The sequence below is a fragment of the Triplophysa rosa genome, linkage group LG5 (assembly GCF_024868665.1).
Source record: "Triplophysa rosa linkage group LG5, Trosa_1v2, whole genome shotgun sequence".
NCBI lineage: Eukaryota > Metazoa > Chordata > Actinopteri > Cypriniformes > Nemacheilidae > Triplophysa > Triplophysa rosa.
The window spans coordinates 15436886-15508974 of record NC_079894.1 but is presented as its reverse complement, the minus strand read 5'-3'; the positions used below and the strand labels follow the sequence as shown (position 1 = coordinate 15508974).

At 37.6% G+C, this 72089-nt stretch overlaps 1 protein-coding gene across 2 annotated transcripts; it reads left to right on the top strand.

The window, feature by feature from the left end:
• The first annotated feature begins 22293 nt into the window (after positions 1 to 22293).
• On the top strand, positions 22294 to 53989 carry dipk2aa (divergent protein kinase domain 2Aa). 2 transcript variants are annotated; one of them, XM_057334785.1, is made up of 6 exons: positions 22294 to 22783; positions 23182 to 23291; positions 28991 to 29240; positions 29320 to 29853; positions 42570 to 42873; positions 51980 to 53989. In XM_057334785.1, the coding sequence occupies exons 3-6, from the start codon at positions 29082 to 29084 to the stop codon at positions 52318 to 52320; spliced, it is 1338 nt and encodes a 445-aa protein (XP_057190768.1). In that variant the 5' UTR covers positions 22294 to 22783; positions 23182 to 23291; positions 28991 to 29081; the 3' UTR covers positions 52321 to 53989. The 2 variants fall into 2 exon arrangements, with proteins under 2 accessions (XP_057190768.1, XP_057190767.1); XM_057334784.1 differs by lacking the exon at positions 23182 to 23291 and having other exon boundaries at positions 22295 to 22783.
• The last annotated feature ends 18100 nt before the right edge of the window (positions 53990 to 72089 follow it).

Below are 72089 nucleotides of genomic sequence, written 5' to 3'. Positions count from 1 at the left end.
GAAGAACCCTTTTTGTCTAAATGATTCGATAAAGAACCTTTAACGTCTGAAGAACCTTTGTTTCACAAAAGGTTCTTAGTGGCGAAAAAACGTTCTTCAGATTATGAAAAGGTACGAAAGAGATGGTTCTTTGTGGAACCAAAAATGGTTCTTCTATGGCATCGCTGTGAAGAACCTTTTAAGCACCTTTATTTTTAAGAGTGCAGATGTATGGTGTGTTATCAGTTTTAGTTGTTGTTATTGGAGGATAACAGACCTTGGAATGTCGCAAGTGACCAATCAGAATCAAGTATTCCAAAGAGCCATATAATAAACTGATATAATCACCTCTAGTTTTCACTGATAGACTGCTGCAACTTGAACCATAAATGCATTAACAGAGAATCTTTGAATCAGTCATATCTCAGAGAACAATGGAGAGCATCAATCTCATCTTTTAGATGCAGGCATGCATATGCATTGACTTATCTCTCTGCTGACCTCGGTGAGAGGTGCTATTTGCATACTGCCAGCTCTGAATATGGTAATTTTACTGCTTTGCTTCCACTTACAACCCATCCCGTGATTAAAAATGCATGAGAACCTATTTAATAGAGGGCCCCGTGATCTAAGATCCATGGGTTAGGAAAGCATGGAGATGATTATTTATTGCCCGGAGTAGGGCGTATGCTCTATAAAGGAAAATACTTCCAAAGGTGCCTCGTGTTTGTTATTTGCACGTAATTTGTTGTTGTGGTTTGTAAATTAGGAAAGCTTTAAAGGGATAGTTCACCCAAAAATGAAAATTCTGTCATCATTTACTCACCCACTTGTCACCTGTATGACTTAACTTTCTTCTGCAGAACACAAAAGAAGATAAGTCTGAAGAATGTTGGTAATTGAACAAAGGCGAATATCTTCTTTTGTGTTCTGCAGAAGAAATGACAAGAGAGTGAGTAAATGATGACATACTTTTCATTTATGCATATAACCGAGTGTCTAATTGATGTCTTTTTCTGTCTTCTAATGAACTGAATTCATCTGAGACGAAGTTGATGCTTTAATAACTGACAGCTACTATAAATCTCTAGAGCTACAGAAGAGCAACATTTGATAAATAAAAAAGTCCTCTGCCAGTACTGGAGTACATTAATAGGGGAAAATCCAAGCAATCTATTTGGTGAAGCGTAAACTTCAGTTCAACTCTGTGAAATGTGTATTGAGTGGGAAGTGATCTGAGAAGTGAAGATTGCATCTGCCAAGCCTTAGCTTCGGTCCAGGGCCAGACAGACAGAAGCGTGAGTAACAAGGCATGACATGATCCTTTGGACAGCTCAAGCTTTAACCTTCTCCACAATAGACAGCGGTAAAGTAGCAGGTGGCTATTACAGAAAAACAAGGAGGGAAAGAGAGAAAGAAAGATGGAGAGTGTAACTGGAGAAGTGAGAGTGTGTCAGATGCTGGGACAATGGCATCATGACCCGCATTAGATTCTCTACGGGATGACTAGCCAGGAATTTGCCATGGTTTTCCCATTGGCTCAGGGGACACAAGGAAATCTTTTCAGAATCAGTGGACTGCATTCATTGTGCATTCAACACAAAACGCTGTTGACGAAAGCAGATGAAAGATGCTCTTTCTTCGGAATTTGACTGGAATTTGTTTTAACAAAATAAAAGTCATTCTCAATGAGAATGTATAAATAGGTCAGAGCAAACTCAGAAAATTAGGCCACGATTAGAATTCACTTTCTGAATATTACGTAGTACATACTAAACTAGTTTTATAAAAGCGTGGAGCACATTAAAACACACCATGCAATGCTAAATGTTTCAAGCAGTAGTCACATGACCTTATCACATTGCATGCTTAATTACCATCTTGGCCATTCAAATAGTTGTTTCCCACCCAATTTTATGTGACTCTTGGTCTCATCAAGAAACATTTTTATTTTATTGATGTGATTTTACTGGAACGAAGAGCGTTGAGATGAAAGAAATAGAGTTTGCACCCGTGAGAGCGGTTTGCTAGGCTGCAATGATACTGGTCCATCACTGACTAAAGGAAACATTACCAATATTACATATTGTACATGTAACAGCTTTTAATGACCAGTAAGAATGATTTTCACCCAGTTTGAAAGCCAGACCACATATCACAAATGTTAAGTAGGACTGAGAGGGTCTAGCAATACTTTGCTCAATACACCATACAGAAATGAATGAATAATCATGAATCATGAATGCACACAGTGTCTGTGGCGGTGTGACAAGTAAACTACAGTATACTAAAGCAATCCAATACAATCCAGACGAATTTCATCTTTCCGTTGCCGTTCCCTCAACAACAGCTGAATTCTTAGCAAACTCTGGAATACAAAAGCTACTATTGTGGAGTAAACGTTGGGTGGATCCTTGATTATGTTGCTAGGCTCGACAAACAAAGATTCACAATACATGTGATTATGGTCTGCACTTTGCGTGTGTGTGTGTAGCTGTAAATGAGAAATTGGCGTTAAAGGGTAAAAATTACCCTGCCTTCAGGACATTTTTTGAATGTTGTTTCTGAGCTTATTCTTTCAGTTGCGCTTGTCAGTTCAATTGACTGCATGTAGTTTGACAGGAAAAACTTTTATTCTTTCTCTCTTACTAAGTTTCAATTTAAAGATACTGGAATGATTGTGTGTACTTACCGTATTGCCAAAGCATTACACAGTATATAACTTTTTTTATAAAAATTACTCTCTCTCTTTCTCTCTCTCTCTCTCTCTCTCTCTCTCTCTCTCTCTCTCTCTCTCTCTCTCTCTCTCTCTCTCAAGGCTACAGAGATCAGTTCCTCACGGAGTGGAGGTGTACATAATGAGCAAGTGGGAAATATAGTTTTAATTGCCCAAGTCACAGATGTGGTCCTGGCTGTAGCGTGTTAAATATTCTGCGGGAAAGGACAAATTCTCCTGCTGAAGCTAAGTGGTTCTAAAAGTTCAATTGGAAATTCTAAATCTACTTCGGTGAGCACATACAGTATCAGCAGTAGGAAGGGCTGTAATGTTGTTTTACCAGTGTCAACCCATGTGTACTTGGCACAATATCACAGCTATGTATAAAACACAATACTTCCCTGAAATGACAAGGCGAAGTTCTTGGTACACCATATGGGCTTTTGTTTCTCAACTGGTGGAGCAGGTTCAATACAGAGTTACTTTGAGTAAAATTGTCTACTGAGTGCATGAATGGCATTAGCATACGCATATAGTGACAGAAATGTCATTGTGATGAAACATTCCTTTAGTCTGTCATGAGATTCTTACGCAGTATGTGAAGATTCTTTTCAGCAGGAAACCGAACAGAAACCACATAACCATATCATGCAGTCAATGTTTCTTTCGTAATAATCTTTTACACTTGCATAAAGTGATATGAGGTGAAACTGTGAGGGAGTTTCTGTTTGACCTCAGATAAAAACACACTGACGTGTAAAAGCCCTACTTTATCTTGCTATTTATATCCGCAGACTTGTACTAAACAGTAACACACACACAGAAACAGGTGTTTTATGGGTTATATAAAAGTAAGTTTCAGCCATGCAATCTGCATAACTGGAAAGTTTACAAGTTTGCTGCACTAACTGCGTTTGTGTGACTGTTGTGAGTACTATTTGTGTGTCCAAATAACTTTTTTCGGTATGTACTGTACATTGTAGATTTCTTTCTTTACTCTTTATTAAAAAACAACTATGTAACACGACACGTTAACATTGACAGCAGGATTTTATGTATTTTTGTATCACCAGTAATGAGATATCCGATATCGGTCCATTTGTGTGGAATAACCTGTTAGACCACACTGTTGCACATTTTTTAAATGGCATGCGACATGGTATTGTGCGTTAATCCCGGAAACAAAAATACAATAAAATAGAACATTTAATCCTTATAATGTGCTACTGGAACATTTCAAAAGCCCTCACGACCTGTAGTCACATTTATAAATATTTAAATAGACTCCCTCCGTATCACCATATATAAAACTGTCTCAAGTGATATATTTTTAATTCCTTCATTTTCATGTATAATGTAAAAAGAAACAGTCCCCTTTTCTCTAATCCACAGCCAAATTTCCAAGCTCTAATCTAAAAAAAGTATTTTAGCTAGGAATGGGATTTAGTTTCTGGATGGCGATGAATGAGTTTGTGCTGTGTATCTTGGGAGATGCCCTAGATATAACCATTTTAGTGAGAGCGAGCTACTTTGTTACTTCTCTGCTTCCTGGTCTCTGGTTACCACCACTATACTTCGTATTGTTTTAAAACATTCTGTAACCCGAATATATGGGCCAGATAAGCCAAGCATTTCAAGAGCTTTTTGTCAGGATGACCAGTGATCACAGAGGACCGCGCCATTGTGTGTCACAATTGCCCGGTTGATGTTTTATTTCCTTTGATGATTAATTTCCCTCAAACCAGACATGCTAGTGAACACACTGGCCTACCTTAGAAAATGAATTGTTCTTTAGTATCTCCAGTGTGACAGTGTTATGTCTGAGTTTGGGCTATGGCTTGAACAATAGAATGTATTGAAAAGAGACACAGTACGCCATTGTATGCCATTGTAACATTTGTGAGATTGCCTGGATGTAAACTCAAGGGCTCTTTAGGATGTCTTCTTGCATTATATATGCACTGTTTTGTAACTGTCGATCTGTAGGTACATTTCTATCAAATGGATGTAATTGGCTGTTGTATCACGTCTGTTTTATCAACATGTCCTATTGCGCTTTTTGCGTTTTTTTTAAAATAATTAATCATATGAAAATCAGAGCCGTTGGAGAGAGTCACGACAACTGAAGTTCAGCTAGACTTCAGAGAGTTCCAGGACGTTAGGGTTATTGTTTCAGTCTTTCATTCTTTAAACATCTAACTTTTTTAAATGTCTTAAAAGTTAATCTCATTCAGTCTGTTTAGCTAACTTACAGGAAAAATTAAGAGGCTCCATGAGCCGGCATTGATGTGAAAAAACTGTTAAACGGAGTTGCAGTGACTCTCTCCCTCTCAACAGCTCTGACTAAAACATGATAAACAGGACCTAACTTAGGATAGAAAGCATATCAAATTTAACGATTTACTTTATATAAAATGAGTCTGTAGCTCAGGTGCTTTCCTGTCACTCAGTGGTTAAAGCTTAGCACTAGCAACGCAAGGTCATGGGTTCAAACCCAGGGATTGCACATACTCAGATACAAATGTATAGTTTCATGCAATGTAAGCCGCTTTGGATAAAAGCGTCTGCCAAATGCATAAATGTAATGTAATGTCTTTTCAGTTCAGAACAGTTTTCTGAAGTTTTAATCTTCTGAGCCTGGAAAGGTGTTTGGTCAAAAGTACAATCAGTTGAACACTCTGTACTTCTATCACTCACAGCCTTGTTCTTAATCCCATTAAAAATAAAATGTGGCACTACTCTGACTCAACTCAGTTAACACTATTCGATTATCGAACATGCCATGTCATTAAAATATCATCTTGGGCATTAAAGGGTTGAGTGATGCTTGAGGTTACAACCAAAATAGAATACTTGAAGTGTGTTACTCTCCCACAAAAGAGTCCGGTGATCCTGCGACAAGAGATGCAGCAACAAAGGCAAGGGAAGAGTTCACATAGATACTAAACTTCACACAGCAGTCTGACAGCAGAAATGTCTTATCTCTTCACACTGACTCTGTGAGCTCCTCAGCTAACTGTTATCTGGGACAACGCTGTCCAAACCGAGCTGCTTGCTGTGTGCTAAATGTAGCACAAGGAAAAGTGTCCGCTTTGAACAGTTTCACACATTAAAAAAGCGTGTGGCCAAATAAAAGTAATATAATAACATTCAAAATATCACAGCAGAAAAATGCTCTTGTCCTGAATATCCTGAATATCAGCTCAATGGACATGATGTTAATTTCAACTTTCATTCCAAAAGTTGGCTTTATATATATATATCTACAGTATATATATATATATATATATTTTTTTTTTTTCAGCTGACAAAAATAGTTCTAATATAAAGCTTTTTGTGTTGCCAAGCAACACACAGACCAGGACAGAATATGAGTGGAGCAGCAGCATTTTCCCCTGCTGTAGAGAGAGAAAACACAGATGCTGCATGCGGCTCTGCTCCACCCCACTGCTGTTAAAGTGATTATAAGCACTCTTAAAACACCACTTGAATAAAATTAGAGGGTCGAAACATACTGCATTAATATAATATACAGGTAGTATAATACAAAATATGCAACATTCTATTCTATTCCATTATATATTTTTATATGTAAGATGATTTCATGTTTTTAAATGATTAGGTTCACTGTTTTTACAGGCATTATTCCTAAGGGGTGGTAATATTGATTACATAAGGAAAGAGAGAGAGGGGGGGGGGGATTTTTAATCTAAACTCCCATTATTCTCCTTTTTATGCCAAATGGAGTGAATGAAGATTTTTCATTTTAATAATTCTTGTGATATTTTGATATTTTTGATATTTGTTTGGGCTAATTGTTTGACTATCTCTCATTACATAACTTACAATTGTGAGGACACCATACCAGCTGTTTTTTATTGACTGTTTCGCTTGATGTGAAGTAGGTTTTGTATCCTGATGAAAACTGAAATGCATTGTTCTTTTGCTGGATCTCCTACAGGCACAGTTTGAAATACACTATACTCCTGTCTCTCTATGAAGTGAGCGCACTGTGAAGCAGAGCTGCTGGTTTAAAGGCTTTTAGTACTTAAGGCATGACTTTAAGAGTCTTAAAGCTAATGATGTACACACACATCTCAGAATATCTCTTGCCCTAGTCTCATCTCCCAAGCTCACATACGATCACACGTGCCTAAATGATAGACGTGTCAACAAAGTAAAGTCATGATAATGAATTTATTTTCTAACTCTCCAGCGGTTGCAGCGCCTGACCTCAGTTACTTGTGCACAGAAGCACATGGGGTTAAAGACTCGGTGATGAGACCCAGGGCCCTTTGTTACCAGCAGTGTTATTAAGCTGCCATTTACCAGCATTCCCTCAATGAGCAGCTAATGAGTCTTCTCAGTGGAGCATTATTGGTGTAAGCTTCCAACCAGTCTGTTGAATGCTGGGTATATATGATCATCTCCAAGTATCCTGAGGCTATTTCTTAGACAATGCCCTTCTTTGTACTTCTAGAACTTTAGAACTGATTGTAGAGTACTTTAATGTGTGATTTGGAACAAAACACTTTTCTGGCTGGGCTTCAAGCACTTAGTCAAATGTTAGTGCCATGTAAATAGGCCTAGTACATAAAGGAAATGTTCACCTCAAAATCGTGTTATTTTTTTACTCACCCACATGATGTTCAACATGTTTTAACTAAGACCTTCCGGCGTTTTCGGAACACAAATAAAGACATTTTAGGTGACATCCGAGATACTTTGCGACGATCAGTTTACAGTATACAGTATACAGCGTGGGTTTGCTTGTAAACTCAGAGAGCGCTTTTCCACCATCGCGCCAAATCGTTCTCGTTCTCGATCCATGCCAGCTGGTATACGTAAATGGTTTCATTTTCCACTGCAGGGTTAATAACGGAAATTATTAGAATGTAAACGTGTCACGCGCTGCCTTGGTAACACAAGAGCTACAACGCCTCTGCGCGCATTCATTAGCACGATTCAGCAAGGTTAGACAACCGTGCCAAAAATTCCGAGCCGAGAACAGTTTGTAATCATGCCGTGTCGAACCAGGCTCACGTGGAAACATAACTGTAACTGTTTTAGACTGTGCTTAGAACGTTTCGGCGCGATGGTGGAAAAGCGTTCAGAGTTGCAATTCCGGGCTGTCAGTCAGAACACCGGCGTCTGCCCCCACCGAATGCGCATGCGTCAAAGTGCTCTCGTGAACGCGCACCATAGACTGACAAGACTTTTTTTGTACATTAAGTGTTCTCGTCACTTCTAAAAAAATTCAATTGAGCCACTATGAGCGGATAGACCAATTTAACAATGTCTTTAGTACTCTTCTGGACTCTGACAGCAACTATAACCATGATGTGTATAAGGAGGCCTGGAAATCTCTCGGATGTCACCTAAAATATTTTTATTTGTGTTCCGAAGACGCCGGGAGGTCTTGTGGGTGAGTAAAAAACAACACAATTTTGATTTTGAGGTGAACTTTACCCTCAATGTGTTCCAAAAGCATTGCTATCTAACCTTAACAAATTAACGTTATGTAGCTACATATCTTGTACATCTACTATGTAACTTAAATGGATCGTTCTTTAACAGTTTATTAGATAAAAGTAAACAATTGTACTGAATTTTATAGATAACAAAGCCATTTTGCAGTAGATAAAGGCGTGTGTAAACAGTGCCTTTAAAATGGTGCTCAGCAGTCTGATATGAGTGGCTATGTAATAAATGAGCACACGCTTATACTGTAACATGTTCTCACTCCTGACTCGTCACATATTGGCAGGGTTTGGGATCATGTGTCTTTACAGAAAATCTATTGAAACATTTTGTTTCAGCACTGAATGTAGTTCAGGTTAAGACTTAAAAGAGATTTCCCAATGTGAAAGTATAAATAAAAGAAGAGTTACTGATGCAGAGAGTTGCCATGACAGCAAACACACTTTTTCACTTGAGAGAGGTGAAAGATGCATAAACACTAGTGTAAAGTGAGCCTTTGGCAAAGTGCAGTTTACTGCACATTTGCAGCACATGCAGCACATTTGCGTTTTACTCAAAGGCACAATGATTATACAATATTCTATGTTAATCTTCTATTGTACAAAAAATATGATGTTATAATATTTGTATAAGTCTTAGAAACTAAGCTACTACTGCTTCATAAGAGCCACCCATTGATTCTGAATTATTTATTTAATTTTACTGCACCTTAATAAAGGACACACTTTATTCATACTTTGAACATTCTAGTGAAACAGATATTTGTTTAGGATTTCCTGTGATTAATAGGCTTGTCACGTCACTAAATAGCCTATTTTAATTAGAGGTAAAAAAAATAATTTGGGTTATTATAATATCATTGTGTGTTTCAATTTGATAACACAGACTGATGTACTGGGGGAAATTCTTTTAATGTTCATGATTTTTTATTGAGATTCCTTATAACCTCAAACCCATGCACTGCTTATGAAATGTGAATCTGAGAACTCTTTTTTTTCTTATTATTTCATACTAATAATGCTTAAGATGGTTGAGTTTGACAGCCTGCCACATGAAGCGTTTGATATGTTGTCTCATGTCAGAACAGAACACAATACAATAGGCTTGTTCATACATTTCACTCCGCCTGGCCTTTAGGCAGTGTGGGTTTATTTATATAGTATACCCAATGGTATTTCAAAGTGCATGATTGGTATTTTAGAGGGAATGAATGGTATTTCAAAGGGCATGACAAAGAAAATCGAAAGTTTACATTTTAAAATTATTTAAGAATTAGGATAGGAAAAGAAAAAGTTTAAAGAAAAAAGTGATTTAACAAATTGAGTACATCCATGGGACAAATCAGTTTAAAAGTGTTGAAAACACATGTGGAGATTTCATAAACTTTTATAAATTATTTCTTTTAAGTGAACAGATGTTTAAAATAGTTATTTCTTTAATATCTGTTTTTGGCGCCACAACAGGCACAAACTGACCTCTACTGTAATTAGCAACAGATTAGATATGCTATAGGTGTGACAAAGAGTTTGTCTTTATTTCACTTATCTAAACATTTCAAATTGATCAAAAGCTACAAATGGTTAGTCTTTATTTAATTTATCTAAACATATCACAAATTTGTCAAAAGCTAAGCGTTGGGTTCCACTTGTTTGTTCGTCAACACGGCATTTCCGTGCTGTTATCAGGAGTGCTCATGTTGACTTTTGTTCACTTTATAGATGAAGGACGATGTAGGTCAATCTAGAAGAGAAGGCATTTGAGATGGCAAAAAAATGCCTCCAATATACCATTTCAATTATACATTTCCCCACAACTACTTCTTGTTTTGTCTCTATCTCTCTCATCTTGCCCACCGGCCCTTGTTTATAATACACGTGTGTTATTATACAGTACTTGCAGGCCTTTGAATAATGAATATAGGGCTCAGTCTCCCTGTGAAGCTGAGCGGTTGGGCAGCGAGACGGCTGTCTCTAAATTAATCCAACTTAATGTTGGTTAAACACAATTGGCAGTGAACATCAGACAGTGTCTCTTAGTTCAAGGCAGTCATTGTAAGAATTTAGTGCAGCATGAGTTTGCTTTAAAGCATTTGCAGTTTGTAATATATTAAAGGGATAGTACACCTTTGCATCAATGCAAAAGTATGAAAAGTGTTATATAAATAAATGTGAATAGAATGTTATAGTGATGCTTGACTGATCTAGTCTGGGGGTGGTAACCAAGCAGGAAATGGTTCTACATGAACATGTATTGGTGGTCCTGGAATTTCTATCAAACACAGTAAGACAGTAAGTCTGTTCTGGAAAGCAAGTGGAATGCAATTATTATTTTTGCACTTTAGTTTAGTAAAGTTATTTAACATTATCCCCAAAAATTGATTTGATCTGCCAATGGGGATTCTGAGATCTTGTCCTAGTTATTAAAATCACTGTAAAATATAACGAGTAAAGTACATTTACATATATGCATTTGGCAGACGCGACTTACATTGCATGTATGTGCAATCCCCTGGGATCAAACTCACGATCTTGGCGTTGTTAGCACCATGCTCTACCAATGAGCTACAGGAAAGCTGTAAAAAATAGTAAAAATGTCTTATTGTTAATATAATACTCTCCCCTGACTATTAGAATAATACAGCGAGTGTCATCATACCGAGACAAAAGTGCAGCGAAGCGGGAGATACAATAAGCAAGCGGTTCCCTAATGGACTTCAAAAGCGTTTAAAAAATGTAACATCAATGTTTTTAGAATTGCGGATAGTCTATTAATAAAATACTCATGAAACTTTTAAAACTCTTTCTATGTCATACAGTACAGTATGGCATATCAAAGAGGAATTACTTAAGTTAATTAAAAAAATGAATGTTGTTTTATGTTAAAATAAAACCTTTAGAAAATAAACTCTCCACACAGAAACAATATAGGGGGTTGAAAATTTAGTGCACTTTACTGTAAGAAATCTGGATGACATGCAAATGGAAACTGCCTGCTATGAGCCGATGAGGTTAATGTGCTCACTTTACAGATACATATCAAAACAATTATAGTTGTAGTCTGATTCGTGATGCTTTTTAGACATTATAGACATAAAAGAAAGAGCTTGTTTATTACTGCCCGTCATGTTGTTTTTGACTTACTACCATCCTCTCCTGCCTCACTCCAGAGGAGGATTGAAGAGCTCAAGTCGAATTCCATGTTTACGTCCCTCATTAATGAATGGCAAGCCATATCCATTTCCCCTGTCATGCTGCAGAATGATGTGAACCATGTAAATTTATGAAATGGAATATTTTAGCGTAGCGTATCATACAGTCTCCAAACACTAATGTGGATTTTGGCCTTCTGCAGTTTGATGGTTTGGAGTGATATGAAGTGGACGTCTCGGGTGTGATGATAATCAGGAGAATCCTTGTCTGGTTGACACTGGGATGTGTTTGTGTGTCTTGTGATTGATTTGTCTCTGTGGATATACCAAAGGAAAAACAAAAGGAAAATGGAACAAATAAAGGCCTGGGGCACTGGAGGTAATTGTGTATTGTGGATTCGGCTGGATATTAACCTTGTTTATGATTTCTGGAGAGAGAAACCATCGCATGAGACAAATGCAAAGAAAAATGAATAGGGACATCTGGACCTCACGCTGAGATCTTGATGACAAATATGCAGATTAACTCTGTATGTCACTTCACACGATTGATAATTCAGGCACAATGGCAAAACTGATTAGAGAGACTGATGGTTGTTTTGAAAAGAAATGATGGAAGCCTGCAAATTACGCTTTGACAAAGAATAATTGGGGAAAATCTTGCATTGAGGTGTGTGAAAGATGATGCATGCTTGAAATCATTACATCCTGGTTGTATTCGGTGTACTCATTGTGACAGTTATGTTTATATCAGTCAAGTTTTCAGAATGAGTGAAATACAATGTGAGTATGAATGTCAACATTATATCAAACCAAATAAATAAATAACTAAGTAAGTAAATAAATACAAATCTAACACAGCAATAAAGTATAGAACTTTTTACCAAATAAAATAATTTCCTGCTGCTGTAAAATGAGTATTTACAAAGTCGTTGCAAAATTACTCTAAGAAAGTTCTGATAATTTTTTTTCTCATTTAATACAATTACATTTTGGCTCAAGTGTCCAAATTTTTTGGAGCTACTGATGTTCCTTAAATAACCCAATAAGCTTCAACACTGTAACCAGAATATCTAAATTAAGTTTTGCTGTCTTTTGTTTCTCTCTCTTGGGAATTGTCTATATACAGGCTTTTACAATGCGTTTAAAGGTTCTGAGAAATCTTAGGGGAGCAAACACCATTCAATGCACAAAGAAAAAGCAAAAAAGAGAAGATAAAACCGAGTTTGGCTTGTGCAAATGTCAGAAAGCCGAGCGTAGGGGTCAACCCCCCTTCCTGTCATAAAAGCTTTGAAGTATGGTGGTGACGTCTGCCACAGTGCAACTGCTCAACCAAAAGCATCAGCGCCATTTAAAAATAACACACCCAACGCTGTTTATATCACTTTTATCCACTGCCCCTCAGGGTCTGTCTGTTTTTCAGCTAATAAATGTCTGTTTGATGTGGCAAAGGAACACTCCAGTCAACAGAAGTGCATTGTGGATCTCTGGGGAGACATTTGGTGTAGAGCAACCATTTTCTCAATTTCTCCGTTCCATTGTCTGCACTATGGCCTCAATTCTACTGAGAATGTGCTTACAATCAGTTTCAAACGTTTTGTTCTTTTTAGTGTCACATGTATTGAGTGTGGTGTGTTAAGGTTTGGACTTCCACAATAAACCACTTAAAGAGGTGGGAATAATGATTATATAATGTGAGATCACATGAAAAGTTTAGATTACTGATTATAATGGTGAGAAGTGTAATACTTATCCGACAAATATAGAAAACATATAAAGGCAATACCTGAAATGGAGACTATTCAATGTAGGGCTGACAAACAAAATAATTATCAGTGACAGATTTCCTCTCTCTTTTATTTATTGCATTCAATGTGGCAAAATTCAAACAAAATGCAATTCAGATTAACCAGCTGCTCTGCATGTTAGGATTTGTTTCATTCTTTCTATTCATGTCTTCAGGTGAAGCTCATCATGTAGAGAATGTGGGACACGCCTTGTGATATTTAAAAGGTCTAAATATAACATGTAAAACAGATTTTCCCATGAAGAGATTCCGAAAAACAACTTGGCCTGAGGTTATACTGGGTTGGATCATCATCAATATCCAAAATGTAGCTTTCCTTTCATTGTTTATAGTCATTTACATTCATAATTGAATAAAATGTTAATGGGTATGTATAATGGCATTAAGCAGTATAGTATGTTGAAACTCGAGCCACATTTACATGGCTTTACATCTATATAAGTTACACTCTTTATAAAAAGATTCTCCTGTATGTATGTATATGCAGTATACGTACTGTATATACAGTCACTGTTTAGCAATGGTCCTCATCTCCAGATGTGGGATCGGCTTTCTTTACGCACATTTGAATTTGAATAATTCCTGAGAAATTGCAAATCTGGTTGTGGATTTGCAACTTGTAGCAAATAAGAGCTGGGCACATTGCAAGCCACTGTGACCAAACATATAGAAAACCAGACATACTAGAAAGCTTGAGCTCATTTCAGCTCAGTGTTGTTTTTCAAAAGCTCCGTTGTGGACAATACCCAATGTGACTAGAGTAATGGTTTATTGTTGATGGTGCTTATTATTTTGTTGTAAATATGGAAGACAATGTACACCTTAAAGGCATAGTTTACATAAAATTCTCTCATCATTTACTCACCCTCATGCCATCCCAGATGGGTGTGACTTCTTCATCACTTTCATATTTGAGTGAATTTGTTTCTTTAAAAGAATAGGTTACTCTTCTAAATAGTCCACTAATAAAGAGAAAGTCCTGTTATTTACCCTTATGTCATTCAAACCTGTTTTACTTTTAGCACTTAAAAGGAGATTCTTTGATCAATATCCAGTTGACCAGTGAAACTCTTTAAACATTTGTGACCCTGGTCTCCAAATCCGTCGTAGCATGGGTAAATTTGTACACAGCAAAATCGCCAGTGTTATAAAAGGTCAAATTAACACTCACAGTGTATATATTATCCACACTATCGAAGTGTGGATTACATATACACTGTGAGAGTTAATGTGACCTTTTTTAACACTGGCGATTTTGCTGTGATAGCGATTGTCATGGTCCTGCCTTCTTGTTCAGGATTTTCTAGTCTTGTGGCAGGATCGTGACAGATCCATTATGTTTAGTGTGAGAAAGTCATGGGGTGTTTACCATTGACATTCCACGTGCTTTCTCGTGTCTCGTCATTGGCCCCGCCCCTCTCGTTTCCCGTATTGCTTCCCTGCCATGTCTTACGTTCCTCACCTGCCCCTCATTATCTTCCTTTGTTTGTCACCCTATAAAGTATCCTCGTGTCTATTGTCCTGTGCTCGTTCGTTGTTCTTGTGTTCCTGTGTAATGTGCCGCTGTGCTCCAGAAGAAATACTTGATATTTGAAAAATATTTAATTTGTGATTTTTTTATGGTAATGGCTGCTGTCTTGAGTTACTGAAGAAAAGTTTATGGTTACCTTGAATTCCCAGAGATGCAAAGGAGAAGAAATTGGAAAACAACAATTAAAATTCATACTAAAATTCATACATACCAAATAAGCCTCTTATTTTCATTGCAAATTGAACTCATAAATGAGAAAATAAGAAAAACAGCTTTAATGAAACGGCTCTATTTGTATTTATTAAAAAGGCATCTTTTCTCATCAAAACAAAAACTGTTCTGCTGATATTTTTAATTGACAAACGTTAGACTTTGGGCGATTTTCATTGCAAGCCTCTCCAGCCCTTTGAAAAGTCATTCCACAGGGAAGGAATATTTACTCGGCTGCATTAGATTTATCAGTCATGCTGGCTCATAAAGAATGCCTTTTTCTTTGTTTATGGAAATGAAGGAACCTTCAGTGGTTATTGCTCACTTTTATTACGGCTGCTGATGTTTATTACTGTATATTAATAAAGCAAGCTGAAACAGAAGTTTGTGAACTTATAGGGCAGGCCAGTGTGGTCTGAGGAAAGGATTTTATTGACTGAATTAGAACAAGGATTGATGGGTTCATGCTCTCTTGGTTAGTGCTCAGCAGAATATTATAAGCGTTATTATAAGATTTTATAGCTGACGGTGCTGACTTGAGTCAATGGGCTTTATTTAATGATTTAAGGCTCGACCAAACATACAGCATTGCATCATTATGTTGCTTTCAGCTTTATTAAAACATTTACACTAAGTGGTTGAAATTTTGCTCGTCTGACTGTGTAGATATTGTAACAATGACAGCTGAGCCTTTATGCCCAGAAAAAAATCAAGTATTTACGGGCAAATAATGTATGTTTTGAAATCCATTGATTTCACCATCGGTGATCAATAATGTATAGTGCTTGCTGAGTTAAACCCACTATTTTGTTGCATAACTTTATAATTGATCATTTATAACCAGGTGTATGCTTTCCCCTTGGAAAACAGGTCCCATAGACTCATGTTATAACAGGTGAGTAATCCAGGCAGAGAAGCAGATCCAAGTGCAGTTTAGAATTTTAATTAAATAAACAAAGACAAAAACAAACCAAGGTAATCCACAGAACGAAGGAGGCACAAAAACAAAGCATGATACACAGACTGGGTAAAGCATAAAACAAAGTCCAACAACCAAACAAAGGAGACACTTGGGTTTAAATACACTGGGGTAACAAAGGAAACAAGAAACACCTGGGGAAACTAATTAACAAGAAAAACTACAAATGACTACAAACATGGCACACAACAGGAAATAACATAAGAGTCGAAAATAACTGGGAAACACAGAACCGATTCGTGACACGTTCACGTGTTCTGGTAAAATAAGAATATTCTAGAAATGAGGTGAGATTTCAAGGAAAACTCAAGCACACTGTAAAAACAACTATAGGATTTACTTAATTTTTGTGTACATTTGTGCAAGTTTGCAATGTTTTTTTGTCAATTTTACTTAACATTTTTTTGTAAAGTGTTTTTACACAGTTTTTTAAAGTAAATTTTACTTTTGAAATTTGACTCGTGTCAAGTTTTTGCGTAAATTTACACAAGTAAATCTTACTAGTTGTTTTTACAATGTACGTAATTGAGTGCAACAGTGTCCTGACTTTCGCTTTTCTTTTTGACATCAACATGCAGCAGTATACTGGTGTTCTATGTAAAGTGGAAATCAGAGATCCTCTCCCTCGACAAAATCGTATCGCAAACGGCCACAGGAGATCTTTTTCAGATGCATGTAAAGGTGTAAACAACAATGACCCAAGAGAGATGTCAACACTTGATGTAAACAAAGCCTGTAATACCTGTTAAGCCCATCACAGTAACTTTTGCACACGTAGGTGATTTTATGAACCTCTTGCTTTCGTAAATGGGGGGTCTATGGGTTCATTTAACCTATAAGACAAACCAACAAGAATGGGAAACAAGATGCAAAAACAACAAAAATGCTGATACAATCAAACAGCAAAAAAAGTTCATATAAAGACCTGCACTGTTTACGGGTTAGATCTGGTTAGACAAGCCAGCAGGGATTACGGAAAGGAGGGGTATCAACCCTGACGAACTCAACTCTGTGATCAAAGACTAAAAGAAAGTTCAGCTCAGTGTTTATTTATAGCACATTTTAAACAACACAAGGTTGACCAAAGTGCTGTACAGCAGCATAGTTAAATAGGAAGAAATAGATAAATAGATAAAAACAACATCAGGACAGTAATATTAAGAGAGGAGGAAAAGGCCAGAATAAGATAATGTTTTTTTCAGGTTAGCTTTAAACACAATAAGGGATAACACCATTCGAAGCTCTACCGGAAGATTGTTCCAGAGTCTGGGGCCCACAGTAGCAAAAGCTCTGTCACTTCGTTGTTTTAACCTGACCCTAGGATCTACGAGCAGACGAAGGTCACCCGACCTAAGTGATCTGGATGGGTGGTGGGAGCTAAGCATGTCAGAGAGAAAGCATGCAGCAATGGTGTTAGTGTCTTGTAGCAGTGCCAAACAACAGCGTGACCCAAGAGTTAAAGCAGATGCTGAGGGAGAAACAGAAAGAATGTGGCATGTCACAACAAGTCAAGGTAGATATGGGCTTTGACATTCCAGATGATTGACTCAGTCACATATCGTAAAAAAAAAGCAAGAATTATTTAATTCCATTGAGCAAACAAATATGAAAAGACTATCATAAAATTATTCCTTTCTATTTTTAACACGTGTTTCTGTATTAGAATGAATTTGTCAGGAAGTCTTGTCTTCGTGTGTTGTTAGGGCTTTTCCACAGATCAGATGCTTTTCTTTCAGAGACCCCGTTAGCACAACAACCAGCAAGCTTTAGAGGCAGAACTGTTCGTATCATAATTGCTCTTTTTTAGGATTCTCTCTTAACACGTACTACCTTGCGGTAAAAGCTAATGATAAAAGCATAAAATAAAGAGCACAGTGGATTTGAAGCCTTTTACAGCATATATAATGGTGGCGAATGCACAACAATACAGAACAGTGTGGGAGAGTTTGAAGAGAGGCAAAGGAAAGGGGCACTTAGCTATAATTTAAATCTCTTGGTAATAGACTCGATCTACAGGCAACAAAGCAACTACAGCACATTTTATGCTCTCATTTAAATGATGTGCCATTAAGCTGTCAACAGTGCTCAACCCTTGGGTTGCAGTTGATCTTCAAAACTTTGTCAGCCTTGATGTATCAATTGTGGAATTGGCTGTGGAATATTCCACACGAAAATATCAGCTTTTAATGTTCGTAGTGCATTTTCGAAACATATGTGTAATATTATACTTTATTTTTATGGGCCCCATTCTTATTGTAAATTGACAATTAGATTTAAACAATTACTAGAGATGATGGTTTTTCTGATCACCGCTGTAGTGATATTTTAATGTTTGCATTTACACCAACCTCAGATATTTATTCAGCATCCCTTATGTTAATTGTGTAAGTACAGTAATGTTTATGTTTATTTGTGATCATTAGCCACTGGGACATAAAACAGGACATACTATATGATTATATCGGTCTACCGCATTCTTTCATTTTACTCTCAATGCTAAGGGCTTTATTAAGCAAATGTGAAATGAAAAGAAATATATGAAAGTCTTTCAATCTATTTCTGTCTGTACGCAACATTTCCAAGACATGAGCTTAATACATTTTTAGGGGGAAGAGAACAAGCGCAGGAAAACACCATGCATACTACATGAGCTGGGTGAATTTTTTTATGACGGACTCCATCAGTCTCCAAATGTTCCGAATGACTTTAAATTGAGCAGAAAGGAAAGCACATGAAAACTAAAGCTTTCATTGATAGGCCTTTCAGATTTGGTTCAAAGCCTCCGTTTGTGGCTAAACAAACAATTGCTGCTTTTTAAACCAGGCATTTTTAATACAATGGATACCACACTGTAAAAATGATTTGTTGTTTCAACTTAAAAAATTAAGTTACCCGGCTGCCTTTTTAGTTTATTAAGCTTAAAATTATTAGTTAACATAATTTTGCATCAAATTAATGTAATAACTAATATTTTACGTTGAATTAACTCAAAATACATAAAAAAATTGAGTTGAAACAACAAATACATTTTTACAGTGCAATAGAGACAACTAGATGGTGCAACATGGGTGTGATATTTTAAGGATTATGATTATACAGTCATTTTTTCTAAAAAAAAAAAAAAAAGGGGGGGGTAAATTACAGCTAGCAATTCTGTCACACAAAATGACAATTGCTGTTACCACTTATTTTTATTGCTGGAGAGTAGGAGTTGTGATCGCTTGCCATTTTGCTATATTTCCTGTCACAGTTTTATAGTCAGCCCTTTTCATCCTCTACCCCTGAATAGTTTCCTTTCAATGAGCACAGAACGTTCTCTGTCATTCTCGATGTTCTTTATGAAACCGCCTGTTTTAGGTGGCGTCAAGCATATGCCTAAAAGCTATACTGCGGATCAGACCAAATATAAATAAAAGATGCCTTTGAGTGCTGCGTTGTGGTGGGGTGTCAGCAGTCTGTAGAATATGCTCCTCACACACACTGCAGGTCATTGAACTCTGAGAACTACATGCCCTTAACAAATTTGTGCCAAGTAAGAATTGCTTTTCACTTATTGCCGTGACCTCTGTATATCGCTGTGCCTCTCTATTCTGTGGAGGGCCAAGAATGCAACACAATAGCGGTGAGATCATGGCAGTCTTTAATTAAATTAGAATGTGGGAGGTGTTACAGTGTCTCGAGATGATCTCTCAGCTATTCCAGTAATCTTTTGTTATCGTTTTAGGAGTGTTTATTATGTTTTTGCCACTTCAGACTATAGTTTTTAATATTGTGCCAATCAATCACAACCAAATGACTAATGAACACCATTTTATAAGGAAAACTGAAAAAATTTGAAACTTGAAAAAAAGTTGCGACGCTGGACACTTCATGGTCATGCACTCAAAACTGAATTCTATTCTATTCTAAATGATTGTAAATACTTTTACACATGATTAAAATATATATTTTTGTGAAAGATATTTGGAAAGATGAGCAAAATTCCACCAAATTTTGGAAGTGTAGCACCATCTAGTGCACATAAGTGCAATATGCTTCATTATTTTGACCTGAGTGCAAAAAGCAGTAAACCAACATAATGGAATTTTATTTATTTCAGAAACACTGGAAATTTCCTTTCACATTCTTAAAACAAGTCTCAAAGCAATCAATATAGTCTTCAATAAATAAGACCATATGTCCTGCTTAGACTAGACACCTTTTCACTGAACAAAGAGAGAAAAATGCTTACATTTGACATAGAATAAAAGAACTAATAGCAGAGACTAATCCATTTTTTTTTTTGTAAATTAAACCTAAGAAAAAAATATTATTAGAGAGTGTTGCTTTTTAATTGTTTTGGGAGTTAATCTGCCAAACAATAGTAATCCTTAAGGTAAATGTCCTAATAAATAGCCTGAGGTCAACAGATATAACACTTAAGGGAATGACTACTTAACAAGAAAAGTCATCTGTGTAATGAGATGGAGCTCTGTGGGTGGTTGGGTGTGTGTGCTTGTTATTTCTGATGTGTGATTTGTCTCGTCTGTTGACTAATTATTTCTGCACTCTGGCTGTGAATGAAATTTGACTGCAGACGGCAGATCTGCTCCCTCCTCTGGCTCTCTTAATGGACTCAGTAATGGGATGATATTCTTATTATTCGTGTCTCTGCTCATCTGGAACATCAAGATAATGATTCTGAGTGAGTCTCGGCCACAGAGATTCACCAGTGCCTCCGTAGAGCTCTGGGGTGCTTTTGTCTATATATAATATGATTATATTAAAAACGGTTTATTTTAACTTCAAAGCAGAACCTACATATTAGGCAGCATCTTCTTGTTTTACTCTGTGTTTATTCAACATTTTTAACCTTATATTTATAGAATACTGTAAATATATCAGGGAACACAGCTACTAATACTGTAACAAAATGTGTAGCTTGAATGTACTGTAAGTCACTTTGGATAAACATGTGTGCCAAATGCAATAATATAAATGTAAAAATAAACAAAATAAACAAAATGAATGATCTTAATGATGAACTGTGGGCACATACAGTTTAACACAGATTATTATTTTTGTATATTGACTTATTTATATATAAATATATTGTTAAAAATACAGATTAACAAATTAAGCAAAACATTTTACAAATCTAATTCTTATAATGTGATGTAATCTAAAAAAGGTTTTGTTGTGAGGATTAATACTTTTGGTTACTGTGCTAGAACACCTAACTGACTACATGCATTAAATGACATTGGGACAAGTTGGTAAACAGAAACTGTCTGTAACGTTTGGACAGTTTTGAGAAAATGTCTGGCATCATTTGTACCAACTTATTATTTAACACCCATATTTTGTTATGTCATGCAATAACATTCATACAATTTGAATGTGGTTCAGTTCTTCAATCCCTTTGTATTTGACGTTACGATCAACTACTGCCACCAGGGGTCATCAAAGTACTGTTCTTGTTTAAGAGCTCTATTTTATGGGAAACACTTCCCACTATCCCTCAACTTCCCACACCAAAAAGACATTGTTTCTACTAAATAAAAATATTTTCGAAATAGCATTGCATTATACATTAGAATTTCATTCAAGCAAATATTCTTGTGTAAAGTTAGCTTTAGTGAATTTGTAAAAAGCCATATTTGGTTAAGTAAGTTATTATATAATGAGAAATAAATCTGTTCAAAATTATAAATGTTCTAAAATATGTTTTCTGAAATGTAGCTATTGTAATGTGATTGACATTTTGTCTGGTTATCTTGGCTTACATAATTGAAAACGTGTTACACATTCAATTTCTCAGATGAACTCAAAATAACTGTGTGGGAAAAATGTGACAGACAGAAGTGGCTTCTCTATTCTATAGCTTAAAACTCAATAATTGCAATTTTGTGTTATTTACACAGCATACAGAACATGGGAAAAATTGTAGGCTGTGTATGTCGGCATTCAGTGTGGACTCAAATCAGGGACTTGTAGAATTCAATGGTCAAAGGTGTATTAAAAAAATGCTCTCGTGTTGATGGCAGGATTATTCAATTAAATATAAATTTCTCATAAGATATATAAAGTCTTGCTACAACATGGCCATGTCAATTTATTGTGGTTTAGAGGTCTGAGTCCACATTCAAAATCTGACCTTGGAAATAAACAGAACTGTTATAACATAAAATGAATTGGAAGTATCTTCTTTTGAAAAACCCAAGAATCTTTCAAACATTTTGGAAAGGAATAATTTTGATCATCTGTTTTTTAAAGCCTTGCTACAACAAGGCCATGTCAATTTATTGTGGTTTAGAGGTCTGAGTCCACATTCAAAATCTGACCTTGGAAATAAACAGAACTGTTATGACATAAAATGAATTGGAAGTATCCAATAATCTGTTCTAAAGGACATTACAGTTAGAAAAAAACGGTACAAAATGTCAGATTTACTTCTTTTGAAAAACCCAGGAAACATTTTGGAAAGGAATCATTTTGATCAAACTTGTTGAGTACTCTTTTTAGTGGTCCCAGATTTGTGGCCCCCTCTGTACGTATTCACTAATTGCTTAAAGAGAGAGAGCAGCGCTCTAGAGATTGGGGGAGGAGTTAAAACACCATCACCTAGTAACCAGTAACGTAAACTGACCAGAAGGGTCGTAAATACGAAACCCGATCCGCGAAGTCGGGTCTTTTGTGCAGCTGCTTCAACGCTCGCAGAGTAAATGAACTTGTCTCAAGATTGAGAAGGAATGGTGTTTCAGCAACCGGGGCGAATTTGAAAGCAATAAAGAAAAGGGAATAGCAGCGTGCGCGCAACATACGGACAATGTGGGAATGCACCGATGTGGAAGACTGGTAATAAGAGACAGGAGTTCATAAATAGACAACGAACGCGTCCCTTCTCCAGCGAGCGGAATAAACCAGTACTTTTCACTTCTTATTTGCTTTCGGTAGGTTGTGAAATCTCAATTTCATGTCATTACATTTATATGTTTTCTGTTCAAAGAGAATTTAGCGTCGAGACGGCGAAAGTAACTTGGCGAACATGGCACAACAAAGCAAATACATGGAGAAACTTTATTTGAGCTTGTGGTTAACAAGTCCGTTTTCTGTGACGATATACGTTCAGGTAAACAAGCATTACGCGCATCGATCAACAGATGAGAATGGGAACAACATACTTTTCCGTTTAACTAGTTTTGTGATTGTTTATTTCTACGTGTATTATACGGACGGACGCTTCAGCTAGAAACAATCAGAGCAAGTTTCTAGTGCATTGCTCAGATAGAGAAAAGAGTCTTGGGAATAGTCTTGCTGTTTACCTGCTGTATATTTTATCTGTCTGCAGACCACGATGTGTCCATTCGCAAAATACTGGGGATCAAAGTGAGCGCGCACCTGATTGACGTGGCGATTTGACTGCTGACTCCCGCGGTCAGCTGATGCTGTACAGTAACGGTTTGACAGAACGCGTGCTTAGGAAAATTAACAATGGTTTTATTAAAGTTTTTATAGTAAAACTGTAGTAAGCATGTTTTATGATTGATTACAGTTTGTATTACCACAGTTTTACTTCAAATATCACGATTAAACTGTTCGTATAGTGAGACCATGGTCAATTTGTGGTTGCTAATGTTTTACTAGTTAAACAATGGTTACTTTTGAGTGTTTTCGGCTAGTATTAAGTTTTTACTAGGTAGCAAGGGAGTTAAAGGGATGAGAGGCAAAACAAAATTTCCCCACGTTTTACACAACCTCAAGGCATCCTGACTGAATGTGACTTCTCGAAGAATAATGCAGTCGGAGTTATAATACTACGTATCATTTTTCTTCCAATCGGTAAATGGGAGTGAATGGGGGGGCAATTTTTTGAAGCTCCAAAAAGTGCATCCATCGATTAAAGAACGCCCGTGGTCTTAGCAAAGGTCTTATGAAGTGATTCGATATGTTTGTTTAAGAGAAATATCCACATTAACGCAACATAGCGACGTAAGCGCTATTAACGTTAATGTCTAACTTCTGTTATCCCTCGGCTGCACATGAACGTGAGGCTTGTTTTTCCATCAAATGACGCAAGCGTGCCGTAATTTCCGGTGACGAACGTGGCATTTTTCATTTTGTTCCAATAGGATACCGTCTCCTCTGTGCGAGAGCTTTCGTCACCGTCATTTGCCGGATAAACAAGCCTCTGGTTCGCACGCAGCCGAGGGAATTTTTCTCTGAAATATCCCTTTCAGTTACTCAGCACGATGTCTTGTGGCAGGTGGGCTAAAAAGTGCCCTTGTTTGATATAATCGGAGCATACAAACAAAGACACGTGAAACCTCAACACTCTCTTAGCATTTCTTCAAGTACTTAAGTGTGCTTTACAACAACTTTGTGGCTGTTTTTTAATGAAAGCGCAATGAAGATGTTTAGCATATTGCATCGCATGGAAAGAGCTGACGTGTTAAGATGGCATATGTAGGTCACGTACACTTGCCTTCTTACAGTACAGTACAGTACAGACATCAATCACAAGGGTGTAAGTGCAAGCTGACATTATCCACTCCTGCTACACGCATGCAAACACGCACGCAGACACACTTGCTTTTATATATGCCTTCATGCGTGCACAGCATGGATAATTTAGAGCTCTTTATCTGGTTAGGTTAGTGACTGTTGGCTTGCAGCATAATGGCTTGGCCAAATGCTTGTGTGATCAAACATTATTGACCGGAGCAGTCAATAACTGTGACAACTGTGGTTTTTCACTTCAGTGCCACAGAGCAGTGCAAGTTCAAGCAGTATGCAACACGATAAATGACCCACCACACATTTTAAAAGCACTTGTGAATTTTCAAGGACATGAAACTATCAGTCACATTATATTATTCCTAAAAAATTACCCATGCTTTAAGATCTTGTACTTGTTATCCTTTTGCATCTAGCATCTGTGATTTTAATGAAATCCTTTTGATATATTTAGTAGTATTAATGTTACTTTAATAAGTTTTCACATTCGTGTAGAGTTCTCAGACACTATTTAATTTATCATGATCTGTTTAAAAGTGTACAGTGAGGTTAAAAGTGGATTTGTTGCATAGTGCTGGCACACAGGTTTGTTGTGGAGCTTTGAAGCAGGTCCTGATGAATCATGTTGAAAGCCATCACCATCTGGCAGATGTTTTTCGAGTCTGTTTACCCCTCGCTGACGTGCCTTATCCCTTCAGTGCACGTTTTGTGTTCTGTTTCTCAGAGCGCATTATACTTGGTCTTAAAAGTTGTGAGCTGCTAGAGCTTTTGTGCCATAACTGTGGAAAGATGTCCGGCGAGAGGGCTGTTCGGCTATCTGTGCTCTTGCTTTCTAGTGCACGTTGATGAGGTGTAGTTTTTATTGTACTCTCTTAAGTTTCCCCACTCATAACGCGCTACATGTGATGCAGAAAATGACAGCATTACTCACACGAGCCTCAAAAAGAACCCAACCACCATCATTGTAAAAATATTTAAATAATGACATTTTCACTACTAATACATGCTTGTTCATTTTTTTCCCCCTATTTGATGTATTCAAAGATGCCAGCTTATGATACAATAGTTTCCTCATCACGTGGCAGACCCACAAACCACCCACAGTTGTTCACTGAACGTCTGAGGCATATTGCACATAAGAAATGAGAAAGACTGGCTGGAAATTGTTAGTTCCGGTCTGATATAGAATGAGCTGGGGTTTACCAGACTTCCTAAAGTCATGTTTACTAGGGCATCGTACTCTGTGGCATATTTAGAGATTAGTTTAGGCTCAAGTGTACAAAGTTAATTTTGGATAGTTCAACCAAAATAAAAAAAATCTGTCATCACTTTTTTCACTTCATGTTGTTCAAAACTTGTAAATTACTTTTTGAAACGCAAAAGAAGATATTATGAGAATGTCTCGGTGGTTTTGTGTTCGCACAATGAAAGTCGAGCGGTCCAGTAATGTTTGGTTCCAGTGTTCTACTGTGTGTGTGTGTGTGTGTTCTGCGCTCGACCTGATTTTGCCAAGTGGTTGATGTCCTCAGGGGAACATATTTTGTTGACCTTAGGACAACATTTTTATAAATAAAACCTAAACCCACACCAAACCATAACTTACCCCTAAAATCAGAGGGAAATGATAAGTGAAAAACAATGGTCAGCATGATGTTGCCCTAAGGACATCAACCACTTGGCAAAAACAGGAGAGCCGCCGTGTTCTTCAGAAGAAAGTAAGTCATACAGGTTTGAAATAACATGAAAGGGTGACTAAATGAGGAAAGAATTTAAATTTTTGGGTGATCTGTTCTTTCAAATCATTTAAGTATATGCTCAAAATTTTGTTTATAGAACTTTTTATATCTTGGTTGTTGCCAGTTTTATCTGTGTTACATTGTTACACTTACTTGTTACGTTTAGGACATAAAAAATACAGTTTGTACTGTTTATGTGTCAAACATAAAATGTAATATATTTAAAGAGTTGTAGAATAAGCCTTGTTAGAGAATGAAGATGTAACTTAAGGTGGCTCTACCCCCTCCCACTTTTAGTCAAATATTGTATTCAAAGTACCCATGCTACAGCCTTGTTTGAATTGGCCTTTGAGTTCAGTCCGGTGATGTAATCGCTGAGTCGTATCTCGTTTGACTCCGATACATTTGAATAGTCTGATCATGTCTGAATCATCGGCTACACCTGCAAATGGACTATTCTCATTTCCTATTCAATCATTTTGAGGTGCGAGAAATGAATACCAAGCACATTCTTTCTCTACTTTAAATGTTCAAGTAGGAACAATTTGGCACATTTTATGAATTTATGATTCCTAATCATTAAAGAGATAGTTCACCCAAAAATGAAAATTCTGTTATTATTTACTCACCCTCATGTCATTTCAAACCTGTTCGACTTTCTTTCTTCTGCAGAACTCAAAAGATGATATTTTAAAGACTGTTGGTAACCGAACAACAGCGGTACCCATTCACTTCTATTGTATAAACATATTGTATAAACACAAAACCAATGCAAGTCAATGGGTACTGCTGTTTTGAACATTCTTCAAAATATCTTCTTTTCAAGTGGGTTAGTAAATGATGAGAGAATTTTCCTTTTTAAGTGAACTATCCCTTTAAAGGCAATTCATTTCACATTGAGCACTATGTTGGCGACTATGACCACAGATTACACTGTTTAAATGACATTTCTTTGTTCCTGAGGTGAAGGCAGAAATTGCAAACGATTGTCCAGGCTTATCAAAATGCGATCCTCAGGTTTTCTCATGATCTCCCTAGTTAAAATTAGTAATAATGTGAAGGATCAGACAAGTGTGATTTGATGGCTCTTTTTAACTTCATTTCACAAAATTAAATTACCACACAAACAGAAAGAGATCAGGTGATACACGGTCTAGTTTAAAGGAGGTCTAGTTTATTTGCTGCTTTTATTGCTGAGTTTAAAGCTAATGTTCCAAAACCCAAAATTTTATTGGAGATTCAGCTCACTTATGAAAAGAGCTTTCTCTGCTTGTTTTGCAAATGACTTTTTCACTTCTATCAACTATATTTGTGTTGTCTGAACTATCAATTTCTAACACTTTCATTTAAACATGTCCCTGTGTAATTCTGTCATCATCTATGCTGCCAAACACTTTGAAGTATGCTAAGTATTTTTTAGCAAATTAATTCAGACCACATGTAGTTTTGTTTAAAGGGGACATTTCTTGAAAATCTGACTTTTTCAATGTTTAAGTGCTATAGTCGGGTGTCTGGGTGCATCTACCAACTCAGAAAACGTGAAAAATGACAATCCAGTAACTTTGTTTACGTGAGCCTATCTCTGCAAGCCTGTGAGAAAACGAGCCGTTCAGATTTCGCTCGCTTTCTGACGTAGGTAGTCCTTCTTATTATAATATTACCGCCCCCTTTTCTGAACGTGTCCACCGATGGCGCTGCCGCCATTTTTGTTTTCGCAAGTGACATATGTGAATTAGTTCCGACACCATGGCAAAAGTAAGCAAAGCATGCTAAGTGTTCTGTTGTTGGCTGCGCAGAGCAGCACAGAACACTGATCCCAGCCTGACAGGAGAGCAATGGATTTATTTTGTTTTCAATGGAAATCCACCAGACTGAACGAGGCAAAGCTGCAAATAAAGAGATTGTAAGTACCATTATTTTTTAAGTAAGACCTCAGGGACCTGTGGCAACTTAAAAGTAGGTAAAACGTCATTGTGAAACGTTTGTCCATTCACTCATAGAAAGCAATGTGTATGGCTTGTAAACACGCGACGGGATTGTCCTGTGTAACGTTACTTTCACTTAGAGAAAACGCGATGGGTCTGTCATGGGTACTTTCACTTCTAGAAAGCAGTGTGTATGGTCTGTAAACACGCGACCGGTCTGTCATGTGTAATTTCGCATGTAGAAAACATGACGCCTTTGTTAGGAGTCTGTTCGCTTTTAGAAAACAATGTGTTTGGTGTTTAAAGACGGAAACAGCGTTTCTCATTCGCTTTATGTGACCCTTCTTTTGTCGATGGAAGCACAGGCTCACAGCCCTGGCTGAGTTTTCTGTGAAAAGGGGGCGGAGACTAGCAGCTCATTTGCACTTAAAGAGACACACACCAAAACAGCGCGTTTCTCATCACATGCAAAACTGGGCAATTAGGACATGGTATAATAAAAGATCTGCGGTGTATTTTGAGGTGAAACTTCACAGACACATTCTGTGGACCCCTAAGATTTGTATTACATTTGTGTAAAAGTAGCAAGAAACCTCTCCTTTAAACCTCACACATTGCAACACAGCTGTGGAGTGAGTGTTGACATTCATTTAATCTCCCACTTCCTGTTGCCCTCCCCAAAAAGCTGTTTATGCTGTTTTGACTGCTATGGTAAATTGGCACATATAAACTGAAGTAACAATCTTAACGTGAAGATTGATTGGGCATCTGTTTCTCCATAATAAAATCCACCTTTTTTTTTTTAGCTTGAACCAATCTGTTCTCTTAAATAGCTCTCAGCTGTCGTTTTGTGTGAATATTATGTGAAAGAAATAATCTTGTAATGACTTTGTTGACAGTGTTAGCATTTAACACATCTCTACCTCACTGCCAAAAAAAAGCTTGGGTGCTTTATTAATCTGATTTCATTTATCTGTTTCAGGTGAAGGGGAATTCTGGTGTGGCGGCTTAATGCCCGACGTGAAATCAGAAAGCCCTTGTGTAAAACATGATGAGAAGGGCCCTTGAAACGGATGGGAGCACAGACCGCTCTAGCTGACCTGAATAATGGGAATGAATATAATAATAATGGAACAGCCGCATTGACGAAGATCATCCGCACACCCCCTCTTCTCGCTGCTGCCCGTCAGCATGCTGCGGATACTTCCGCTCAAATTCGGCCGCGTCTACCGGTGCGGCAAGTTCCTCTTCATCGTAGCGCTTTTCGTTATCCTGCTGATGAACACTCACAACCTTTTCGCCTCTTTCCAGAGGAACGAGCTCACCGATCGCCGCTTCATCGGCCTCAACAAGTGTCCGGCCTGTTTCGGCACCAGCTGGTGTCGGAAGTTCATGAACGGCCAGGTGACCTTCGAGACCTGGGGTCGCCTGCGCTTTCTAGACTTTTTCAACGTAAAGAATGTTTTTTTCGCTCAGTACGGAGAGCCCAGGGAAGGAAGCCGCAGGGTCGTGCTCAAACGCCTGGGCTCTAATCAAGAGCTGGCTGAGATCGATCAAAAGATATGCAAGAGGGCCACCGGAAGACCCCGATGTGACCTGATTCAGGCTATTTACAAAACCGAGTTTGCCCGACTGAATGGGGACGTGAGACTGCTGACCCCGGAGGTTGTGGAGGGCTGGTCGGATCTGGTCCACTGTCCGTCCCAGAGGCTTTTAGATCGGCTGGTTAGGAGATACGCGGAGACCAAGGACTCTGGAAGCTTCCTGTTGAAGAATCTTAAAGACACGGAACGAATGCAGCTAATGATGACCTTGGCCTTCAACCCCGAGCCTCTTGTGTTGCAGGTATTCACACACTACAAACTGCTTTGTGTTTTCTTTTGGTCCAGAGGCAGTGTGTCGGATGCATGAAAGTAACGGTGCATCTTTGCATATTTTAAAGTTCTGCACAAGATTTTGTAAATAATAGATACTTTGCAGCTGTCGGTGGTCACTAAGAGATTCCACCGCTTTGGGCAACGGTGCGCTTGTCCTGAAGAATTCCTGCAGACGTGAATCAATTCAATTCAATTTTATTTATATAGAGCTTTTCACAATGTGCATTGTTCCAAAGCAGCTTTACAGGAGAAAATAAGAAAAACTGAAAAACACAAAAAAAGGTAAAACACAGCACAGTGCATGGTGTTTATAGAACAAGCAAGATTATTCTAGTAAATAATATCTAAATCAAGCCTGTTTGTTATTCCAATTGCAAATTCTGTGAAAAGCGAGGAGCCTCTGTATTGCTCCAAAGTTTTTTTTCCCATATATTTATGTCCGCTGTATTTTCTGCCTCTCATTATTATTTGCACCAATGACAGTCTCTGTCAGCTCTCTTTTCGTACCCCTCTGTCCTGCATTGATTTTTAGGCCCCGTCTAATCTATTCCAATTTCTTTTGCGATTGACCCGGTTGTCGAAGGGCTGGACAAACAAAAGGACATCTCTATGTGGGCAACCAATATCCGTTCTCACCTCCCGTCATTCACTCCATCTGCCACACCTCAAGCATTCTTGGTGATAAAGGCAATCTGATCCCTCTCCGGAGCAGCGGCCGTTAAATTTGATTAGCCACATACAGTTTAGCCCACATCTGCCCTGCAACCTCCGCAGCAATGCTGTCAACATAATGAAATGTCATTAGTTTGCTGTGGGTGCCGCTAATGAATTAGCTCCTAATCCATAGATGCGATTCCCTGGGAGCACTCGCTGTTTGTTGAAAACATAATGTTAAAGTTAGCAGGTGTTTGTCCCTCAGAATGCTTTAAATGATTCATCACGCTGAGGCTAGGAAGTGTGCCAGAAGGTATAGCAACCTTTTCCAGTTTAAAGGAATAGTTCACCCAGAAATGCCATCTCAGGTGTGTATGAGTTCTGTTCTTAAGATGAACACGATTATCTTTTATGGATTTAATGTTGAAGCTCCAAAAAGCACTTATATCTATCTTTAAATGACTCCAGTGGGTAATAAATGATTTCTGAAGTGAAACTTTGTTCATATTTTTTCATATTTTAAGATTATTTAACACATTTGAAATATAAACGAGCTGCGCTGAGATGCATCTTCTTTATACAGCACGAGCTGGGTAGTTATAAATTCAGGCATGTGTCATCTGTACAGCTTCACAGTTATAAAGTTAGGCTAGATTGTATTCTTATTCTGATGTTATACTCCATAAAAGAGTTATATAGTGAGGTGCGTCTTTATACATGCGAGCTGTGCAGACACTCTTCTTTATACAATGCGGGCTGTGCAGACATGTGTCTTTATACAGTTATAAAGTCAGGTGGGTCTGTGCAAACTGCACGACCTCTTTATACAGCGCGAGCTCCACTTTTATTCTGATGTTGTTATTTTCAATAAAAGAGTTATAAAGTGAGGCGCGTCTTTATACAATGCCAGCTGCGCAGACACGCGTCTAAATTACTAAATAAGTTTAATGTTTCTAAATCCAGACGTTACTTCTGCGTTTGTGGTTGGAAATATCCCACTTCTGAGGTGTCTTGAATGCAGCATAAGGATGCGATCACACAGAACGCGCTTTTCATGTTCGAAAACGCGAGGCGCGTCGCGCTGCTCTTTTGGTAACTCTTTGAAAAGAGCAGCGCGCAGCGGTTTTTTATGTTCCTAGGTAACCCGAAACAGCCACAACAAGTTTCTCCTCCATGTCTCCGGGCGCTCCGCCTAAAACGCGAGGCGCGGCAGAAACGCGAGGCGCCCGGCGCGCATAAGCAGAGCGCAAAACGTTCCCTGCCAACTGAAAACAATTCAAAACAGGCTTTAGGGCCTGATCAGACAGGCGTCTTTTGCTGTGAGATGCGTTCTGTCTGTTCAGGCCCTAAAGCTTGTTTTTTACTTCTGCGTAGGACCTACGCCGTAGCCTACGCAGAGACGAGTACTCTATGCCTTAAGGCAGAAGAAGGGTCCGCGGTCGCACACACCGTCTGCATGCAGCCCATTTTTTGAGACCGCGCGGACGTGCCGCATACAACAGCGGCGCATTTGTGGAAAAAAAGTGCCCTAGTCCACTAGGGGTCAATACCCACACAGAAAGTGTGCAGTGTGTCGTTGTCGAAGAAGAATGAAACAAAACCAACACGCTGAAACCAAGAACAGTAAGCTTAGAAGCATATGCTTCTCCATACTGTTTGGTGGTTGTTCTTGTTGTCTTGCTGTTTGCTCGGATTGTTTGCAATGGCGAAAACACTTCCTCAGTCATTAATTTGCAATGGGTCTGTAAATGACGCGACTCAGCGCTACCCTATGACGGTCTGGTAGAGCACACATAATTATCTGTATTGCGCATGTGTTAAACTCGGACGTCCATGCTAAATACGTGATGAGTATGAGCAGGAAGCTGTGCGGACGCATTTGTGCGCGAGACGGACGTGGAAAGTCAAGTATGTCCGCGGCTTTAGCCTGATGCGCACCGCTCCAAAAATGTAACAGCGCGGCAATGCGAGACGAACCGCAAGCACTGTGATTGGTCTGCTTGAACCCCCTCCCTTCAGGTAAAAAAACTCAGCGATAGCGTCGGGTTTACTCATCCACATTTCCAAATGAATTATCTAAATAAATTACTTGTTTATCTGCATTTAACAACTCAAGCTGCAAAAGTGACTGTTTACTTGCCGCTATCACTGCTTTATGGGATTATTTTTGTGTCAATAAAAATTAACGCAAACTTTAAAAAAACAAACAAAGATATACAATGAGAAAGAAGAAAATCACTTTGATAATGAAAACAGTACACTCATTTGCAAAAATTTGACATGATTTTCAAATAAACTGCTATTTTTCTTAACAATGTTCTAAGTTTCATTCTTGCAAATAACAGTTTTTAAATTGGCTACTAGATTTTTCATTTGCGCTTTCTGAGTTTTTGTTTACGCTTATCAAGTTTTCGTTCGCCTTTCTGGCACAAATCTCATGTGTAGGTGGGACTTTACGCTGATTGGCTAGTGATTTTTGATTGATAGCTCGATACTTCAGACAGTACAGTGCAACGAGTTTTAGAGAAAGAGTTTTTTATTGACACAACAATAATCCCATACTGCTCAGGCACATGCACTTTTTGCCTTCACACTCTGAAGTGCCCTTTTATGGTGTTTTTTTTCTTCCAATAAATCAATGCTATTGGTCACCCTTTATGTCTGTCTGCCTGTTTTACAAATATTTAGCCAATGAAAGGTTAAAAAGAGCTCGTGACTAAATCTTGTTGGATACGCTCAAACTGTCAGTAAAACCTTGTGGCTCCACCCCCAGCAGCTGAACGTCTTTCAAGGGTAAAGTTGTCATTAAATAAAGTTATTGTTGTTTGAACAAGTACAGCGTTTTCTTAACGCAAGAAACATTATTTCTAAAATGTTCATTTTTATGTATTTGAGGTCTGAGAGTTTGACACAAAGCGACTGAGTGTGATACACTTAACTTATTAATCAATCGCATTGTACTGTCGCATGGTTAATTCATGTTCACGCTGTAAAAACTTGGATTTGGAAAGGGCTGAAAACCAGCTTTCATATGAATTCAAAACCTGTCATATGTACAATTTCACTATGTGATGGTTTTTCCCAGATGGCATCACTTTTTCAGATTAACGTGTTAAAAATATTTTACGCAATTTTCTGTCATTCTTTGTCTAGCGTTACATTATACAATCACGCTCTTATTGATGTAGAAGCCTTCAATCCATTTAGGCGCGATTTTAAATGGTTGCTTTGACGCGTCTAGTATAGATTCAGCTTCTAGCTGCGTGACGCGGCACAATGCAACTCTACAGCGGTCCCGTCTGGTGTATACACGGGCTAAAGGCTGCGTCACTGAATCTCTGTCAGAATGTGTCAGACAGCGCACCAGTATTACATTCTCTTTCGTGCTTGAATGAACAAAAACACTCAAGATTATGCCTTAAAGCACAATTTGTTTAGTATTTTCGTAAGCACAAAGTAAAATGGGGAATGCATCAGATCTGCGCAGAGCGTCTGCTCTTAAAGGGGCCGCATTCTTAAACTTGCTGCTGCGACTCCTGTCACTAATGTTAATCTAAGAGGAAAAGAAAAGAAGAAATGATTGTGTTTTGTAGCTTTAATGAGTATTCTTCTGTATTTAATTTAGACTTTAGCAGTAAAGACTGTAAAGTGTTTGAGACTATTATTTACTTAAGATGTGACCAATAAGAGGGGGGGTGCCCTTTTTCAGTTTCAGCACATGCCCCTCAAAAGTTCTGTGCACACACTGCAGCTAAATGCTTCTCAGACAGCGTACACAATGAACCGCTTCTTCCTCGACTCTTGTCTTGGGTGCACAAGCAACACGCCTGTGGACACTGATGCCTAGTGGCCATTGTATCAATGCACAAGTATAAACGAAAACCGGCGCGTTGCCTATAGCGTAGGTCCGACGCAGAAGTTAAAAACAGGCTTGAGTCACCAGAATAGACAGGAAGTTATAAAAACTGGAAATGAACATTTCTTGTTGCCCTCATTTTTGCAAAGGCTCTCGGCCACAGTGTTTGACCACAATTAAGACAGACATTACAAGGTGACCATTTTAGCAATTAGTCATCTGTTTGTAACACGAGAAGGCAAGCTTAGATGCCTTCATATGGCAGCAATGCTGTTTTCCATTTTCCCTGCAGCGTGGGTCTGGACTCACGCAAGTTCAGTTTTTTTCAGCTTGTGTATTTTAGGTTTGAATAAAAAAATAGGCTAATGTTGCGTTAATGACAGCACGGGGCAAATGTTTTGCTCAGGGGAGAATAAGAAGCTATGCAGCCAGAGACAAGACAGTGAGAGGATTAAAAACTCAGCATGTGACAAGAACTCGGATGCCCCTGTTTTTCTTTTTTGTCCACTGGCATTTTTACAGCTATTTTTACCCACCCCCCAAAAGGTCAGAAACACAATTTGTTCCCCTTAGCCTGCTATTGTGTCAGGTTGTTGTGAAATATGTGTCCTCTGGAAAAAGCTGCTTCGCTCGACTATGTGCCTTGCGTTACACTTGCCTCCTCCTTCCTTCCATTGAGAACGTGGCCCATCTGCTCGGCGAGGCTGAGAATAGCGCAGGCAGAGCCCCGAGGGTCACGTCCATCACGGCATTAATCTCGCACGCGGCCCAGTGTGTGGCGTGCGCCTCCTCTCCCTTCACCTGACAATGAGGTTATTATGAGGTTGCCGTGCCCGCAGCACCTTTCTAAGCAGTCCCAGAGCTGACAGGAGTCAACTGCTGTTTGTGTATAAGGCTTTCACAAACAAGACTGAGCACAGCAAGGTTGTTATCAAGGACAAGAACTATTATTTAGGGCCTGTAAACCGGGCTGCTCACCTCCCTTATGTGCCTGCAGACCTTTAAAAAGTGTTTTAAAGCCACTGTTGGATTGAGATTTATTCAGATTGAAATCTTGAACACCATTACACCATTTAGAAATACTTTTAATGACTTGCACAGGGTTTATTGGAGAGCTTGACGTGCTTTTTTCAGGTACTCGACTGTTTTGGGTGTCTTATCCATTCCGACAAGGAAACAATTACCCTGCAATGTTTTTAAACAATGTAACATATACATTATATATTACATTTCGAGAGTACTGCAGGGATCGACCCCAAAGTCAGTAGGTTTTTTCAATGGCTTTTTGGTTGAATGCCTGAAATAAGGTCTGCGGTTAACAAAAGCTGTATATTTTTAAGTTTTATTCTGTGACATAAAGCACACCTGTTATAACCCGCTTGTGATTATTTAAAGCTTATTTTCGTCTTAAAAACGGCTAACAAGTTGCTAAAAGCGACTACTAAATCTCAAAACACACAGATGGGAATCATTCACGGAGTTATTACTTATCAGGGAACATGTTTTTAGAAAAGTTAGTAAAGAGATGTCGGAGGCTTGGTGGTAGTGACGTTGATGTCATGCAACCGTTGTGTAGTCTGTTTGTAGCCTTATGTTAGCTTTTTACTTCTGCCGATTGTATTTAGGCTTGAAAATAGTATATGTTGTAAATATTATATTGATGGACAAAACATGTAAGTGTCACCTCTGTTAATCACAGAGCTTATTTTTGCTATCTTCCAAAAATCTATGGAACAAATCCATAGGCTCGAGGGGACCAATGTGGCACTAACTTCCGGGTTGGCTTACAAGAATACTCCATCCCTGTGGTACTCTATTAACAAAACGAAGTAATAAAGCAAACCGTATGCTTTAATTCACATTTTATTTTTTTAGACAAATATTATGTGAGGATATTATTGGGGATCACAATTTATTTTTTAGACAAATATTTTGTGAGGATATTATTGGGGATCGAACCAGGGTTACCCACAAAAACGTCAAAGCTTAAGTTTCAGCATGCCATGCGCCACTTCTCCAACACGACTGTATTTTTTTTACTGTTTGTCACTTAGAGCACAGCCATCTGTGCAGAGTTGATATTCCCTCCTCACACTTTAGCACAAGTTTCACAGGCTCTATAATTGCATAGGGTGTGAGCAAACTGTAGTCTTGGGAGCTTTGGAAGTTGCAGTTATTTATTTAAAGAAACTTACGTATATTACAGGCGCAGCTTCGTCTGGATCCACGTTTAGCCATTCTGTGAGGCAATGTCTGGTTGTGAGACTGCTCCTTTTTGAACCAGCTGCCTTCAGGATTCTATAGCTAAGATCTTAAACCATTAAACTGCCACCTCTCTAACAGCAGGTTAGATCAGAAGAGTGTCTTTTGGAGATGATCAGCACCTGGCCATCTGTCATAAACAGTGTTGGGTGTAACTAGTTATTAAGTAATTAGTTACTGTAATTTAATTACTTTTCCCTTGAAAAAGTAAAGTAAGGGATTACTCTTATTTTTCTGTAATTTAATTAGTTACTTTTGATGTAATTAAAGTAAATACTTTGTGTAATATATGTGTGTGCAATAGTGGAATTGACATTAAAATTCAAAGTCTAACTTTAAAATCTGTGCTTTAATGTATTATTCTCACATCTGTAATACTTTGGTCAGTTAATAAGAGTACTTTATGTACTTAAATATTATTTATTTGAATGAATTGAAAGAGCCGTTTCATGCCTATCCTTGAATCACTTAACTAATCAAGGTTGATATAGAAAGTAATGAGTAATCAGTAACTAAATACTTTTTGGGAGAGTAATTTGTACAGTAATCTAATTACACTATTGAATATGTAATTAATTACTTTTTCAGAGTAACTTACCCAACACTGGTCATAAACAAGACAGCCTTTCACCTGCTTTCGAACCAGCTATACCATGAGTCAGTTTGGCCATTGTTTATGTAGGGGTGGAGAGCAAACGTACACAGACATGCTCTCCTATTCTTGATGGGCTGGATTTTCCACAAGATTAGGAGAACAAACCCTGCAACGTCTCCAACGGTTCTCTCTTCACATTCGGTAAAACGCTTGTTTTTAGGAATGTGAAAAATGACACTTATAAAAGCAGTCAGTGGATTGCCCGAATGGCAAGTCGACTGATCTCTCTTAAGGAAGTATTACGAGTCTGGTTTCAGGTTCATCTGAGGCGTTCACATAAAACACATTGTTGCAAAAACAGCTAGACATGGTGTAACAGAATGAAAGTTTTGACTATTTTTCACTGTCTTCGCTGTCATATGATGTCTTTAAAACCAAACGCTTTTGGCATGATTGTCCAAAAACCTTGCAAGGTGCAATGCAATAGCCAAAAACTGTACCATTTTAAAAACAAAACGTGTAAGATATAGAGCACTTCGCAGACGGGTCCAAAGGCACATTTTTTTATTTTTTATTATTTAGATATTCGTTTAACATTTTTATTCGGTTATAAATGTTCTGTTGGTTGTATTTTGTTCAAAAGTTTGTTAAAAACATAGTGTTAAAAAAATGAAACAGGAGGTTCTTCTGAACGAGTGTTGGATCAGCGTTGTTTACATCATCCAAAGTGGTCTATGTACTTAAAGAGATAGTTCACCTTCAAAATGAAAATTCTGTCATTATTTACACATCCTCTTGTCATTTCGAATCTGTATGACTTTGCGGAACTCGAAGATATTTAGAAAAATGTTGGTAACAGCAAACTGTTGGTCCCCATTGACTTGCAGTGGTTTTGTGTCTGTACTAGGGCTGTCACGATTATGGAATTTGATTGACGATTAATTGTCTAATAAGTCATTGCGATTATGGCGATTAATTGTCTGTTTTAGGGCTTTGGCGATTATGACGATTAATTGTCTGTTTTTGAGCTTTGACATTTAATTCTCATTCATTTTTGATTCAGCGATTGAAACGACCATATTGTTCTGAATACAAGACTATGTTTTTTTCTTGGAAATACATCGGAAAAAATTGGGTCATCATATATTTAAGGTTTAGGCTTTTACCTGTCAATAATACAACCACCAAATACTTGTAAATGAAGTAAATTGATCAGGTGTGAATTGAAGCCACCATTAAAATTTGATTTCAATTTTTTTCTCACTTGCAAGACTACAGTAAAATTTTACTTGTGTGTTAATGAAATTTTGGTAGACTGGTTTTCACACTGAGATTTGCTTAAATAATATTAAATTGTACTGCAGGTAATTTGTATGTTTTAGGTTTTTTTTTTAAGGGATTGTGTTGTGGTGGTACATTTTACAAGTATTACCATGCTTTAGTAACAATATATACACTAAAATATGCAGATGCACTACAGCTCCCCCTAGTGTCTTCTATAGAGATGTGCGATAATTGCGATGATCCGAAATCATCGCGATGAGGTCAAACAATCGCGATGAGACGATTATTTAATAATCGTGACAGCCCTAGTCTGTACAATAGAAATCAATGGGTACCAACAGTTTTGGGTTACCAACATTTTTCAAAATATCTTTTGTGTTTTGCAGAAAATCACACAGGTTTAAAATGACAACAGGGTGATTAAATGATGACAGAATTTTCATTTCGAAGGTGAACTATTCCTTTAACATAAATAAACCAATCAACCTCTCTTATTGACTAGTCTGTTTTTCTGCATCAGGCTTTAAAATAATTGGGCACGTTATATCACTGTCGAAAGCACATGTAGCTGTGACTCCACAGGGCTTGAGGTGAAAATTGTTCACATTCACTTCACATTTTAATTAATCTCTTATTCACAGCTTTTCAACATATGATTTAAGTTTCTCCTTGAGAAGAAAATGACACGTTAGTGGACTCGCATGTTATAATAATGTGTTTTATGAATCATGTGCCACGAGATCTCGTCACACCCCTAGTTTTGACTCTTATGCACATTTTACACATCCTGTTACTTTGCTCAAGGACACAGAAAATCATGTTAGGTGTTATTTTCCAGTCTCATATGAAGCAAGGACACGTCTTATTGAGAAAAAATGGGTGGTCTAGCTGTTTCTGAACCGTTTACAATGTCCAACAGTTTATAGATGATGATTATACAAATTCCAAATGCTTATAATGAAAGTTAATTTAATTCAAGGCCTGACTTCAATTAGGCTAAATGTACTGTATGAATGTTGTTTCCTTTGCATTCGGTAATGTGCTGTATGATAATATCAGTGCAATATGTAGCAGCCAGAGAATATTTAATGCAGCAGGTAAAGAAAATGGATAAGGTTTCTAACGCATCATGAGGCGGATGTACATGTTCACAAAACAAGTTTGGTGAGTTACATTCTGATGCATACAGAGTGACCTAAAACTGCACTTGAGAAGATGATTTGGGCTAGTAACATGCTAGAAGCTATTTTAGGATTAAAACAAATTGTATAATAAAAGGAATCTGCATTTATTATTGTTAATTAGTTTAATGAATAGTTTACCCAACATTGAAAATCCTTTCATCATGTTGTTCCAAACCCGTATGAATGCAAAAGGAGATCATTTAATGTCCGGTGTGGTGAATTCTACACAATGGCAGCGCATTATGACTCACTTTATCACTTAATAGATCACTTAAGGTGACAGGTCACCTAAAAATAAAAATTCTGTCATCATTTACTCACCCTCTTGTCATTTGAAAACTGTATTACTTTCTTTCTTCAGCAGAACACAAATGAAGATATTTTGAAGAATGTTGTTAACTGGCCCCATTGACTTGCATTGGTTTTGCATTGGCGATAGAAGTGCATTGGGGGCCAGTGCTGTTCGGTTACCAACTTTCTTCAAAATATCTTCTTTTGTGTTCTGCCGAAGAAAGAAAGTTATAAAGGTTTGAAATGACAGGAGGGTGAGTAAATGATGACAGCATTTTCATTTTTGGTTGAACTATCACTTTAAGAGTGTTGGCAAAAAGATATTTGTGGCCTTCTGATCATTTTTTGTGATATCCGCTCATTGTGTTTTAATACTTAAGCTCAAAAGGACATTAATTAACTAAAGGTATTATTTTGGAACAACACGTCTTTAATAGTTATATTAATATATTATTATTTATAGCATTTTTTATACTTTCTGTGAGTATCAGACTTAAAAGATGAGTGGTCTGAACATAAGTTTTGTTTTCCATCGGTTAAGTACAAAGTTCTTTGCAGTGCACAGTCAGTTCTTTTTCTTGGGAGATGGAACAATTCAACCTCACTCTTATAGGACATGGCCTTTCACAGACATTTCATTCTCTCAGAGAAAGAAACTTAAGAGACGAAATGTTCCCAGAGGAGGGCCAGTGCCACCCTGTTCTTTATTTTGAGTTGACTGCTTGTCAGATGGTGGGCGATATAACAAACAGACCCTCAAAACACCTACATTAGCACTAAACATTGATTCAGATTGTCATCATGTATGCAAACTGTAGATTATTACTTCATTGCAGTTTAGTTGTGTGAGAAATTGTGACTTTAAATGTTTTGAAGGGATAGTTCACCCCCCAAAAAATGTTACCCTCATTCTGTTTAACACCGGTTTTGTCTGTGAAGATATTTTGAGAAATGTCTCAGAGGTTTTGTGTCTATACAGTGGAAGTCAATAAGCGCCAATGTTGTTTGTTCACCAACGTTCTTCCAAATATCTTCTGTGTTCCGCTGAAGGAAGTCGTACAAGTTTAATATGACATGAGCACGAGTAAATGATGACAGAATTTTCATTTTTGGACAACTATTCCTTTAAATGGATACATTTTTGTTTTAGCTTTTTAATGTTTCAAAAGACCTAAAACAGCCAACCTGCCAGCATTTCACAGATGGACGAGCAGCTATTTAAGACAGGCCGCATGCCCATTGTGAACGACATTCATCAAATGAATGTTATTGACCTCATAAATATGTGAATAAGAACATTAAAGGTGCAGTTTGTAACAATTTTGCAGTAAAATATCCCAAAACTACTAGGCCAGTGTTATATATTTTGTTTAGCTAAGTACTAACAATATCACAAATGTTTCCAACTACTTGTAAATCGTGAGAAAATCGCCATTCAAACAGTGACACGGAGCTGTGCATTCGCCTGTCAATGGCGTCATATCCGCGTTACCCTTTGTTACCGCCTTTACTGACGTAGAAACCGCATGACAACAGTGTTTGGGACAAATGCAGAAGTGGTGTCTAACGTCTAGCAAGCCACTAGCTTGTTTCGAGCGGTCACTTATTTATGACCACAATTATACACAACATTTATAAAACTTTATTTTTTCTCATTCCCGTGTGATTGATGGCCATCAGCGGTAGAGTAGAAGACAACAGATCCCATCATTCCACGCTCCTTCACAGCGTCATCACGCTACGGCATTGTTGTTGTTTTGATAGCAACGGTTTTTACAAACTGTAGCTTTAACCCAGGGTTTACAAATATAAAATCATGAAACTTAAATGCCAAAGATTAATTACATTCAAGCCCGAGGTTAGCGATTTTAAGTGTGAACGGTTATTAAGGGTGCGTGAACCGATAAGAGGTTATTTTTAACTGATTCGCTCTGCCAGAGGTCCATCACACAGCATGCTGTGAGCTGCAGATTCTCCTCTACGTGATTCAGACTCTCCTGGCCAGATGTTGAAACCTCCTGCTGGGCACCGAATGCTGTGCTTTGTCCTTTAAATTATTTGAATGTCTGGGATTAAAGTTTAATTGGCAATTTATCCATTTTTAATGCTTTAGCTTGAAATGAGGCTATCGAATATCTGCAGTACTTAAGAAAAGTTCGTTATGACTGCTTTGCTCAAAGCTTAATGGTGCAGTTTTGCTGTACTTTGACAATGGGCTTTAGAGAGACAAAATGAGTTATGTGCATCTTTACTCATGTCTGTGAGAGGAAAGTTGCTGAAAACATGTGCTTTGTTCCAAAATCTATTGAGCTGCCTATAGCGGATATATTGTAAAGCTACACATTTATGGTTGAGTCTCCAATGTGAAGCATTATTTGTGTGGCATTGCTGTCTGCGTAGAGCGTTCCAAATCAGTCACTACAGTCTGGGGTTTCATGATGGTTAGGATACTACATTAGATGATAACAGGCTCTAGGGTTTGGAACGGAGCCGTTGTCATGTGCATGTGGAAACTCGCACTCACCTTGACTCTCTTTCCTCATGTTTCATCTCTGTAGAGCTTTCCCTCCGACGAGGGCTGGCCGTTCGCCAAATACCTGGGGGCCTGCGGCCGGATGGTGGCGGTGAATTACGTGGGCGAGGAGCTCTGGAGCTTCTACAATGCACCCTGGGAGAAGAGAGTGGATCTGGCCAAGCAGCTGATGGACATCGCCGAGCAGCTGACCAACAATGACTTTGACTTTGCCCTTTATCTGCTGGATGTCACATTCGACAACTTTGCGGTCGGGCCACGTGACGGAAAAGTCATCGTCGTCGACGCGGAAAACGTCATAGTGGCGGACAAGAGATTAATAAAACAGAGTGAGTTTTGCTTTCTTGGCTTGTTTTATAGCGTTAATAAATTGTTCAGGAAACGTTTATCCAGGTTAGATGTTTTTTTACACTCAACTTTTATATATCCTGACCCACTTTCAGTGTTTTCCTCGGCTGGGCTGGAAAACCTTAAGCTATGGTTTCTTGTCAACATAAACGTTTGTCAGAACGTTGAGGCAGCATTATCGCAGTCTCGCAGACCAGGTGGAAACTCGTGTTGTGCCTCCACCCGTCCCAGACTTCTAATTAAAGTGTTTGCCGATTCTATTCTGGTACTTTAAGCTCATGTTGCGCTTTACCTGAGTAAACCACATAGTCAATGAAATGCAGTAGAGCCCCCTAGGCTGTGATGTTGAGGAAATTTTCCAGCTGGTTAAAAAATTTGTCAAAACTGGTGTCACCGATCACACTGCATATTCTCAAAATCTGGAGCGCTTTGATCTTTACTGCTAGATTAGATTTTCCCCTTTAACAAAAAGGAATGCTTGAAAGGTGGGTTCATTAATTATTCTTAATGAAAAATATAACAATAAAATAATGTAACGGCATATTTGCTTATATTAAACATAAAACTTTTATTAACCAAACGAATAAGATGGATGTCAGGGTATACGTGTTGTAACACAAACAAATGAAAGATCTTTGGATTTTCCCCTTTCTGCTGTCAAATTGATTAATCGCAATTAATCGATTCCAAAATAAATGTTTGTGTTTATATAATGTGTGTGTGGCATGTACATTTTTATGCATGAACACAAGCAAACATGTATACATTTAAGAAATATGAGTAATATATTTAAATTTATACATAACATAAACTATATTTAAATACAAATGTAGATATTTATCTAAATATTTGTTATATATGAAGAGTTTGGTTCCAAAATGAGATACATTTTTATTGTGTGTATTTTTTGAGTTATTATGGCTTAAATCAAAACAAACCAATATCAGGTTTTGATATTGATATTAATTGGAATGCACAATAAAAAACATGATTTTTGAAAAATAAATTGAAAGGAGTTATCTCATTTTGTAACCAAACTCATCATATATATATATATATATATATATATATACAGTATATATAATATACACATAGTATACAGTATATATGTGTGTGCGTGTGTATACAGTGTATGTATATATATATATATACAGTATATACTGTATATATTAGAGGTGGGAGGAATGGCCAAAAATCTATTTCACGGAATGAGTAATTTTATTTCACGGTAACGATATATTTCATGAAACAATCTCCCATTATAATTCTATATTTTATACCTCATTTTTCTTAGATTGATTTAACTAATTTATTTATTACAGTTCATTTAAATGCTCACCATAGTTAAAATGTAGGCAAGTTATGAAAATGTACTAAAGATATCAAATTAAGGTCTGACAATCAGATGTATTATTTATTCATATTTATCTTCTGGCTATATCATATACAGTAGGAAGATAGACAACATATATAACAATAAAGTATGAATATGCACAAACAATGAGAGTACAGTATATGACTAGTGTTATAAACTGGTGTTCATGGGGTCTGTACTGTAGGTCTTTATCGCTCTTCACTCTCTATTAGATGAGCACTTTTAGTGTGTTGCGACTCTCTGTCTTTAGGCTTGTTTATTCTCGGGCTTGTTTTTGCACTGCGAGTCTCTGGTGACTCCTCACGCGTCTCCCAAAACTGGAGGTAGAAGCGCGTCACATCAAAGCGCTCACGCGCTCGCGAGCATCATCGCGCATTTCAACGCAAGTTTCACCTTGGCTCGCCTGAAGTTAAACTTTATAAAACTATTAACAGCTTTTCAAAACAACCTGACTTCTGAAATACGTGTTGAGAATGAGCTTTTTTAAACGCTGGCGCAGATCCCTGCACGAGTACTGCGGGTGAGAGAAGCGCCGGACTGGAGCGGATCACTAAACTACAGACTGAAAGAAGGTCAAAAGAATGTTTGATACGTTCATTTGTTACGGGTGGATTAATTCGTTCGTTTTTTTTCAGAATAGCGCCTAATTTGCAGAGCGCCGAGTTAACCACGCCTACTTATTTACATTCCGCGGAATACACGGAATAGAAAAATTTCTTACGGTTGACATTTTATTCCGCGGTAACGGAATATTCCGTCATTCCGCCCAGCCCTAATAATATAATATATATATATATATATATATATATATATATGTACTGTCTATATATATACAGTATATACACATGTATGTGTGTTTTTTTGGGATGTAACTGTTAACCTGCAGTAAAATTTTTGAGTTAAACGATTTAAAAGGTATGTTTATTTTTCTAAATTAAATAATACTAATAATATTTTTTATAATAATTTCATATGTTTTTAAATAACTATTAAATCATACATGTTTTTTAGTTTTCTGTGTGGTGAAAGAAAAATATGCTGTACGAGTGTTACGTGCAGACGTGTGCGACCACGTGTAAATGCCCCCCGAAACGTTTTCGAGACGGATTAAAATCCGATCACGCAAACCACTTGACGAAACTAGACAAGTGTAATTCATCTGTTTGATGAGGCTACATTTGTCAGGGCTTTACTCCTCCAAACAGAGTACATCACTGGCAGCCTTGCTCAAGCTCAAGTTCGTTGTTTTAAATGTAGGACAATCGCGCTCACAACGTGCTGTGACATTCTCTGTCGTCCCGGCGTGTCTGCACTGCAGCGAAATGAAGCTCAGCAAAGCAAATCTAAGAGCAGAGCTACTGCAAGCGAATTTCGGTGCTAGCAATCAATTTATCCTTTACATAAACTTATCTCATGAGGCTTAGCATCGGCAGCCTCCCTTGCGCTTTGGAAATGAGGAGAAAACAGCGCGACCCGTGGTTTCCCTGCTTTCTTTTAGATGTGATGTAAAAATACGAATGTGAAATATGAACAAGTAATAAATAATGTTTGTATTTTGCGCGGGTATAGCAGATCAGATTTATATATGTTTAGCGAAGAGAAGACACATTTAGGTGGCCAAGTGCCCTCTTTGGATATTAATCCTGGCTGGTGGAAAGCAAATGAAACGCACTTCCCGAGGCGTTCTCTTCATTCCCAGGACATCCGTGCCATCTGAAAGGGTGTTTTCTGCCGCGGGTCTAACTGTCAACAAGCTCCAGACTGTCTCCACAACACGTAAACATGTTACTTTATTAAATAAAAACTAGCCAAGCTTTGGATTGAGGTAGACCTGCTATTTTTATTTGATGAAAAAACTTTCTGCTGGGCAAAAACTAAAATAATATAAATCCAAAGCATAAAATAAACAGGCAAGAAAATAACTTGAATAATTAACAAATTATGACGAAACGAAAACAAAGAAGAACCGGCAACGTTTATTTCCATCAGAAAGTTTTTTCATCAAATACAAACAGCCAAGCTTTGGATTGAGGTAGGCCTGCTATTTATATTTGATGAAAAAACTTTCTGACGAAACTTTCTAAATCTTTCTGATTTAAAACGAATGCTTAGTTTGTGGTTCTTTTTTTTCATGAAAGCACAACAAACAAGAAACAAAGACAAACTTTTATAAAAACTTTTATTAACAAACATTGTATTGCGTGTTTTGCTCAGTCATCTCACCTCTCTCATGTGACTCTTCTGCTTTCTCCTGCGACTGCAGCTCCAGCTGTATGAACCAGATAGACCTCACTTTAGCATCTGATGTCCTGCTGAAATAAATGATTTTATAAACACACGAAACGATGGTGGGCAAGTAATGTAATCGTGTATGACCTACTACCACAGCCCAGCCTAGATATTCCCGTTTCACATTTAAGGATTTCTGTCATAGCATTTGCATAGCAAGAGTCGAATGTGGTTTAAAGCTGCACATTAGAATATGAATGCTTACCAGTTGGCATGTATTTATGCATTGCCGAGGCAAATATGTATGCCAGTGTATCTGCCATCTACCGTGGCCAAACTGGGCTGGCAGATGAACTTGGAGCATGTGTGGTACATAACAATGGCCATTTGCTAGTCTGTGACTGTGTTAGTCTGAAATGGACCTTGTGTGTGTGTTTGCTTGTGGATAGATCTTTATAAAGTGTTAGGTAACACATTTATTAAAAAAAAAAAATGCAGTACTACAATATACTCGTGCGGGCATCAAGGTTGCAAGTCATTTTGAAAAGGGAAGTAAGTGGAAAGCTTTTTATTCATCTTTTGCATTCAAGTCATTTTTGGGTCCAACTTCTCAATGTGTTACAAATCATGGTCATGTTAAGTATTTATGGGAAATTAGAGGTGCACCGATTGACCGGCCAGAGATCGGAATCGGCCGGTTTTTCGTATGATCGGCCCGACCGGTGACCGGCCGGTCAGTCTCACGTCTCGCCGATTCCAAGCCGATCTTCTGTTGCTCGTGATGCGGGCAAGAACGTCACAGCCGTCAGTACACTCAAAGCCGCAAGTAAACATGTACACGTGCGCGCGCACAATCTGTCTTTCACGGCTCGTTTATACTCGCATGTGGGTCCACCGGACCGCGAGTCTCTGCTGACTGACGCGCGTCTCTCATATCCGCTGACTGCACGCGCGTGCACACGCATCATGTACTGTACAGACAAAAAGGTGCACTGTAGTTCATCTCTCGCTGCTCCGTCTACATGGGGTATGTATGCTAACAGTGATGCTATTAGCATCATGCTAAACTCATGTTGAAGTCGTTCACTCTGTGTAAAACAAACGTAAATTCCATTCGTCCTGATTCCTTGTCTTGCGTTAAAACTGTGGTCATTTCACCTGGGTAAAATGACATTCAACACGACTTCTACTTGTTTTTAAAAATCCAAAATATAAAAAATGAATAAATCAACCAATATATGTGATATGTATCTGATTGAGTTCTTTACTAACACAAAAAACTGCAAATACATATACATCTTTAGAGTAGAATTCACTCATAAGATTTTTAACTTCTTTATTGAAGTTGCAGCAAAAATCAACCCACTTCTTTTAATACTACAGACACAAGATAAAGACAATTTATTTTACATTTCAGAAAAAATGAAATAAAGCAATGTTAGTTTCATAAACGGAAACGGACGAGAATAAAGTTGAAGTATTTTATTGTTATCTTAGACTTTTGTGAGATGAGTACAAAAATGAAAAAGGTAAATTAAGTGACATGTTAAGTTATATTTTATTATTTGTACTTCTTTTCAGTCACAGAGTTCTTCAATTTAAGAGTTGTTTGTGAAAGAGAAGATTCTGTAATTTAATGCAGCTTGGAGAACTGCATTTAGGGAAATTTGGGGAAATTGTAATGTTCAATCATTTATTCAATGAAAATAAAAAAAATGTGTATTGAAGAAAAGTTAATATGGTTTTATATACTGTATACTGTCAATTATAGTTTGTGGATAGAAAATCAGAATCGGCAAAATCGGAATCGGCAGGTTTCACTTGTAATAAAATCGGAATCGGCAAAGAAAATTGCAATCGGTGCATCTCTATGGGAAATGATTTGTGCACTTCAGGAGTGTTTTTTGTCCATAGAAGAACACAGTGTCTTTATATTTCAAGGTCATTCAGGTATTCTATACATGGTTGGCTCTTTAAATTATTCACCCATTATATCACCCATCTTGCTTTTACAGTTGTATACAAGAGAGCACAGTGCGTGGGATGCTATGCTATATCGCAACTTGACCTTCTATTTCCAATGTAACAAATTGGCTAGCTATTTATTTTTACAACATCTCATGTCATTTTATTACAAAAATAAAAACTTCATTGGGGATTAAACATGCAAATTAATGGTATTTGTTTCAAAGATAATGGTCTCTGTCCACAAGCGTAGTGCCGAACTTCCGATGTAGTCAGAAGTCGGGATATCAGTTTCCGGTTTAATTTCTAGAGCGTTTTAGGATACCTAAACAACGACAGGGAAAACCACATTTCTGTCAAAATGTACTTGTAATAAACACTAGCCGCTGTCAAAATAACGAGCCGTTATTCCACGGATTAGATTAATAATCTCACGTTAAGCATTTTCTCCTCTATAGAAATCCATTATAAGGCTCAGATCAAACTGAGAACATAAAACTTCTCTTTATAATAGTTATAATATCATAATCAAAACTTTAATATTATGCTGATATCGTTGATAAAAAAAAGAAATGTGGTTTTCCCCTAGTCGTTGTTAAGGTATGTTAAGTTGATTTAGAAATCAAACTGGAAACTGATATCCCGACTTCTGACAACATCGGAAGTTCGTCACTAAATTTATGCACAAAGTCCATTGGATTCCAAATGATGATTGAAATAAAACATAGTCGTGTAACAACATTGAAGCATATATAATTAAAGTTTTTGTTGACCGTCACAATATTCCAGTATTGACAATAACCATGATACTACAAACCATTATTATCGATACATGTTAATTTTACACATATGATATGATAATATAAAATGATTCAGCACCCGTTTAAATTTTTGCCACAATGGTTATAAATAGTGATGCACGATATTGGATTTTTGCTGATATGACGATAATTTCCACCGCAATTAAGCCGATACCGATATATGCTGTCTATCCACCGGGCGTTTTTACGCAGCTAAAAGCGTCAGGCGCTGGACAGCATTTTTTCAACCAAGGTGATTTGGTCGCAATTATAAGCTGCATGGGAAAAAAATAAGCGCCAGCACTGAGCCCGTGGAAAAAAACAAGGGGGCATAGCCCGGTCACTTCAGTGACTGTGCCTTTTCACATTTTAAAATTATGATAATCTAAATAATTTTAAAACATTTGTTGGAAAATGAATTTGGTGAATATTAATTAAAGAAGCAACAAGAACATAGGTGTCTTAGAAATGGAGACTACAAAACGGCAGTGAGTATGCAGAGACAAAAGTCACAGGGCGGCGCGTTGCATATTATGCACGCTTGAGCTCAAGTTCAAAGTCTACTCCCGATGGACGATGGGCAGGATTCAACTTTATTTTTACTCTGTGTTTTAGTTAAAAACGTTCATCAATAAATAGGCAGTGCGCGGCTGACGGGCGCAGAGATGGATTTCTTTGCGCACTCAGTTAATGTAAGAATGTGCTGCTTTTACAAGCATGATTTAATTACTATGTTGCATATAGATATTTTTTCCACGATTATCAAATTAATACACTGATAAGAAAGTAAATTGTTAAAACTTAAACGTGAGAACAATAAGGGTGCACGACGGAGTGCTCCAAGAGCCGCACACTGACACGGAGCAGAGCGAGACTATCAGCCTATGTGCCGTAGGTGCCTCAGCCTCGGACGACACCGGCCCATTTTAAACCCTGCCCCACAAATACATTTTTAATTACCCTAACTAATATCTGTTGAAGATGAAGACAGAAAAAACAGAGTTCAGCCAGACATTTATTGTCAACTTTACACAAATTGATTGACTGAAATGTAGGCTATAAATTGCTCCGAAATATCTTAAACGTGACTTTTTTTGACAGCGATATAACATTTAAATTCATGAACAATAAATTATTTAATAAATAGGAACATACTGTTGCTGTTTTTTAATTGTAAAAAAAAAACGAATTGAAAAAGTTGTTACAAAGCCACTGGCAAATAGCCTCAGCTAAAAAACTACTAGTTCAGCCAGACATTAATTGGCAACTCATTGACTGTTATAGGGTATATAAATTGCTCCGCAATATCTTACACGTGACGTTTTGTTGACAGCAATATAACATTTAAATTCAAGAACAATAAAATATTTAATAAATAGGAACATACTGTGGCTGTTTTTTAATGCTCGCTGTAGCACTCACAAACACGCAAATTGACGCATGCGAGGCATATCGGTGTTATTTTCTTTATCGGGCCGATGCCGATAATTAATTTATAAGCCATTATCTGCCGATAATATCGGCGTGCCGATAATATCGTGCATCCCTAGTTATAAACTCTCTCTCTAATCCTTACACTCAAATTTGAAGTGTGATTTGTTGTAACCATGTAAATAGATACCGTGATAATACTGTTACAGAGAATTCTTTTTTTACTGTGAAAAATTTCATACTGTGAAGTTCTAATTTACACCTTGAAACGAAATAACTATTATTTGTCGCTATCATTAGTAGGCATAGTAGTACGATATCTTATCGACAATATATTAAAATAAAGTTTAGCCTATGTAGCCATCTTTGTTTTAAACAAAATTGCGTATCACTTTACATACTTATTTTTATGTACTTGTATCGATTCAAGTAAATGAAGTAAAACTGACATTTCCAGTGAAATCATACTCGAAAGCTTCTTTATTATAAGTTTATAGCAGCAAATCGTGACAAAGGTAGTCGGACAGTTTTGAATGCAGATTTTTTTACTCCATAACAGATTTTTGTTCACAATATTTGTATTTAGCATGCTAGCATTCCATTCTGTACATAGCCAGAAAAACAAAGAAGCGAGTGTGCGCTCTGATTGGCTGTGGCACATCACTGCCTCTGGATATCATAATTGGCTCTCTTGAAATTGATTGGCAGCACGGTGACTTCATTTTCTCTAATTAGTTATTGGCGAGAAATCGAGTCAAATGCCCAAGACAGCAGATCTCTTACTCTTAAAGGGGCTTTGTGACTCAATATAGTTCTGCTGATGAATAGTTGTCAGAGCCTAGTCTATTTCTGCACCCCCTTGCCACCTCCTCCAAAAAAGCTCTGTAGGGATTCCTCCGCATTATCGATTTGTTCAGCATTAAACTGGGTGAAGAACTGCACCTACCGTTGGGGGCATTTCTTATTTGTTTTAGGGTGAAGAGCCAAATCGAGCCAGCCACTTTAACTTATCGAAAAACGTAACATGCATTAAAATGGAATAAAGTTGAAATAAAGCTCTATGAAAATGAACGTTGTTTTATAATATATATATGACCTGATTCACAAAATAAAGCAAGTTGTTTTACAAGAAACAAAACAAACATAAATAAGGAACATATCATTTTGTTCTTGATCGTATTATGTATGAATGATCAAAGTAAAAAAGGTCTTTTACCAAATGTTGCTTTTTATGTGATTTATTATCAGATATATGCATTTCCTGACCATTTTATTTGATCCACTCAGATAAACCAGAGAACTACGACATCTGGTACGAGAGCCGCTACGAAGAATGCGACAAAGAGGCCTGTCTCTCCTTCTCTAAGGACATCCTCTGCTCCCGAGTCACAGTGGACCACAACTACTACGCCATCTGTCAAAACCTCCTCTCCAGATTCGCCACCTGGCGAGGGACCACGGGCGGTCTCCTACATGACCCCCCCGCCGATGTGGTCAAAGACGGCCGCCTCACGGCCCTGCTGGATGAGTGCACCAGGCCTCAGAAACATTACGGCCGATTCCAGGCAGCTAAAGAACTCCGGGAGTATCTGACACAACTCACACAGCTGAGCAGTACTAACAGGTAGTGTCAAGAACAGGGGACGATGTCTCCTGCTTAATAAAAAACCTGAGAGGTACACTGATGTGGTAGCCATTCGTGGACCCTGCGAGGGTAGGGAGTCGCTCTCAAAACGACGTTTATCAATCACACCTTTGGTTCTGGGTCTGTCCGGGGCTAATGAAAAAGTTTGCACATGAACGTGGATAAAAGGGTTGTGTGAACGGCAGACTAGAGGCTTAAACTGCTGTGATCACACTGGTGTGTGTATGTGTGTGTGTTTTTCTGCAAAATCCATCTTAAGATAGAGGCTGTGTTTTGGAACACAAGTCTGATTCAGATCCTACGGTTTCTATTTAATTCATAATGGCGAGCTGTGAGTACACCATAAGCAGGGTTTATTACTAAAATGACACGGGAAGCTAATTTTTTGTTTGACTTCTTAGCGCTATTGTATTTCTGAGCTCTAAATTGAATTAACCACCTGGTTCCTTTGCTATGGGAACCTTAGTCATGTCTTAACTGAATTTGAAAGCCTGCTTGATCAAATTTCCCTCCAATAAGAGGTGTAATTTGGTCAAGTCTTTCCTGTACGATGAATATGCTCAGCGAGTCTTTGATGCTTTATGAAAAAGTGGCAATCCGTTTCAGTGGCGGTACCTTGACAGTGTGATGTTTGGGGGAAAAGAGGATTTCAAACAAAAAAGTATGCAAGAATACAAAAATACCAAAGACAAATGTCATCAATGGTTAGATGTTTTTGTTCTTTTAGCGATGCTTTGACCAATATCATCCAAAAGGGCAATCACAAGCTCTTATGTTTTATGTTTCTGTTGTCGAAATACACTTCTGTTATTTGTACTTTCCTCTTTTTGGACCAATGCAGTTAAAGTCTGCTATCGTGATATACAGTACTGTCCCATTCACTTGCACTGTACTTATACATTAAAGTGATAGTTCACCCCAAAAATGAAAATTCTGTAATCATTTACTCACCCTCTTGTCGTTTCAAACCTGTATGACTTGCTTTCTTCTGCAAAACACAAAAGAAGATATTTTGAAGAATGTTGTTAACAGCCCTATTCACTTGCATTGGTTTTGTGTCCATACAATAGAAGTGAATGGGGGCCAGTGCTGTTCGGTTACCAACTTTCTTCAAAATATCTTCTTTTGTGTTCTGCAGAAGAAAGTCATAAAGGTTTGAAATGACAAGAGGGTGAGTAAATGATGACAGAGTTTTCATTTTTGGATGAACTATCCCTTTAAGTTTACAAACATGTGCACTACATTGTCATTATTACTCATATTCCTTTGCTCTTTGCCCTCTTAAAAGTTTTGTGACGTAAATATTTGTGTGCGTATTTCAAATGTTATTTCGCCATGCAAGCGTGACCTGTGTGCAACTTTACGTTCGTAATAAGCAATATTGGGAGTCGATGGAGTGTTAGGAATTATTGCTTTGAACTTTCCTTCGTTTTAGTTTGTATATTCATGTCGTTTGAAGATGTTCTTATCTTCCTGCAATTTTGGAATCCGGGTCATGTTAAAAAAATATTTTGGTTAATTTGTAAAGTCTGCTTTTTGTATGTGTTTGTTTTAAGACTGAGAAAAGGTCTGGTCTTACTGTGCCTTTCATTCAAAGTTGTATTTTCAACTGGAACTCGAAAGTATATTAAAGTACATCTATACTTACCAGGTATGATTTGTATTATTGAATTCGCAATACTGAATCCATTTGGAAAATTTTACTGTAAAAATTCAATTGTAGGCAGCATCATTTTGATGGTAATAAAATATCTGTGCGTGTGTGTGTTGAACATCGCCATATGTTTTCGTCTGGAATGAATCCAACATCTTGAGCAGAAGCCATTGAAGAGTGTGAGAAGACTGCTAGACGCATCCAACAAAACATTTAAACCTTCTGCAATTTTGTCCTTCAGCTTGTTTTATGGTATTTAAACTACCATTGATAGTCCGGTTCAACAGGAAGTCTTGCAAAACATTCATTAGCTAAATCCTAAAAGTAATGAAAGTGTTTGCCATTCGGTTGACCACAGATGCGATTAATATCAGAGCCTTGAGCTGGAAGAAAGGTCTGCGCTCCTTTGAGAGGCTTCTGGTGATGAATGGAGCAACTCTGGGCTAAAGTTAAACACATTCACCCATGGCATCTAAATATAGATTTCTTCCCCTGCTTGCAAAATCCACAGTAAGGATTAAAGAGTACAGAGTCAGCACTGCTCTGACGGTCCTACGAAATCTTGTGAAGGGAAAAAGCAGAGTTAAAAAAAGACATCCAATATCCCAGATGGTCCAAAAGTGTTCATATCATTCCCTCATTTCATATAGTCAAGGCTAAATCGAGCCAAATGTCAAACAAGCAGAACATTTTGGGCTTTTTAAGGACTGTGGAAAATGAAGAAAGTACCTCAAAGCTGCGGTATTTAAATATCACTGCAACTCGAAGGTGTGACTATAAGCTTACCCAGCCTTTATTTGAAGCAGGTCTTTTTTAGTAAGGATGAGGTTCAGCTGTGTGTTTTTATTTACAGGATGAGGCACAGAGGAAAAGGGGGACTTTCCCAGAATGCACTTCAGTCCTGTTCTGTTAGTACAGCATTACCACAGTAGCCAGTGAGTGCCTAGATTTTATTATTTTATTGGTCATTACATCAGAGGCATTGGACAGTCTGACTACAGAATATTGTGAAATCTTGTGTGAATAAAAATGTTTTTTTTGTTGGTTGTGGAGAAAAGCTTGTGATGCAGGATGTGGGCCAACGCCATGAGACAGGAAAAGAATAATCACAAGTTACTTTTGGCAGCAAATTTGACTGAGTGGAAAAATGGGAATTGCACAATGACTTGTGTTATTATGCTAAAATTGTTTGATATTGCACAGAAAATGAACAGGTCTATGAAATAATTTTGAGTTTTGATGTAGAATCGGGTCTTTCTGATCTGAAACAATGTTTTGGGTTTAATACAAGTTAAACTGTGCAGACAACAACTGTGACCAGACTGAGAGTGGGATCTAAAACAGTCTAACTACTGTTAAATTATTTTATGTGGTGCAAATTTCCACATACATAGATTAAGTAACAAACAGCCAAAATAGATCTTATACTGTATATTTCTTAATACATCATATTATTGCCACAGCTAAAATGAAAATGCAGTCAAATTTTCAGCTCAAACACCATACATTTTTAAAGGGTCAGTTCACCCAAAAATGAAAATTCTGGCATGAATTACTCAAGTTCAAACTGTACACATTTCTTGGTTTGGTTGAACACAAAAGAAAATATTTTGAAGAATTTACAAAAACAAGCAGTTTTTTTAATGGTAGTCAATGGTGCCCCAGAAATCTCAGTTGCTAACAGTCTTTCAAAATATCTTTCATGTTCAACAGAAGAAAGAAATGTGTACAGGACAGGTTTGGAATAACTTGAGGTTGGATAATTCATGACAAAATGTTCATTTTTGGGTGAACTATCCCTTTAAAGAAAACATCAACTCAATTCATAGAATATCTGGACTTTTTTACATTTTGGGGGATTGAAACGTCACCCCCCCCAACCCTTCAGTTTTTATTCGCCTAAAATTCATCAACTTTATAGTTTTAACAAAAAAAAGTCAAGCCAATTGTCTGTGATAATCTCTTAAACAAAAACCTTTGTGGTTAAAGGCGGGGTAACCGATTTCCGAATTACGCGAGTCGGGGCGAGTACCAAAACAACCTTGTAGCCAATCAGCAGTAAGGTGCAGTGCACAGGACGGACATTAACCGAGCCGAGCGCTGACGAAAGCGAAAGATGGGAGTAGGGGTGTGTTTGTTTTGGTGATTTGAACATCAACAATGGCTAAGAGAAATCAGACACCCCACCTTTAAAGGGAGTCATCTGCATCTTTTAAAATCCTAGTAGAAGATCATAAATCCCTAGGTGAAAAAAGTGCTCTAAATTACACTTAAATGTAATTTAACGCAACAATTTTGTACTTTATATGCAGGAAAATTTAGTCTTTAGTAGGACTACTTCTAATTACGGTCTTAATATACAAAAAAATTAGTCTTTAGTACTTTTTTAGTACAAACCTAATGTGTGAAAATAAAGCATTTATGGAAGTGCACTAAGTGTAATCAAATAAACTGTATTTTAGTGCACTATTTTTGGAAGGTATTTAGTCAGATTCACAAAGTAAACATGAATCAATTTGTAAAATACTAATTTACAGCTGTGACAAACTTTATTCTCTCTCAACGGGAAACTTTTCCACATCACGACCACTTTGTTTCTGATTATGCTGACAAAAACCTCACCTCACAGATGTCAGCAGGTACTCGGATAAGCCACATGGTTGCAGTTTTATGAAATTTTAGCTGTACTCACACGTTGCAGTCAGGGCTGTATGAATGATCTGAAAAGCAAAGGAAATGCTTTATATATATATATATAAAGCTTAACTTGCTCATGAATATTAACGAAGAGTGGTCCTAATTGATTTGCTGTAAGACAGACATTGGGGTTTGATTTTTTTACCCATCTTTTTTTTCTTTTGTGTTGGACAGGAATTATAAATTGAGTAATAACCAAAATCTCATAATGAGGACCCATACGACAAGCATCTGACCTGATGCTACCATCAACACCAACAGATGAGCTGTATCTTTTGGTGTCTTATCTGTCCACCCGGCTCTGCGAGATGACCACAAGCATGAGGGTTAGAAAAACAGAGCGCTTGGAAAACCAACACAGCAAGGTGTCTGAATAGCTGTGCCCCCATTACGCTCTGTGCCCGCGTGACCATCCCACAGAATACACATAGGATGTGATTACTATTGACCTGTGTGAAAGGAAAAAAGAGCACCATCCATACCCCACCCCCCAGGGGACTTTTAGAGCTGTACTAGTCTCATGATTACAGATCTGAGAGTGTATGTGTGTGGAGAGCAGGGCACTGACCTCTCTGCCATCCATCTCTATTACTGGCAAAAATAACACAGCACTGCAGGACACTGTTGTTTAGGGCCTTTTCATTGCTCTTGTCCTTTGCTTCTAACTCAAGAAGTCTCTGTTTTATTTAAAGGAGCAGCTCAACCGGAAAGGAAAATTCAGTCATCATTTAGTCATCCCTGTGTCATCTCATATGACTTCTTCCATGGAGCACAAGAGGAAGCTTTTAAGAATGTCCTGGTGGTTCTTGATTTTTAACTTGGTCTCAGATGTTTCTCAAAAAATTGTTTAGGAGAAATAGATACAAATAAGACGATAGTGGCTTTCCTGTAGCTCAGTGGTTCGAGCATGGCGCTAGGAACACCAAGGTCATGGGTTCGATCCAAGGGATTGCTCATACTCCGATACAAATGTATAGTATAGTGCAATGTAAGTCGCTTTGGATAAAAGCGTCTGCTAAATGCATAAATGTAATAATGATCGTTTGTCCAACATATAAAAAATCTTTCATCATTTGTTCACCCTCATGTCATTCGAAAATTGTATGACTTTCTTCTGTACAGATCTTTTGAAGAATGTTGGTAACCACACAAATTTGGCCCCCATTGACATCCATTAAATGGAACTACTGAGACATTTCTCAAAATAAATGGTCTTCTTTTGAGGTTCTTAACAGGTTTTAAAAAAATGGGGGTGAATAAATGATGACAGAAGTTTTGTTTTTGAGTTAACTGTCTCTTTAACATTACGAGGCTATAAAATTAATGTTGAGTGTAATACCATAAGTATCTGGTTGTAGATTAATTTTGACCAGAATGTTTCGTAAAAGATGTGAAATCATTTAAATGGAAGACTTGACAATTATGAGCTCAGTTTGTGATATTGAAACAACATGAAGGTGAGTAAAAAGGACTTTTTTATTGTGAACTAATCCTTTCTATCATTGATCCTGAGCACAGTAACATTCAAGCCTCCAAGTTTATCAGCATTAGAATCATTGAAATATCTGACTCTGTTTGTGTCAAGAATAATGAATACCCAGTTTACCTTCACAGTGTTCTCTCATCATGTTTCACTTTTTAGGTAATAAAGCACAACTAAGACCTTCCAGCCCAAAAACATCTATTGTGCCCTTTGTGCTGAATTGCCATTTCCCTCCTTTGAGAGCAGACCAGGTTTTTCATCTCTATTAAAAGAATGGAGAGTAAAGACCTGAGGTGCATCTACAGATCAAATGCATCGACGTGCTGACTCAGGTACAGGACGCTTGGAGACACAGGAAATTCTTCAGTGTTGTAAAGTGAATCAATAGAGAAAGCCTGCGATTCAAAACAGCCTTGTGCCAGGCCGACAAAATGGGATGCTTAGATCAACGCTTCGCTCTGATCAAGATATGTTTTAATTCAACTCAGAGAAACTTGCTGTTGAAGGCACTCGGTCCTCGGGTAAGCTCACTTAGGGTGATTAGAAAAGCTCACTGGGTTGTAAAGGTTTGACCAGTTCTGTAGTTTCACAGATACAATCCAGAACATTTTATTTAGATAGACCCTAGAAATAAAAGGTTTATTCAAGTGGGCTATTAGTATATTTCTTTCAATGTACTTTTTATGTACTTAAAATGATACAGAACCACCGTATACTTGACCTATACTTTGTAATGAATTATACTTTTCTCAATCAAAGTATTAAGTATTGTAAGTATACTTGGAATAGTCATTTAATTGAGTATCATACTATTTTTTCCATTTTTTACTAATATCAGTAATTTACTGGCAGTACTAGTGTAGTATGTAAATATGCAAAGTGTACTTTCATAAACTAAAAAATGTGTTACTAGTATTGACCTGTATAGTTGTAGTACAAAAAAACAGTTCTGAGTACTCAAAGTTTACACTTAAAGTATACTTAAAAGTATTTTAATATTTGGACCAGTTTTGATATTTGATATTACATCGTATACTACACTACTTACTACATATGTAAAATATGCTTATACTAAGTATTTATTTTTTAATAATTTGCACTTGAAGTATACAGTACTTATTTTTGTAAGGGGAGTCTTCTCTGTACTGAATGTAACTGAAGCGCATATACCAGTTATCAATAAAAAACTAAGCAAAAAACAAGATTAGGAACGCTAAACTACATTTTAAAACAGACTTCAGCTGCAGACAAACAGACAGACAGGTGTGCCTGAGCTGCTTGATGTAGTACAGCCCTTGGAACTATATGCATTATACAGAGAGTTCAGCTTGTCTGAGCAAGGAGAGATTAACTCAGTTCAGTGGTCTCAGCATGTCATGTAATTCCTTGTGTGGAAACTGAATAAACCCAGCAAGTAGAAAAGCCCGGTGAAAGTCAACGTGTTAGAATGACACGAACGCTGCCCTCTCTAGGGCGATTTGAATCTAACTGTGACAGATCACCCATGGTGCCTATATGTGACGCCATTAAGTCCAGCTCCCTTTACTAGCTAACTGTGTGTGTGTGCTGCGAGCGGAAAATGGTGATGCTAATTTGTGCTAATTATAAAACCAGAACCATGCTGAAAAATAGATGAATGCGGTTTCCTCATGGGAGGCTTTTTATAAATGTTGAACACTCATTGCCAGCGTGTAATGGCATTTTAGATAAGGGGAGACAGGAGGCTAGGCTATTTTCGGCCTCATCAAAGAGCCGCACCGCCACAAATGCCAACCAGCCACGCTGATTTAAAGTAAATTCACAAACACTGCTGTAAAACCGAGGCAGATGATCAGTGATTGCTTCCCTGTTTTTTACATTGATGCATTTGGCAGACACTTGAATCCATTTGATATTTGATCAGTACGTGTGTATCTAGAAGATGTCTGTAAGATGTTAATGATTTAGATTGTAAAACTGCCTTCTCTAAGACGTTTATCAGATGTTTTTACACAGCAGAGGTTTTCCAGATCTTTAGAACACACTTACAGACGTACCTGTGATGTCTGTTAGCTGTCACAGATAAATAGAAAGAAGTCAGAGGTCATATAAGATGGGAAGCTGCTAGAGATGATCAGTTATACTTTACCGGGCTTTGCCAATGGTTCTCCCAATGGCTAAACACTTAGAAGTTCCTCAGAGACTTGAAAAGCTAGCATTAAAACTCACATGCTGCTTTTTAAACCCGAGCTGTGTTTATTTGTTGAATGGCCAGCCATCTGGTGGAACGCTCCTCTAGCGATGGCTTATGTGGCGCACACTTGGAAATGTGTCATTTAAATCCACAGAGTCCCATCTAGTCAGGAATAAAGACAATTTACCACTTTATTAGGAATACACAGCGCTCATAAAGGCTAGAGATTCTGCAGCTATAAGAGGCTGAAGAGATGCTTTTAGGAAAATCCATCTTCATTTTTTAACATCTAGGATGGATGGGCTTCAGTAATCTTGGTAATGGGGAACACAGGTGGGGTGTCTGATAAGGTAACAAATGGGGGAGCTGGTAAACCACATTGTTGAAATTCTTCACCAATCTCTTATTCTCAGTCGAGAAAAAAAAAGAGAGAAAAACTCAGTGGCAGATTGGACAGCAGATGATCAATAAAACTCAAAAAGCAATGTGTTCCCTGTGGGCATATGTTGATGCTCCATCCAAGCTAATACAGCCAGCTGTGTGCTGTTGCCAGGAATGAAATTATCACTGGCAATAATTGGCACACGTCTTAGAATTTAGTGACAAATACAAACTAAAAACAACTTTTACGGCAGATGATGAGTAAAAAAAGTGTCAAGTAGAGAAAAAGGGAAAATGTACAGGTGAGAGCTGATAAACACAGAAAAATACCATCATTTTTAATGCAGTAAAACATATTAAAATATTTTAAAATATATTTTACAATAATTGCACTTTTAATATTCAAGCATAATAAGAAGTTACTCATTTGATAAGCTATTCACAGAGCTGTTGAGTTCAAATACACATCAAAATTCTATTTCAACAATTACAACTTTTTTAGAAGTACATTGAAATGATGTTCTTATGTGTGACAGTTTTATTATAGTTGAACCCTGCACCCAAAAAAATAAAAAAGAGTTTTGCAACATGCGTTTATAAAATCAGCAACCATAAAATTCCCTTTCGAGTGTGTAATTTATGTTGTGGAACAAATATTGAATGTTTCTTTAAGCAATGTTTACTACATCCCTTATTACCACTATAATAAAATCCCATCATAAATTCCCGAAGGAACTCGTAGATCGAAGATGCTAATTGTGATTCAAAGTTACTCTATAGCGCCTGCATCAGCTGGTGAAGAAACACCTCAGACCAAAGAAGAGGAAGTGGAAAAGGAGATGCCATTCGTAATGTAAGCCCTCTATGGGATCAATCACCACCAGACAGCAAGAGATGTCTGACTTACTATGAAATACTACAGGATGAGTGGTTGTAAATTGGAGGTGTGAGAAAAAGCACAGAGACGCTTGTCATAGCGGCACAGAACAAGAACTCTACACCAGTTTAATAGAAACAGCAACAAAAAAAAAGAAATCCTCCGAGGCATCCACCTCCTAACAGCAGGATACGAGACATAGGCAGAATCATATAGCTACAAGCACAATGAAGCTTGAGTATAGGAACATCTGTGGTGGGCATTTGCTGAAAACTGCGAGACACCACAGAAAGTGGCCTACTATGGGACTCTGTTCAGATCCAGACAGCCAAGTGAGTTCTGGCCATCAAACCAAACATTGTGATCAAAGAGCAAAGTGAGCAGTAGTGTTCGATACAGAAGTTAATGAACAACAAATGACTAAAGGAAGAACCTCAAAGATTGGGAAATGTTGGTTAAGAAAGCGCTATAGATTAAGAGTTTTTCAAGATTTTGAAGAGTGTCACCACTGTCACAAATGTTGATGTCTTAAACATTAATGTGTACAAATAAATATCTCTGTATTCTGGAATAATCTTGTTTTTGAGGGGCATATTTCATCCTGCTTTAGAATTTTGTCGAAATATATTATTTGAATATTATTTATGATATTATAAGGCAGTATAATAGCAATGCATATCTTCTTGGACATCCTACACGATGCAGATCTTAAATGGAGATTAGAGAATACTTTATAAGGTAGTGGGAAGGAAATATTTATTTGTATGTATTTATTGATATTTACTGTATTTTTAATGTATATAAACAGTAAACACTAGGCTGATATACAACAGCTGAAAAATTAAGAGACCATTCCAAATTTGTATTTCGTCATTTCTAGTTGAATTGTGGCCATTCCAGTTCAGTGTCTGTTGGTCAAACCTCAGGAGAGACATTAAGTCATCACATGAAAACTGTGATAAAAATTGAGGTTATTACATAAAAAAATTATTTTTCCCTAAAGACATGTACAAATATTACTGTTGTATTGCTTAAAAGTGAATATGAACTTTGATCTTTGAGGTCTGAAAAGCATATACAGAGCATCTTTTCTGTTATTTTGACCTGTTTCTCCAGTTTTCATTTTCTGCAAATAATATGTAATAATAATAAAACATATTTTTATTGGATATCTGGGGAAAATATTGCTAATAGTTCACAGAATTAAACAAAAACAATAATTTTACCTAAACACATACCTATAAATAATAAATTTGGAAAAACAGAAAATAAATTTAAAATGGTCTCCTAATTTTTTCCATGGCTGTATACAGAATACACATCAAGACTTAGGTTCTGCATTTAAGCAATGGATAGTAGGCAGCTGAATTAATAAGGTCACCGCTTAGCTTTCTGACTTACCACAAACTCAATTCCCCCTTCGGCAGATTTGCTTCTGCTTGACGGGAACAATAATTGCATAGTGATTTCCTCCACCAAATACTGTGCATGTGTGTGGCCAAGCAATATGCGGGGCATCAACGCACAAAGCCCTCTGAGTATCTACATGTGAGGGAGGAGTAGGGCAATTCTCCCACAATGGGGTATCATGTGGTGACGGCTGTCTCCAGCACTAACAGATGGACCTCTCTCCAACACTTATAAACTTCCTCTCAGTCTCTCTCTTTCACACACACACACACACGCACGCACGCTTTCACTTCCTCTCTGGCTTCTAATCATGAGAGCCAAGGGGTGAGACTAGGGCAGCCAGGATAAGGAGCTTAGTGGCAGTGCTTTGGCTCACTTCTGCAGAGGAAATCAAACTACATTAAGGGGTTCCAGTGCCCTAGAATAAGCGATCTTAGTTACTGAGAATAAGAGATTACGTAACTGTGTGAACACTAGTAAAAGCATTACGGCTCACATTTCTCCTCAGTAAAAGTACATTTAGCGAAGCAGTGGCATTATGGGGGACGTTTATCGTTACATGTACAATACGTGTGCTCGACAAGTGACAAAAAGTCATTTGTTCTGGAGGTGGTGTATGGGAGTGAGATTATAGAGTTTTACGCCTGAGGCGTATAGACAGAATATTTTCTGCTCTGTCATTCTGCCTGTCATGGTGAGTGATGCTTCCTGTCACAAAGCGCAGTGGACAACAGTTTCACGCCTGTCTGTGGTCATTTCTTTGGCAGGAGCACTACAGTAGTTGGCATTTGCTAAAATGCCTTAGATAAACCGTCGTTCAATTATTTATATTGGCTCATTTGTGTCTCATGACTCTTCGCACAGTCAGAGGCTATGAAAGCTTTGTTGGCATGACTTTAAAGAATCATTCAAGCTACATGGATAGTGGAGAGTAGGACATTATTTCTCATTCTTGATTATACACTGTACACATCAGTTTTATGTTAATTTTCCAAAAGCTTGTAGTGCCTGAGACCGATCAGACACGCAATAACTAGTTATATTTCTGAAATATAACAACAACACCCCTCACCCAACCAGCAAGCTAGTCGCCAGGGGGTATACCCCCAATCTGCAACTAACACTAGGCGCAGGACCAGATCTCTGGTGACCATAGCAACCCACACAAACCATCAAGATAAGAGTATTTTTTTTAAATGTAGGGAGATGAACTCTCTTTACTCACTTTGGGGACAGACATACAATCCTAAATACATCTCTATAGAAATGTACATATATTCATTTATAACCTTTCCATGTATTGATGTTGTTGTCTTAAACATTAATCCAAAGTAGTTTGAATGAATGTGTGTATAAATACTAGAATTATTAGATTTGTAGTAACTCATTTAACCAAGATGATATGTAGATCATGTTTGGTGTCTATGAGGCACATTTGTGATTTCCTTAATGTTAATGTTTGTTGTGTCTTGGTAACTCTTTTCATATTAGTTTTATTAAACTCTTAGAAGTTTCCTTAGTGAACATCCAATCAGCTTCCACATGCAAAACACCATGTGGAAGACAAAGACAATTAACTTTCCCTCCAAAGGTGCCATGTCCTGATTGGGTCAGTCACGTCTGTAGGATGTGACATCCTTACAGTTTAAAGGAGACCACCAGAAGAGTCTCTTAGTGTTCGAGGGGTTCGTTCTTTCTCCCCTGTCTCTTCTTGCATTTTGCTTTTCTTTTTGTCCGGGTACTGTCCGTGCCACCTCTACAAGGGTAGAACTATCTCTAAAGGATGGACTAGAAGATGACTTCACCTTTGACCCCTAAGTTTGTGCCAGGCTGCGGCCTCGTCTTTCCAGATACAGATCCTCTGCATCAAACTGGTTCTCTCTGATCACTTTCAGCCAAGATCCACTGGAGCCTCAAGAAACTGCATCAGGACACTTTCTTTCTTTTGATGGGCAAGACATGCAAGTATCATACTTAGTCTTATGAATGGATGCATAGAGCATCGTTAATCCTTTTAACAAAGGTGCTTTACAAGAAGAAACTAATGTTTTGTTCAGGCTATTGATCTTCTGAATATCAAATACTGCCATAAATCCATGCTCTGTTCTTCTCTCTGCTTCAACTTCAACCTTCTTCCAATGCTAAACTGTATGTGTGTGTATGTTAGATTAGTATGTGTCTGTTTTATTTCACACGTGACGTTGTTTGTAGTTCATGCTCATAATCCAGAGTCCCTAAATATGCAGATTCTTGCTACCTGCTCGTAATGCTAAGTGATTTCCCCAAATCATGAATTTGATCCAGATAAGTATAATTGATCATAATCAATTAAATTCATCCCAATTTGGGCTGATATTTGTTTCCCTTACAAAGGGGGGTGTAGAATATATTACTTATAATTGTGATCAAAGCTCATGATAATTCTTACAAATTTGGTGAAGAATAGTGTTTAAATAATACTGTTCCTCATTGAATCCCCTACAAGGTTTTGGAGTTTATTTACCTCAATTACATGGAACACAAAAGGAGATGTTTTTACCTTGTAAATTTTTTTGCTGCCTTAGATTTTAAAGTGGCTATGCTAAGTAATTTCAATTTACTTACTTATTTTTTAAGTGTTTTTAAAATAATCGGTATCAGTCGATAAAAACAAATTTCCACACTATCTGCAATTGGCCTTTAGTTTAAAGGGGTCAAATGGCACGAATACGTGTTTTTCTGTGTCTTTGGTGTGTTATAAGTTGCCCATGCATGTATTAGACACGTAAAATTGCAAAAATTAAAGTGTCGGAACAAAAGATGCATTCTATCTAAAAGCGAATGCTCACCCAGACCTGCCTGAAAAGCCTCGTGTAACCACACCCCCACAAATCTACCTCAGTCCGTGGTATAATTTGCCTAAGACCGCCCAAATGTATACGCAAGTAAGACACGCAAGACAAGCAAGGCGTACCTGTCAGCACAATTGCTTTGGAACCTGATGTTCCAAATATGGTAAGAGGCGTTACATTTCAATCACACGCTTGCAGTATTTGACCAATCACTACGCACTGGTTAACTGGCCAATCATAGCATACCTCACTTTTCAGAGCGATGAGCTTTGTAAAAAATCTGCGCGTTTCAGAGAGGCGGGGCAAAGAGGAGATACAAACATGCACGGTATGTGGAAAATACAGCGTTTTTGAACCTTAAATCCTGTATACACATTGCATTACATCTAAAACAAACGATAATATTAGTTTTAGCCGTGTCATATGACCCCTTTAAAAACAGCCGATGATAGGGCCGATATAACCTGTCAATCAAAAATGCAATGAATTTGTGCTCTGTATATAGAAAATGTTAAGTCACCATCACCGGTTTAATGTTTAATATTAACAGTAATTATATGAATTAATATTTGAATCGGTGCATCTCTAGATTTTACATTACTTCAACTTCTCAAAACAAATTAAGCAATTTCAACTTGTCTTTATAAGTTACAGCAACTTTCCACTGGTCAAAAGTTACAGTGTACAAATGTCCAATTTAACAAAAGACTGTATTAACCGTATTCACTATACTGTTAAACCTCAGTATGTGCTCTTGCTGTCTTTCCAAATATTCAAATACTGTATGGCACATCACAGTCTGTTACAAGATATGCAAAAACGAATGCCTTTCAGTATCAAACTTCCTGCATGTTTTGAATGAACATATTTGACAAAACATGAATAAGATTTCATTGCATGAAAGGGGATTTCTGAATAACAGATCAAATTTGCGAATTGGTTTTGTTCCTCACACAAGAGTTACAGTTTAAGGAACATATCTTGTATGGATATACTTTGTTGTGCACTATGTTTTTTAAGCATAAAAGCTACAGTTTATTTTTATTCTATGGGGAAAAACAGAAAATTCTTCAAATCATTTTTGTTTCCACAGAAAATCTAGTGAAGTCATCATGACAGAATTTATCATTGCTGAATGTACCATCCCTTTAAAATTGATTTAAAGCTGCGTTTTGCCTTGGCCAGAAGCCAGTAGGTGTTTCGATTCATCCCTCTGAAAGGTTCTGACCCAACCTAATGAAAAATTAAACCTGATCCTGAAATAGTCAAGGCCCTTCAACCCACTTAGAGCTCCACTAAGACTGTTCAGTATCTTCTTTTACACAAACATCTTAAGTCTTTTCAAAGTGACATTTCCTGCACTTTACTCAAACGTACAGCCAAACTCTCACAGCAAGCATCCTCTCTCACCGGCTCTCAAACATTTGATATGATTCTCTGCCCATAATTAAGAGGTGATAAAGTGTAAAATGTCTTAATCTGTGGGTGAAAACAACGAGACCCATGCAGGTGTTCCTTTTTCAAGACTCTCTGATCAGTCACAGACCTCGTTGATCTACGCCCTCCATCTGTCTGCCATCTGTGGAAGCGTGAAGTCTTTTAAATTGTGCGTATGGTTGACATCGGCTATAGCAATTGGAATTGTGTAGCACTAATCCTCTGAAGACGTGCGGTGGCGTTTTGTACCCCGGTCTAAAGGACATTACACCCTCATATGATCTGATAGACAGTTTGGTGACCTTATAAAAATTGCCTTGAACCAAAATGGCCTTGACTTGGGATAAAAAGTTTGCTGGTTTATTCAAAGTCGATTCAACCTGTGTTTTGTGACCCGGATCACTGGAAGCCTTCTGTTTCCTCCACACTTTAGCCCCAAGCGCTGTCACCTGCATGCTAACACAGCGATCCCAAAGTAGCCGACCACAGCTGCGTTGAAACCGCAGCATCTCGACTCGTAATACTGACAATTGGCGAAGTGAACACCATCACGCTTCATTAAGAGTGACAGAACCTCTGCTCGCTTCTGCCATTCTCTTTGTAGCAGCGTGTCTCCACGAACAGAAGATGAAACCCGCGCCTGCTCTGTCTGAAATGGTAATGTGGCCTCATTAGATGCGACATCCATGTGTGGATTTCACTAAATTTATGGTAATATATTCATCAAAAAAAGAAAAAAAAACAGACCCAAAGTATGGATTTGAGTGTGATATGGAGAGAAAAGGGGAAGCAAAACGATCAATTCGAACTCATGTGTTAATAAAATAGAGCGGGGGAGAGATAATAGCGGTAAGTGAAAGAGAAGCAGCTTTTGTTGGAGGAGGCTTAAAGGGACTTGCGTCTTTTAAAAGGCTTGCTTTTGAAACAGACAAAACATTTGAAAGATGCTGTATAAGTGCATCCTACAAAACACCTCTTTCGGGGCTTTCGAACAGAGATATGAAACAAAAGCTTTTTAATACGCTTTAATGCATTTGTGTATCCTGATACTACAGTTTACAAGGGGTCCAAAATGAACGCAAATGACAAACAAATGCTTTCCTGTGGCTCAGTGGTTAGAGCATGGCGCTAGCAATGCCAAGGTCAAGGGTTCGATCCCAGGGGATTGCACATAGTAAAAAATAAATGTATAGAACAATGCAATGTAAGTCGCTTTGGATAAAACCGTCTGCCAAATATGTAAATGGCATAAAATTGCTTTTTCCTATTGATCTGTATATGGTTTATGATGCACGGCTAAATGTCCAAATTTAAAGAAGATCAGCTCAACCTGTTTGGCCAGGTTCGGAGACCAGCTAAACCAGCTAAGCCAAAATACAATTTAGGCTAGTGTAAGCTGTTTTAATCAGCAAGGTTTTACATGTATGGAATCATTCCAGTAGAGATTTAGTTCCAGATCCAGTAGTGTGATTTTTCCTTCAGAAATCAGTTTGGCAATAACATTACTAGCATTTAGCCACCTAAACAACAATATGAGGAACAAAATAGTGTCTCTATGTCTGACTCACTTGCCATTTCATTACATCTTAAGTTGTACAGCCATAAGAAAGAGAAACCACAGATGAGATCTTTTTAAATATTTCAATTATTTTGCTAGACATCAATGAGATTGAAATGCTGTAATGATTAAGTCTCTTCAATGCTCAAGAAAGCCCAGAAATCTCTATTAGAGTTTAAAAGAGATCTCAACAAAGATCACTAATTCAAATTATTGTTCCAAATTATACAAAAAAATATTCTTCCCAAGCAAATTTAAGAGAAACATCTGAAACTAACTTAAAGGAAACTCCATAAAATCTCCTGAGCAACTTCTTAGCAATAACACCAAAACTGCATGTTCATCACTAATACAGTATGCATATAAAACACCTGTCACATTATATCTATGCAATACTGTATATGGTTGGTAAGAAATATTTTGGCTAGTAAATTGTCTCAATCTATGTGCCACTAGCATGTGTGGCAAAATGTTAAAAGATTAAGCCCCAAGTGCATATTTCAGTACAACCAATGGCCTCATGGGAGTCCATATAGCATAAATGAGTAATTAGGGTGCTCAGTTTATAATTGTGTGGTTGACAGTGGTAGATGAGAACATACAGACCTCCCTACTAATCTAGTGGTGCTAATGCATGACGGCTGCTATGTAATCAACTCTCTCCCACATGAGTTTGCTAAATCTAGCCCTAAGCACTGGCCTTAATAAGGAATGGGAATTCGATTTACTACATCTACGATTGAAAAGTTGTTGAATGACATAAAAAAATGAAAGTTTGCTGGAAAGTTCATTTACAATACAAACACCAATTCTGTATGTATATTGATAGATCGTAGGATCTGAATTTCATAAAAGCAACCTGTTTGTGTGTGCGTATTTTCTAAAGATGATGAAATTCTGACTTGAGAGTACAGACATACATTTTGTATTGTATTTAATTTCTTATTTCCTTATCCTAATTATTCTTTAATATAATTCTTTATTATTTGTTTCTATGCTTATTAGTCATAGCTTATATTCATTTCTATCTAGTTATTATATTCTATATTACTTTTCTTAATGCTGTTTTCTACATTCTGTAAGATTCTGCATTTGAATTGTCTTCACAAGTAGATGTGAGTTTGGGTCACACTTCAGTATAGGGGGCAATTCTCGCTATTAACAAACCATTAACTACGACTTTTTCCTCAATAAACTCTTAATTTGTTGCTTATTAATAGTTAGTAAGGTAGTTGTTAGGTTTAGGTATTGGGTAGGATTAGGGGTGTAGAGTATGGTCATGCAGAATATGTGCTTTATAAGTACTAATAAACAGCCAATATGCCAATAATAGGCATGCTAATAACAACTAGTTAATAGTGAGAATTGCCCCTTATACTGAAGTGTTACCTGAGTTTGCAGTGGTCTCATTCTCAAGGTTCATAATAACGTCACGAGACAATGTTGTCAAGCAGTATTTTTCCACTGTCTATGTTGGTAATAACACCTGCTCTATGTGTTTCTAGTCAGTCGGACAAAGTTAGACGGAGATAGAGTGAACTCTAGACAGAGTTCTAGGCAGAGTTAGAATGGGCATCTGAACGCAATTATGATTTTCTCTCTCTAATAAACTTTGCTCATTTTATTATAACATCACTTTGTCTCCTGCCAGCTGTTCTTCCCCTTTGACATCTAAGGATAGTTGGATCTATCACTTTTGGCGTATGAACAAGATGTAACAACACCACGGTATAATTTGGGATCAATAACAAGATAGTATACATAATCTATCAGATCTATCAATATAGACAATAAACCGCACATGTCTTGTGGTGTGAGAGCAAAAATGTAAAGAACTAACTGTTAATAATATATTATTATACATCATTTATATTCACATTAGAAAGTAGCATAACGCCTGCTACAGACTGCGATTTTGGGCTGTCCCAGACGAAAGATGACAACCGTGGCGATTTCTGTGGTCGTGGCTCCTAAACGCTGGTCCTACGTCATACAGTGTGAGAGACTGAAAGACGGCCGTTGTCAGGGTCTTGCGATCAAAGACAGCCTGCGATCATTTTCTGGCAGTGTCAGAAATTTAGCTTGATCGTACAACCTACTCTTGCTGAGTGACCAATAAAAATGCAACATGAAATGATGGATTGATCAACACTACATGGCAATAAAAGTTCAACGACATGGTGGATAAAACGCCATGAAAATAAAATAAGATAATAATATTTTTGACCTTAATGACACTTGTTGACTTTAGTATGATTCAAAAAATCATTTAGTACTGTTCCAGGACAGCACTTCATGTCCAGACCAGATCTGAACCCTGAAGCAAAGCCTGTGGAGAAATGCTGATTTTAACTTCCAGATTTCCTTAGCAGAGTTGGAGATGGTTGTGATGATGATGGCAATAACCCATGAGGAAGAGCAAGAGAGGACGATTGGCCAACAGTTTGTACTGATTGGGTCCAGCAGGAGTGGACCCCTGAGGCATGGCAGTCGCGGTGATGAAAGCGTTCGGACTGGATTTGATAGGAGTTTGCCGGACATGAAAGCCGGGCTTTCCCCCCTTCCAAAACCATTTCTCATGCTGAGCCTGAGCCTTCAAGCACTCGTTCTAATGGGGATGAGAACCTGTCTGCTCTGCATGCCATCATCCACCAGGCTCATCGGAAGCACACTCTGCTTGTACCTCATGCTGAGTTTAATATACTAGTTTATCATGGAGTCAACACATTTGAATGATGGTGTGCCGTGACGGGATGTTTAGAAATGCAACAGGATTTTCGGAAGTTGATAGAAACTCACCAGATTTTGTTGGTTGATATTTATGGATTGCAGCTTTAAATGTGATTTCTGTTAGCATCAAATCCCACTGTAGGTCATTAAGGATGTCCAGTCCAACAGATTACTACAGTTTGGGCAAACATGTCAATACAGACAGGCACCATCGGTTCATAAAATATTCATTCTTTAGTGCTCAGTGCAAGTTATATGTTATGTAACATCTATTTTTTTAAGCAACCAATACTCACTCAACAAATAACTTAATTTACATAATTTGGTCATAAACAGTTTAATTTTTGTTGTCGTGTTTTCATTAATTTATGTGCACTGCAATACAGTAAGTGCTTGTTGAGTATCAGTGTTGGATGTTTATGACCCATGCTTGCAAGATGTTGCTTTTTCTAAAACTATGAACTCCTGTCAAAAATACGGCATCAAAAGCACTTTTATTGATTCCAAAATTAATCTGTGTG

Excerpts from the sequence above, each read along its gene's own strand:
- dipk2aa (XM_057334785.1), top strand. The coding sequence starts at position 29,082 with ATGGGAGCACAGACCGCTCTAGCTGACCTGAATAATGGGAATGAATAT. Across the intron at positions 29,854-42,569 it reads CCGAGCCTCTTGTGTTGCAG|AGCTTTCCCTCCGACGAGGG; the intron begins GTATTCACACAC and ends TCATCTCTGTAG. Across the intron at positions 42,874-51,979 it reads CAAGAGATTAATAAAACAGA|ATAAACCAGAGAACTACGAC; the intron begins GTGAGTTTTGCT and ends TGATCCACTCAG.